The sequence below is a fragment of the Aulostomus chinensis genome, chromosome 22 (genome assembly GCF_037954235.1).
Source record: "Aulostomus chinensis isolate RoL2024-O1b breed Wild chromosome 22, RoL_Achi_v1.0, whole genome shotgun sequence".
Classification (NCBI taxonomy): Eukaryota; Metazoa; Chordata; class Actinopteri; order Syngnathiformes; family Aulostomidae; genus Aulostomus; species Aulostomus chinensis.
The window spans coordinates 14,188,642-14,260,730 of NC_141341.1; the positions used below are offsets into that span (position 1 = coordinate 14,188,642).

The 72,089-nt window shown below is 43.4% G+C and overlaps 2 protein-coding genes across 2 annotated transcripts in view; one reads left to right on the forward strand and one right to left on the reverse strand.

Annotated features, from left to right (window-relative positions):
- Positions 1-711: 711 nt before the first annotated feature.
- On the reverse strand, positions 712-59,313 carry kcnh8 (potassium voltage-gated channel, subfamily H (eag-related), member 8). The gene is made up of 16 exons (XM_086193149.1): positions 59,238-59,313; positions 40,051-40,284; positions 34,808-34,970; positions 31,502-31,613; positions 29,854-30,091; positions 29,611-29,768; positions 24,310-24,514; positions 19,753-19,962; positions 18,104-18,303; positions 16,800-17,049; positions 11,875-12,089; positions 10,859-10,897; positions 8,614-8,879; positions 7,877-7,992; positions 7,516-7,595; positions 712-2,818 (listed from the first exon to the last, which is right to left on the reverse strand). Exons 1-16 carry the CDS (start codon positions 59,311-59,313, stop codon positions 2,225-2,227), a joined length of 3,156 nt encoding a protein of 1,051 aa, XP_086049275.1. The 3' UTR covers positions 712-2,224.
- Positions 59,314-66,307: 6,994 nt separating this feature from the next.
- satb1a (SATB homeobox 1a) overlaps positions 66,308-72,089 on the forward strand; it is a 14,024-nt gene continuing 8,242 nt past the window's right edge. Inside the window, exons 1-6 of the mRNA XM_086194335.1 lie at positions 66,308-66,897; positions 67,099-67,328; positions 67,527-67,703; positions 68,928-69,054; positions 69,728-69,851; positions 71,776-71,884. Coding sequence (XP_086050461.1) covers positions 67,112-67,328; positions 67,527-67,703; positions 68,928-69,054; positions 69,728-69,851; positions 71,776-71,884 — 754 coding nt within the window. The 5' untranslated portion in view covers positions 66,308-66,897; positions 67,099-67,111. The remainder of the gene's footprint in view (positions 66,898-67,098; positions 67,329-67,526; positions 67,704-68,927; positions 69,055-69,727; positions 69,852-71,775; positions 71,885-72,089) is intronic.

Sequence of the window (72,089 nt, forward strand, 5' to 3'; positions counted from 1 at the left end):
GTGGACATTCTTCATCTTTTGGCACATCAGCGCCACATGATCACCAGTATCAGGACTTCTAGAACGGATTGTGTGACACAGCAGCCAAGGAGGCTGCCTGGACTTTCACCCGCTTTGTTGTCTTCGTTTGTAGGTGCCGTATAATTATCCTTTTCTTGTAAAATTACAATTTTATTCTCATAGAATTCCAACTTTTTTTTTTTTTTGAATTGCAAATTTATTCCTCAACGTGGCCCCCATACGCCGTCATACTAACTACATGGCCCTCACGCCAGATGTAATTGAACTTGTGCTTACTTGCATTGGGAATAATTACAGGTACATGTTTCTCTTTCTTTTCTCTTTCTTACGAGAGACGGATGCCATGTTAGGGCTGCCCGGCTTGCAGAAGGGGTTCTTGTATTTGCAGTTTGTTTGTTTTTGTCTCAGGATTCTCAGGACTTTTTTTTTTTCTCCTCCAAAACACTTTTAAAAATGACATCCAGTTAATTTAGCTTTATGAAAGTAGCTAACATTATTCATTATGTTTAGGCGTGTCAAAATCAAGACCTTTTTCAGCGTCACCGCCACATAGTTTTTCATCGAATGCTGATATCCGTCAGAACACAACATATTTATGGGTTATAAAATATACACTGTGAGTGGTCGTGACCTCTAGTAACTTGTTTTCAGCTTTAATGAATGTAAAACAAGAGGTCGGGACTTAACAGTCATATTTGTCATTTATTAGCATAACAAGTTTTGCATCTAATATCAAAATGTTAAGGGAAAAAAAGTTTCATTACAGTACATTCCATTTGCAGAGAAGCAGTGTCGAACCTACTGTACATCAATTCAAAAGAGAACAGTAGATGAGTTGAGTTACGACCAGGATCGCATAATCTCACATACAGTAGTATCGTTTACCGTTATCCCAAACTCTTGCATTCTTTGAGGTAAAAAAATACATATTTCATATTGATACATTCATAGAAATATAAAAGCGTCTTAATTTATTGTGCATTTATGTGGGAATATTGCCTTCACTCGGTAACCCTGGATAACCAATCGGGGAAATGGCCTACATCATGGATCATGAACCAATTCGGTATTTGCGTCTTTGCTCCAGGCCACTTCACAACAGGGACGTCTCTGACAACCTAGCGTCTAAAAATTACCCAGCTGTTTAAAATGAACCCACATCCAATAAAAACACATCTGCAAATGCCAGGTTCAGTTATTAAAAGAATGAACAGTGTTTCCTTTTATTAGATAGATAAATTGCAAGCTGGATTTCCACAGGGTGACATGCAGCATGTTAATGTGTGTCTACAGGCACTACTCAAAAGGCTCGGAAAAGCATGCAGAGAGTAAGAGAGAGAGGGAGGGAGTGAGGGAGAGTGGAAGGTGTATGGAGAGAAACACTAGAAACAAGAGAGAGAGAGAGACAGAGAGAGTCCCCGTTCTCAGTATGACAGACGACAGCAGGGGCTGTGTTGCCGGAGGCATCATTCCCCCCACAACACCAACTTCTACCAGCCCTCCACCTCCTCCCGTCTCCTGCTTCCCTGAGGGCCGCTGGCAAAGAGCACAATACATCCCATCTCTTTCTCCTCCCAGTCCAACCAGCTCCAATCAGCCACGCACTGGTCCAGGCCATTCAGAGCATCGGGCAAGGGTTGAGTGAGCAAGTAGAGAAGGGTTAAAAGGAGAGGAAATGGCAGAGGTGTGTGTGTGTGTGTGTGTGTGTGTGTGTGTGTGTGTGTGTGTGTGTGTGTGTGTGGGGTGTCTCCAAAGCCAACCTCCACCACTCATGATTCTTTTTTCATCCTCGGACCAGCCAACCTGAAACCATTGCTTGCCAGGAGCAAATAAAAAAAAGAGAATAGAAGGAAGTCTCTTGCACAATCCTGCTGTGGCTCTGTGAAGGGGCCTCACGGTGGAGGCGATGGGAGGACGAGCGTTGGGGAGGGGGCATATAGTGGGCTAGGAGAGAACGGTATCCAGAGGGCTGCCATTTTACAGCTCCACAACTGACCCAAACTTCTACATCCCATCTAACAATACCAAGATTCTATAAGGTAAAGCTAACACACCTAATCTTTCTTTATTTGTTTTCATGCAACTGGATTTTTAAATACATGCCTCTTAAACAAACCCTGCAAATGTCCTCAAATTATTACTCCACCCAAAAATGTCCAGGAAAAAGTCCTGCAGAGTCCAGGAGAGATCAGATGGAGGCCTGCTACAAACTCCTAGGTTGGGTCTGGAAGGTCTCTGAGAGTTCACACTGAGGAGGGCACCCCGAGCTCTGATGAGGGCTTTCAGCTCCTCCGTCCTGCGGAGGAGGACTGCATGCCCTTGACCTGATCGAGCTAGAAACCCCATCTGTGTAGCGATAAGTCTCCGGTGAGCTGAGGAGTGAGGAAGGCTGGTGATGCTCTACGGCAATGGAAGAGGGTTGAAGCCCAGATGAGCTGAGGGTTGAAGGTGGAGTTGAGCTGCGGACGGTAGGAGGAAAACCCAGCTGAAGGTCATGGGGTCTGTGCGTGAGAGAGTCCACGTGGCATACTGTGCTATGCTGCTGGGGGACTGTGAGGGGGGAGGAAGGCAGCGACATGGGGGTATCTGTCCAGATGGAGGCAGTCTGAGACGAGGACAGGGAGGGGTAAGACTGAGGAAGGTTAGGGTGTGGTAGGTAGGTGTGGTGTGCTGGGGAGCAGTGTGTGGGGCAGAGAACTGAAGGTTGGGGCACTGGTGACATGAGGGTCTCCATGAGTTGGGCCATTCTCCTCATCACCTGTCCGAGGTCGGCCACTTCCCTCCCGAGCATCGTCACCTGCACACACATGAAATACATGGTTGACTATTCTGGCTGGGAGGAAGATTTATGATCCCTATGAATTTCCCATTTTCAGGTCAGTTATTTTGGGTCGGAACTGTTTTACATGTAGAGACAAACTTGCGGCTATAATTGGCTATCATGTGCCGTGTCCACAGAGGGCCCCACCAGGGAGCCCTGCCAATGTACCATCTGCTTCTGCCAGTCAAGGCATTCACGATCATTCATCAGGCCAATCGTGCACACCACAGCCACTGGATGCACGTCAGCCCTCAGCAGGACCCACAACTGCAGGTGGGGGCGGGGGGGTTGAAGACATCGAGAGGCCATCAGGCATGTAATCAGGCTCAGAGGGCTCTCTCACACAGACATGCATTTGTATATCAGCAAACACCTCGGTGTACATTTGCCTCCCCTCTCACTTAGACATCGGTCCAAAGTCACACATCCAGTTACAAACATTTTCCTTTCTTCAGTTTCTCTCTCTGTGTCTCTGTGGAGTGGCTGATAAAAGCCTGCATCTAAAATCTGGCTTTGATAAAAATAGAAAAGCTGAGACCGACAGGACAGTCCAATCAGACACGCTGTCAACGCGATTCCACGTCTCCTACCTCAGAGACTTTGGGAGACAAACCACAGCCTTGGAGGACCACAAACTGCTGCAGCTTCAGGTACACGTCCGGCTCACAACTCAGTGTTGTCGTTAGCATCGTGCTAGGCTAACAGTAGGTTCACCATGTACGTTTTTAAAACACAAAGCACTGAAAAACTGTCCAGGGGAAGCAATAATAACACAAACGATATTCTAATGACAGCAAACAATGAGCCTGTCACCATCAACTGGTTCATCAGATCAAACTGGAATACTGATGACTCGCAGCACTAAAGGCCACAACAAACCCTTTGTTTTTTTTTCCATCGATGGCAGTCGGCATCAAAATGCGTGGGCAAACTTCATTACCCTTTACTTCCAAACAAGAGGCCCTCGGATTGGCAGCGAAGTCCTCTTCACTACACACCAGGTCAGCATGGTTCCTCTGGTTCTGATTCCAGACCCATCTCACTTTGTTGAGCTTCACTTTAACAATTTCAGTGTAATTTTTTTTTGTCATCATGCCTTAAAGCTGCACTTCTCATTATTTTTTAAATGGACAACAAAACCACTTTTTACAGTTAAAGTTAGAGCAGACATGAAAAATGCCACAAAAAACAACAACAACTAAATGAAAGAATAATAAAGGCAATTTCTTTGGATTTTATGCAGTAAAATTCAATAATTATTAGTCTTGTTTAAAAAAAAATGGAGCAGGCTTCAATAAACATGTAACAACCAATTTTCAGTCAATAATCTCATGACATCATCATAAGTCAGTATAGAGCACTCAGATACTCATGGCACCTCCGGACAAACTCAGGACGAGAGTGGAAGTAGAAAATGGCAGTAACCAAAAAACAAACACACACACACACACACACACACACACACACACACACACACACACACACACTTCTTAGAATATGTCAGTGTTGTGTTTACAGACAAATCAGTGACTGCAGCTTTGAAACACACGTACTGTTCTCATTGTTTCACTGCTCATTTGCTAAAGTGGGTCACCACTGACACGCCTGTAGACACACATTAACATGCTACGCTAGACCATGACACTTTCTCAAGGGTGTGTGTGGTATTTGGTGCTTCTCTAGCCTGCTCTTGTGATTAGAGCTACTCAGGCAGTATTGATCCTGCTCCAGGACTCCTTACACAGATCATCACATTAGGCTTCAGCCACATGAAAAACTACTCATGTCCCACTGGAGGAAGCATTTTGGGGTATGAATATAGCAAAGGGTTAAAAATGCATATAAAAAAATGCAATAAGAACTAAACATAAATTTAATTTTCTTTTCATAGAGCAACTGGTGTTTTGCTGTTCTCCTGCTGTTGCCAAGGAGATGAGAAAATGATTTAAAGGCATTATTTCCTCTCTTACCTTAGCTTGCACGTCACGAACACTCAGTAACTGTTGAGACTGAACCGTGAACATAAGTACCAATACCATCAGCAAATGTTAATAAAGTCAGCTTTAGTTAAGCAAAACACATGTTCATGTGTTTTTATATTCTCTGGGGATGAGTGTGAACGGGCCGCGCTGAGAGACTTCCTGTCAAACAGCCGTGAAGCACAGAGGAAAGACAACAGGCAGAATGTAGAACTGTTGGCAAGTTAAAGTGCTGCGCTGTTGTTCCCACTTCTCCCTTTCATCCCCTCAAAGGTGCTTAAAAAGCCATTTCATCCTTTTGCTCTCCCTTTCTCACATTCTTCAGTTTTCTCTGCCTCTATCGTTTCGTCCCAGGACCCTCGCTGAGCCTCAGCAGGAAGAAGCAAACACTCGTCACCTGACAAAAGTCTAATGTCAATTAAGCAACCCGCCAATCAAAGCCGTAGGATACCTCACAAGAGGCAGTGTGTGTGTGTGTGTGTGTGTGTGTGTGTGTGTGTGTCGGGAGATTACATTGGGTGTGACGGTGAAGTCTATAAAACATCAGAATGTGACACCGTCATTAAACAGTAAAGCTCTGAGGTCCTGGTGTTGAGAAACCGGCTTATGAAACTATACTTTAGAGGGTTAAAATATGTTTTATATCCTCCATCCACTTTTGACATGAAATCACAAACATTTTATTTTCATTTTTCAATTGTCAGCTCACCTCAACCCCTGAAATAAGTCTTGATGAAGCAGTATACACGAAAAAGGCAGAGAGCACTTTACAAGAGAAAATATCCCATTGAAACCCATTAAGAGGCCAATTTTTATTCCCGCTCCCATTACAACATAAACTCTTGCACTCTGTTATATTAGGGTTTTATTCTGGACTACTGGCTGTAAAGGGATTGTTCTATACTTCTGTTTGTGTGTCTGCATCGCTTTGGAAGTTATATTACCCCAAGTCACACTTCAGCACCTCCCTGTCACTTTCTCTCTCTTGCAGGATTTGCTCTACAGCAGGATCAGGAGGTGGAGTTACAATTTCAATAGGACATTTTTTTCCCCTGAATGTTCTCTAAGGAATTCATACACATACATATATACATATATATATATATATACAGTATCTCACAAAAGTGAGTACACCCCTCACATTTCTGCAAATATTTAATTATATCTTTTCATGGGACAACACTGAAGAAATGACACTTTGATACAATGTAAAGTAGTCAGTGTACAGTTTGTATAACAGTGTAAATGTACTGTCCCCTCAAAATAACTCAACACACAACCATTAATGTCTAAACCCCTGGCAACAAAAGTGAGTACACCCCTAAGTGAAAATGTCCAAATTGGGCCCCAAGTGTCAATATTTTGTGTGGCCACCATTATTTTCCAACGCTGCCTTCACCCTCTTGGGCATGGAGTTCACCAGAACTTCACAGGTTGCCACTGGAATCCTCTTCCACTCCTCCATGACGACATCACGGAGCTGGTGGATGTTAGAGACCTTGCGCTCCTCCACCTTCCGTTTGAGGATGCCCCGCAGATGCTCAATAGGGTTTAGGTCTGGAGACATGCTTGGCCAGTCCATCACCTTTACCCTCAGCTTCTTTAGCAAGGCTGTGGTCGTCTTGGAGGTGTGTTTGGGGTCGTTATCATGTTGGAATACTGCCCTGCGGCTCCGTTTCCGAAGGGAGGGGACAGTACATTTACACTGTTATACAAACTGTACACTGACTACTTTACATTGTATCAAAGTGTCATTTCTTCAGTGTTGTCCCATGAAAAGATATAATTAAATATTTGCAGAAATGTGAGGGGTGTACTCACTTTTGTGAGATACTGTATATATGCGCGCGCTCACGCACGCACGCACGCACACACACACACACACAGCAAACAAACTTCTCCTTTAAGAGGTTTAAAATCTCAAAGTGAATGAACAGTTGGCAGCTAATTCAAAGACCATTCATGGCACTTCTAAGAAGCACCAATGTGGTGAACGTGGTATCGTTTGTTTTGTAGCTCAAATGAAACTTGATTACTGAGCCCTGGGTTGAATAGAGAGGATATGGATTATACAGGATGATGCTCTGGAGGGTCTGTAAACTGACTGTTGAGTAGAGTATTGCTGTTGTTAGCCTCCGTAGTCTCCATTAGCAATGACACATAAGTGAGGCGGGGGTGGAGGAAAGGTCTTTGTGAGCGTCGTTACGGTTGGGGTTATTGTTTTAATCTGATCTGCCCCAAAATGTAGTGGGCTTTACCAAGGCTCATGCTGCACCCCTCCATCAGGTGAAAATCAGCTTAATAACACAGATCACATAACCTTCTTTGGAGAATGAAAACTAAATACTTTAAAGTAGTTTAAGAGGGGAGAGCTTTTGGGGTTTTACAGCGGAACAAAGGGATTGATCATATTGATGACGCATTGCAACTCCAACATCTATAATGCATTATCTTAACCCCCCCCCGCCCAAACACACAAATTCTTTTGCTCATTACTTGGTGAGAGCCTGTGCTTGGGCCTGAGACTGAGCCTAAGCCTAACGATGACCTAATTCTAAACCAGATTCTAAAACCAAGTTTTTACCTTCAGACAGCCCTTTGAAGTTGTGAGGACCTGCTACAATGTCCTCACCCTGCAGTTCAAAACATCCAGTCGTCACGATGTAGCAAGTACAAGAACACACACACTCTTACCTGCTGGTTGAGGTGTCGCAGTTGTCCTCTACTCTCCTCTGCTTTCGCTGCTAATTCTGCGGTGCTAATCTGAAGCATATCTGAGACACAAATTGTCGAGTTACAAATCACCTCCAGCGTTGAAAATGTACACACAGCAGTTTGAGTTTGTAAAGGCAGCTGATGAATACCGACGGCATGGAGAGTAAGTGCACTTTATTAATCACATCTCATTATACAGCCACACACTATTCATTGTGACAGTATGATTCCTACTGTTTTTCACCAGCCAGGTTTCAAAGGTAAAGTGTGTGTGTGTGTGTGTGTGTGTGTGTGTGTGTGTGTGTGTGTGTGTGTGTGTGTGTGTGTGTGATGGGAGGACCTGTGGCAGATGCTGAGGCACTGGTGGGTTCACTGATGGGGCAACGTCGGTTGGAAGAGAAGGAGAAGGCCACGGAGCTCTCTGTCCCCTCACTGTCTTCAGTACCGTCCACTATCCTGCAAACAGACAGAAGTTAGTGTTGGGGACGGGGACTAAAAGATCGTAAGTGATAATGTCATAATTGATGGGTTATTTGCAAATACCATTATTATACATAATGATATTAATTCATATTCATACCAGTATTTTAGCTATACTAGTTCTTGTCTCCAAATTTTTTCAACATTGTAAAATGAGACTACCAAATATTAAGACTGTTGCCACTACAGCCAGGAAACACCCAGTTTAGCGTAAAGGTCGCTGGTCTAGCCTTTTACAAAGTTTGAAATAAGGCTTAAAAATATGTTATACTCCAAAGGATTTGTTGTTGTTGAACTTTTAGAATAACCAGGGGAGCTGTTCGCCCCTTTTTTCAGTCTCTATGCTAAGCTAGGCTAATCAGTTTGTGCCTGTAGCGTCATTTTTGTTGGACAAGTACTCAATTTATTTTCATGGCAAGAAAGTGAATGTGCTCCCATGTAAAGAATACAGAAAGTAAGTGTTATTTGCTGAAACTAAGTTTCTTACCCAAGTAAATTAAACATTACACAGAAGACCGCTATCAACCATGTTCTCGCTCCACTTTAATGTGACTTTTAACAGAGGCAGGAAGACAAGTCAGAGGTGGTCCGACTCACCGGGGGCTCAGGTTGGACGGGTCTAAAGTGGTGAGTGTAATTTCCTGGCTCTTCCTCCGGGACCTCCGGGAGCTCTGTCCCGTGGTTCTCTGGCTGGGTCGGCTCGCTGGACACATCTCACCAACGTCCCTAATGTTCACCGCCTGGTTCCGCTCTGATGATGGAGACACTGACATGGCTTCATCTTCTTCCTTCTCATCTTCCTCCTTTGCCTCAGTAACGGGAGGATAGCCCTGGACCACCTGCCCGTTCCTTCTCACACACGACTGCAAGTGGAGAAACATATATCCTCATGAAAGGAGTCGTTTAGAGCAGCTAGGATTAGTGTACATTTTAAAATACAAACTTGGAATATGAATACTCAGAAAACTTTTCTTGAATGCTTTTTGTTCACAAAGACAGACTTTCCTCCTCATATGCTGCTTAAATCCCCCCTTTTTAAATAACAACACAAACATCCGTAGATTACTAGTCTATTTTTTTTACATACAACTGCTGTTTTTGAAAATCTCCCTTTATTTCTCCGCACTATTCACCATTTTATTGATGGGGAAATAAAAATACACTGAGCTCTGTCTAAAAAGACAGAAAGTGCCAAACGTGTAAGAGTACGATCCCATTTCGGCAGCCTTTTATGTGATTGTGGGGAGGAAGTGTTCTTCGAGATGCAGGATTACATCAACACGGAATGGTGAGATAGCCTATTGATCATTTTCAAAAATATATCAGCATTGATCTGATGTGTCATATTTCTATCAGCTCAGGTTTGCTCAAGTCTCTTATTTGCTCATCATCAATTATGAAAAATAAATAAATGTTTTGTGGGGCTTTTTCTAAATGATTTGGAAGTTATAAAAATCTTGCTTTTTTCCCTCAAACATACGATGTTTACATGCTTTTCGGTATGGACGGAGACGTGTGAAATATCCGGGGGAAAATCGAACAAAGAAAACTCCCATGGACTAAAACAAAAGGCATAATTCATAAACAGAAGATACAAGGAGATTTCAGTCTCTTCGAGCGTAATCCAATGGAATGTAGGCAATTTTCAACTTCAGAGTTTTTGTTGCTGTGCTGTTTGGAGTGAATCTGAGTAAACACGGTTTTAGAAAGGCCGATTCATTCCAACTGGCACTGCAGGAATAGACTGTAAGCCAAAGATTACAATTCATATATCACACTTGATAGCTGCAGACCGATTGTTCAATCATGCTTTGTTGAAAAGTTCAGAGGAAGTTGTTTTGTGCCTTGAAGAAGAAGAAAGCGAGGAATTAATTGTTAAAGTTGAATGAGTTGTTTAAAGAAGAGGCTGTTGTATCAGCAGCTGCTCACGCCGTGATCGGAGAACCTCGACCCACGAACCTGACGTCACACAGGTCATGTCAGAGCTTAATGGTGTCCCTTGAACACTAGAGCGGGCTGAGGTTGTGCTGATCCTGTAACATAACGACACTGTAAAATTTGACAACTTTATGAGGAGGAACACAAAGGTATGCAAGATCTGGCGTCTCAGAGGGTTTTTGATGTCACGACCCGCTGCGAGATTTGGCAGGTTTTCAATACACACTAATGACACCTGAGTGCAGGGAGCAAAACGCTAAGATGCGAATCCCCCACATCAACACTCACACTCAGGCTGCAATAAAGGCAACACCGCTGACCTCTGACCTGCGTCCTCTGTTCATCTGCGTTTCTGAAGATGGCGGTTGTCTATATGATGAGGAGACAAAATTTTAAATGCCTATCGATCTGAGGCCTCTGACCCAACTCTCCCAGGAAAACACCAACAGTTAATGCCTCCAACTAAGAGGTAGATTTTTCTGTAACACATCTGACTGCAGATCATTATATTTGTGTCACTCAGGAACTTGAAAGACGCAGAGCATTTTATCGCCATCCGTCCGGGCGAATGACTGCTAAGGCATTCTCCTGCAGAGCTGATCTCGCTTCTCCCTCGACGTAGCCATCAGAATCATTTGAGAGCGATTGCGTCCATCATCAGAGATGGAGGTCTACGTCGGGGTCGCCCTGCAGACCACTCATAGAGATGATATATTGATCCGGGATTGAATGTTAATTTGAGTTTCATTTTCTATCACGCAAACTGATTTACACGCTGTGGACTGGGAACAAATGTGGCATTGGACGGTTCGTTTGAGTCATGGTTCTTAAAGCCGGGCATATCGCTTTTAGATTGTATATCATCAATCAATGTCTGCGTGCGGGAGTGTTAATGGTGGCGTACCTGAGTATCCAGAGCTGCTGAGGAGAGTCTGGCCTTAACCTGGAAGAGAACCACAGAGAGCAAAGACCGTAGATGAGCTGCAGCCTGGAACACAAAGCGCGGCTCGGCTTTAGTTAATGTATGAGCTGTTTTACAAGGTTCCGCAGTAAATCATTTTACACGGTGCGATGGTGATGCACTCCTATATTCAAGTGTATGGAAGTAGTGGTGTGTTCTTGGAATTTGATGAAGTCAATTCTGAGTCCAGACACCGAAGGTAGCTGCCTGGTTCCCGCAGCAGACGAGCTCATTTGTCTTGTTATTAATGTGTTTCTAGTGTCACCTATGACTCAAACAGTGATTTATACATATGATACCTACATAACTAATTACCATACATATGAGAGAAATTCTGCTATAGTGTGTGCATATATGCTTATGGTTAAGTTCACCCTAATCATTCAGAGGGAAGATGTTATGAGGGCTTGCTGTCATTCTGCTGCAAGTGCAGAAAAAGACAGTTCTTCTTCTTCTCAGTCAGTTACTTTATCATCAATCACTGACATCATGATTGTTGGTTCGGAAGACATAAACAAATCACCAAGTTCCTGCTAGTCATCTGTCAGGAATGAAATTGAATCAAAACAAGATAGAAACTATGAAACACTGACCAGGGATCAGATTCACAAAAATACATCAAGAACAAATTACCTTTTAAATGTGTGATTATATCACCAGTTGAAATTTAAGAAGACAATTCAGAGAGGGTTGCCTTAATATCTCTCCTATTTTTTTTTTTTTTTTTACTTAATAACCAATTTAAGAATGACTAAGGGTCTAAAAAATAGGATGTCAAGTTTTATTTTATTTTATATTTCATAAAATACAAAAATACTTATTTACTTTGCTTACAGATTAAAAAAAAAGACAGAAAAACTTGTTTTGGACCCCCTTGAGTACTTTTGCAATTTGTTATTTTCGATGAGTTACATTGTAGTTACACTATCACGAGGCTCATAACCTCTGGTGCGACTCACGTGTGTCTCGTGTCCCTCTCTCAGGTTGTACGTCAAGTCCTGCTGGATGTCCTGGACAAAGTGGTGCGAGTACTCTGGGTAGAGGTCCAGCACCTCATACAGCCCCCTCAGGTTAATACACTGCAGGTCACAGTAGGTCAGAGCTTTCACGTCGGCGTTGGTTTTTATCACTCGATCATCCAGTGACAGGTTGGCTCCGATCAGGTCACCTTTTCCTGCTCAGAGGGAAATGGGAAGGAGTGTCAGAATGAAGCATTCTGTCTATACTCTGGTTGAGGAGGTAGAGTCTCTAATGGGGATTGTAGGACCTGTTCTATTCTCCATTTAGTAAAGTGAGTCAGGGGCTTCAGACTTCAGCACTAGGAAAGAGATTTGGTTCAAAATTGGTGTCAGTTAGCGAGCCCGCTACTGGAAAATGAATCTTTTAGTGATGTTCTGCAGCCAGTCCTCTCTGAGCTCAGGCTGGAGTCAGGACGAAATAAAAATATAACACCACAATGTCATACTGATGTTGAAACTGATATAAAGTGTAGGACTTCCAAGCAAAATATCAGCAGTGAACCAAAATAAGCCCGTTGATATTTTGGTGATGAGAATGGACTCTTTGATATTCCACATCACATCTGGACAGTGTTTCTCTCTACAGGCACAACAGCAGGCAGTAACACTGGCATTAGCCTCTCTGCATCGTTACTCATCTCTCGTCTGTCGGCAAATACAAGACAAACTTGTACGTGCCAGCAGCTAGAAGCTAAAATGTAACAAACTGAGAGACTAGCGAGGAGAAAGTCTTGTGTCAGTAATACAAGTAATAAAACAGCTAAAAAAAGGGGGTGGGGATCTATAAATACATCCAAAATATGTTTCAAGGCTAAAATTATTAATTACCAACCCATCATCAGTCTTTCTGTTTTTGGTGATGATTAAAAACTAGAGCCCTTAAGCAGCGGTTAAAAATTCATAACGGTCATAATGGGAACTGATGAAGTGGTAGTCGTGACTACAGGCTAGACAAATATTGGAAATCTAATCCAAATTTTAATATGAACAACTGGAATTTTCCAATCGCAGGAGGGTGAAATACTTATGAAAGGGTAGTGTTTTGAATCCAACACAGCTGCAGTAGTGTCCAGTCTTTAAACGGTATTCTTCATTTGAGATAAATCCCAACAAAAACGGTGTTTTCAGTGAAAATGAGAAGAACAGAGTCAAAAAAATGACGTGCCCTCTATTAACACAAATGGTATTTTTTCAGAATGGCGTAGCCCTGCAGTCGTGACTGTTGTCCTCCTCCTGCTGAGTCAACCCTCTCTGTCAGTCCCCCGATAATTCTAACACCTCTACTCTTCTACTTCGAAACCTTTCCCTCTGCCTCCTCTTTTCTGCCCTCCTGCCTTCTTTCTTTCTCTTTTTTTAATCTTTTCCATCACTCCATCCCCCCGCCCCTGGTTTCGGTTCCTTCTCCCCTCTTTCCCCCTTATTCTTCTCTTTTTTTTCACGTCTTCCTCCACAAAATACATTTCCATCCGCTCCTATTATTCACATTTTAGGAGTCGCGTTCATTCTCCCGTCTACCAGTGCAGAGGAAAATGGCGCCGTGAGATAATGAACTCAAAACAGCGGCAGTAAAACCTCAAACAAACAAGAAAATCCAGCTAGAATTTGTTTTGTTGTGAAGAATGTTCCGAGGAAATTTCATACAATGTAATGGGAGTGTTTTTGAGTTGGACGTTTTTAACTTGTTCCCGGAATGTTCCTCCTTAAGAAGGAATAACATTCTTTAAAAACATTCTAAAAGCATCGGAACAGGCAACAGATTGCAGATCAACATCCCAAAATCATTAAAAAGTTTTCTCTTTCTCTTAAAAATGTTTGTATTAGTGAACATATCGTATTATAGGAGCTTTTTGAGATTCATTTAATTGACCCAGTTTATTAAAATATTTCCTTTGCTATTTCCTTTTCTGTCACTAGAAGTTTTAACCAGTGTTTCGCCTGCAAGTCTGAAACAGGATGGATGTGAAACTTATTGATGGACAATGGAAACAAAGAGTTTCGAACAATGATATTTCAGACGTGCTTTTGGAAGAACACTGCTAACTACAATGTGATTAAATAGACTTTTATGGATCAACACACCAACTTTTTCACCTCCCAACTTGTTCGGTATTTCCTCTCAGGGTTTTTTTTTTTTTTTTTTTTACACACACAAAATGAAAATGCACATAAAAAGAGCAGGATGGAAGGACACTTGATGACACTTTCTCTTCATCCTCGCGCTCTTTCATCTTCACAGCTCCCACAGTGGCCTCTCTAGATCTCCCTCACTCTCTATTACAGCTCTGCCTGCAGACTTGTTGTGTGTCAAGGAGGAGAATGAAAAAGAAGCTTTCTCCTCTTTTAGAAATACAATCCATGTCAGCCTGACCTTCTGCACAGTCAGCAGGCAAGAGCAGACACACACACACACACACACACACACACACACACACACACACAGATTTACTCCAGCCCCCCCATACACAGAGCATTCTATAATTCAGTAAACAATTCCACCTACTCTAAAAACTTGCATACAAGAGCAGAGAAACACACTCAGAGAGCACACACACACGCGCACATGAACACACACTCACAAATTATGATGACAGAGACTGAGATAAACAGTGTACAAACCACACACACATTGTCTGACGCAAGTGAGCATGATGGATGGAGATACAGATTAATATCTTCAACTCCATTTCTCTTACTGAGTCAAACAGACACTCACACACACACAAACTCTTGACACGGATCACACGCTTTTTTGTTGCAGATTGGTCTATATGTCTGTGTCGTGAGGGTCACAAACTAGAGGTTGTGCTCCACAGCAGATGTGCGTGGTTAGGAAAACACACCACAGCAGCACCGAGGGCTGTTTGCAACTTGTTGTGTAAACAGAGATATTTATGACACTCAAGCGCTTCTTCTCTGTCGTTCTGAACTTTGACCAAATTTGATCTGTTCTGAGTCAGTTTTGACTTGAAAACTCTGCATTCCAGAACCGAATAGGCACATCTGCAGATAAGTCCTACTATTCCTTTGATGACAGCTATTGTTTGGCTCTAAACTGAACCGGTTTTCAAACGAAACACGTAGATAATACATTTGATAGAGCGCAATGTGAAACAGTCGTAGGAAATCGCATGAAAAAGTGTGCGCAAACGGTGAAAAATGGACAACGTTAAACTGTTCTTGTGGCGATGCTGTGGTTACGGACTGGTTTCCCTAGAAAGATGAAACATGAAAAAATAAAATGGCCGCAAAGGTCCTTGTGTCTCACTCCTGGGTCACGCTTACGTCGCTTACATATAAACTGTAATGCACTGATTCGTATCTGTGAACGCCACAGGTGACGGGCTCTGCCACTTGAAGGTGAAAACGTTTTTCTTATATTCATCATTCGAGGTTCCTTAATATAAGACTTGCACTTTTGTGTAATCCTGCTTTTTTTCTTTTTTCTGTACTTTATATGAATATTTTATTTCACGTATCGCATTTTGCAAAAATGATTTACAAGAAAAGGCATCTTTTTTTTTTTATAGCTTCCATGTTAGGAAACACCTCTTTTCATTGCATTTTAATCACTTCTTATGTTTTATACATAAATTGGTGAAACTCAAACTTGTTTTCTGCATCATCCTTCAAATCCAGGGAGGAGCGGACAGAGAGATGGTGGTAAAAAAAACACAACATCCTTGGCGAAGGTAAAAAGAAAATAAAAACATCACCTTGATGTTTACCGAGGAAATACTTGCAAACTTTTGATGTAAGACAATTAAATGCCCATTTGATTGGACCTCTAGGTAGAGTAAACTCCATTTCCGACCTGCTTGGTCCAGGATTCCTCATCTGGGTCAGTTTAAAATGGCTTTTTTAAGCAGCAGCCTATTATGCATATTTTTAGGTTTTAGAACTCGCCATAATGACTCCTACTGTTGTTATGGCAGAGCTCTTTCTACAAAAAAAACAACAAAAAAAAGATTATTATTATTATTATCCTCATTTTTTAAATAAAGACACTGAACAACCTTTTCTTAATTTGAGGAGAATTGCAGCTTTAGCAAATATGTTTGGACTCTCTCCCCTTCATTAATGAGTAGCCCAATTCAATTTTAGCATTACTGCATTTTCTTTTTTTCTAATTGCTGATTTCAGGGTTATTGCGCAGCTGAAATGAAACTTTTTTTTCAATGCTCTGTTTCTATTGTTGAATTGCTGAAATCATCAAGGCAAAGCCAGTAGCTGATATGCTAATTAGCTGCTGCCTTAGCAAATCAAACATTAATGGAACACCACAGGGGAAAAAAGCGCACAAAACCACTATATACCTCCATGCTGTAGGCTGGAGATGGATGGACTAAACTGGACTAGACTAGTGCATCTGAGATTACCTGACTCCAGTGAATTGGACTGATGAGATGGGCTGGACTGAAGTGGACAACACAGATGAGACTGGATAGGCTTGAATTACAATCCTTTCAAATAGACCAGTAGAACTGCTGTAGCTTAACCTGGAGGGAATTGGATGATCATGGGCTGATGTAAAGAATAAGTCAAGCTGCAGTGGCTGAATGTTTGAGTCAGTTTCAACAGTTCCAGATTCATCTTTCATTCAGAAAAGGTTTGAATGCTAAGAATCCAGCTCCATTGTTGTGTATAGAGAAGTCTTGAACTGGCATTTAGAACTGGAATAAATGGCTCATGAGTGGATTTAATTTGATGTGAGCTAATAGTTATATATTCTAAAAATGAGCCTTTAGGATTCTGCACTGCTTCTATTTCTAAACAACCATTTGCAGCTTTATCACAACTTAGGGCTCCAGTATCAGGGAAGGCTCCCCCCCCCCCCCCCCCCCCGTCCCTCCATCCCTTTACCGTACCAAGAATGGCCAGCACCATGCCATCCTTCAGCACCTCCATGGAGCCCGAGCAGACAAAGAAGATGGCCTGGAGTGCGTCACCCTGCCGGAGGAAGTACTCTCCAGGAGCACAAAAGGAAGTCTTGATGTGCAGCGACAGGGAACGCAGGCAGCCGCGGCTAGCCGAGGCGAAGAGAGACAGTTCCAGGATCTCCTTGTTAAGGTGCATGGTGATGTCAGATCGCAGCTCATCTGGGAAGTCCTTCAGCAGCTGTGAAGGTGACGAGAAAACGAAGAAAGTGATTGTGGCTGTGAAAATACCACGAAACCTGGTTATCAGGACATACATCCTCATTCCACAGGAGAACATTTCAGTCACTATCCTTTGCAGCTTGGTTCTGAGGGGCAAGTTGTCAGAGTAAAGGCCACTCTAAAACGAGGGGGTGAGGGGCAAATACTAGGAGAGGGATTGGGTCTTAGTCTGAGCTCCTCACACTTCATGAGGCTGTAAAGGAAACTCTTAATGGTGGTTTGTTTTCTTGATCGCTTTCTGTCAGTCACGAAAGCTTGTGAGAGTTGGAAGGTAAAAACAGGGAGTTTCAAGTTTACACTAGGAACGTGAGCGTTTCCTTAATAGGGGTCCCATCTGGACATTCTGCTAATATGTTGCCCCCTATTGGTTCAGATTGTGGAAAATAAGACAATTGCTGTTTCTCAAAGTTACAAATGGCACCTTTAAGACTCACTTATATACGATATGCACCAGTTATACACAATTAATGCACCTGCCAACCCTTAAATAGAACACCTGTCATATGCAGTTAAAAAAAAGTCAAAACATTACATATCATCTGTCTGTCTCCTTGTCAGGACATAGATCTGGGGCTCTGCGTCACATACAATCGATCAGAGCCAGGCTGACTTTAATCAGCAGGCCCATCTTTAATTCATCTGTCTGGGATTCGTCATCAGGACTCCATCTAAGCGCTGGTCTGGGCTCTGACAGCTGTCTCACTGGCATTCACAGTCTGCAGGGAAGAGCTGCTGTTCGACTGTTTGCCTGGATTTGTAAAGAAAGGTGTGGTTCACTCTCTGTTTATCTTTTCTCAAAGCTGTCTAAAGCAAACGTCAGGCTGTCTCCATTTTATGTTCATCTGTATTTTTTTTACATTTTTCACTTTGTAGGAGCATTTCAGTGGCTGATACATGAGGAATATGAAACCTTTAAAATTAATTATTGATCCCTGGTGCTAACGGAAACACAGAATAAGGGTTTAACCGGTCAAATCACTGCAAACAGAATCAGACTGGACCTCTGTTTGTACCTCATTACAGTCGATGCCGTTGTTGACTGACCAGGTTGTCTGAAAATACTCCAACATTCGCTGCTTCAGGCTCTGCGGCAGATGATGGACACGGATAAAGTCCTTGAGGTCTTTGGTTCTGGTGTGGTACTGGGACCAGCGTGAGTACATCCTCTGGATAATGGCTGTTACGTTACCAAAGACCAGCGCATGCATGAGGGCTGGAGGAAAAATGGCAGAGGAGAGAAGGGACGAGGAAGGGAAGAGTTGGACAGGAAAAAAGAAAAGCTTAAGTATGAATGAAATAGATGACAACATATCCTCAAGACAGGAAGCAGAAGAGCTAAGCTCCAATGGAAGAATATTTTTTGGTGTGAAAAATTCCTTGTGAAGATTTAGGCCGGCCAAGCGAGAATGGAAGGACATTGTAATTCAGCTGAACCATCGCTCATAAAAAGCATCATGTTCTGGATGTTCATGTCTTTGTGGTCATAAAGACCTCGGGGGAACCACTGAGTCCTGCTTTTAGATCAGTCCTTCTCCCAGTGGCTGTATTTAAACAGCTGACATTAAAACTGAAAAAAAAAAACCACCTTTTTTTTCTTGATCCCTTAATAAGGAGTTTGAACTTCACGGCGCAGAACAAAATATGTAACACTAGAAAGCTGCACATGCATGTGATTGAAGTGTCAGCCTGATGTACGTGGAGGCGCGCAGCTCAAATGTTTCAGCAAACCTGTCTCAAGCTCAAGATGAAGGAATACACAAATGTTGGGGAGGCGGTCTGATTTTAGAGGGCTCTTCATATCAGCAAGGGCATCAGTGACGGGACTGAGAGAAGCACACACACACACACACACACACAAGATTATATTTCTAATTAGCTGGATGATGTAATTATTCAATTTCCTTCGGCTTATTCCTGTTAAGGGTCACGGGGGGGGGGGGGGGGGGTGCAGCCTATCCCAGCAGCCTTCAGGTGAGAGGCAGGGTTCACCCTGGACAGGTCACCAGTCCATCGCAGGACCAACACATAGAGACAGACAACCATTCACACTCACAGCCACACCTACAGTCAATTTAGAGTATCAATCAGCCTCGTCCCCTCTTGATGTCTTTGGACTGTGGGAGGAAGCTGGAGTACCAGAGAGAACCCACACAGGAACAGGGAGAACATGCAGACTCACACAGAAAGATCCTGTGCTGGAGCCGGGACTAGAACCCAGAACCTTTTTGCTGTGAGGTGACAGTGCTGACCACTGCACCACCGTGCAGCCTGGCCTCATAATTTGTATTTTCAAACTCCAAGATTATTCTAGATGTTAATGAATGAGCCCTGCTTCTTAGGTTGTGTCTGGTTGGTCTGATCCGGTGCGTAGGCTGAAAGATTATGAAGAATAAAAATATGATTCACCACCATTGAATCTTCAAACCCTGATATGATGAAAATAAATTTCTACTTTATAATGATTCATTAATTTGAATTGACTTGAAAATATCATCAAATACCATAAAACACAAAGTTGGAGCAGACAAGTCAGACAGTACAGCTCTCTAAATCCTGCTCTACTACTCATGTGCTCACTGATGCGTGTATGCGTGTGTGTGAGAGAGAGAGAGAGAGAGAGAGAGAGAGAGACAGACAGACAGAGAGAGTGTCTTCTGTGTACCTCCTATGAGCATGACGCAAATAGAAAAGATCTTCTCCACATCAGTGTTGGCCGACACATTGCCGAAGCCCACGCTGGTGAGACTGCTGAGGGTGAAGTAGAGAGAGGCGATGTAGACGCTGCGGATGGATGGACCGCTGCTGGTTCCATTCATGCTCCCTATGGCATAGAACGGCGACTCCAGACGCTTCCCCAGTTCATGGAGCCAACCTGTCCAGGGAGAGAACACACAGACGATGCATGAAAGGAATCAAACATGTTCACACGATTCTTTCCGTCTTCTTATTGTATTCCAGAAAGTCGAGGACATATCAAACGCACTGTTGTTACAGTAACGAAACAAATCTTTTTCGACACAAAGAACTGAAGCACTCAAGGCTCAGAGGGGCGTGCAGGAGCAGATAAAACCAACCTGCCTAGGTTCTGATCAGCAATGTTCTCCTCCCTGCTCTATCTAGAACAATAGATTCAAAAGAAGCACATGAGGTGCTCAAAAGCCAGAATGAATCCTTGGTCAACACGGCGTGGAGACATGCAGCTGCTCCCTGGAGAGTCTCCAGCAGACACTGATGAATGGTAATTGGATGGAAGCCCCTCACAGCTGCCTGACTTCCACACATGTTCAGCATCAGAAATGCATAATTAGGACACAACACATTAATCCTGCCTCACGTACTGACCTGTTACTGTATGACACTGAAATGCAGTAATTGGTCAAGAGAAATCTGCATTGTTTTCATGACACAGTCAATGCTGACCCGGAACCGGTTATGAAGACAACAGAGGGGAGGTAATTGCAAGCAGCGCTGTTCATCGATACTGACCACAGATCAGCCCAGGGGGCCTCATTATAGGAGGGACCTAGAGACTGAGGGGGAAGCCACATGCTTCATCATTAATTACGAGAGGAATCACAGCATTCTCTCAGTCAATTTTACCCTAACCTAACCTGCGCGCACACGCACGCACACACACACACACACACACACACACACACACACATTTAGTACAGAGTGAGGAATAGCAATATAATTGATGGAGAAATCCCCAGCTTAATTTAGCTGCTAAAACATCATTCACGAGAACATTAAGAAACAAACACGAGCTTACAACCACCACTGCACGACAACACCAGTTCGTAGCATATTCATCAACATGAACTCCTCTGTTCCTCTCTTCTTTATTTCTCACATTTTGGAACAATTTCCATGCTGGAACACATCTGTGACAAGTCCCCCCCCCCCTTTTTGTAGAGGAGCAATCCTGATTGTAGATGAACCTCAACCACCACAGGACGGAGCTGAATGAAGAAAAATAATGAAATGATGAAAAATGTAAAGCTCTACTTATAAAACTCGATGATGTCAATGCAGAACTACCAATATTGGGGGGAAACAAACAAACAAAACACATTTTAAAAAAAACTAGGTCAGCCAGTATGTTCTCAAAGAAATATCTCTTATCTTTTAACAATGTGATCATTTTCCTGCCAGGTGCACATTGTTTCCTTTTAACTGATTTCATGCAGAGCTTGACAAAGCTTGATAATGGCTCCAGCCGAGCCCTTCATTTGACCTCGCTGGTCAATACAACAAACAAAACACACAAAGAGTTACAGCTGCACCAGAAGCAGGAGGATTATCCAATTACACTCTATTTTAAAACTTACAGAAATTGTACTGCTGCTGATGAAATACCTCCCTGCATCCTCTTGCTTACAAAATGTCTCCTTTTTACTGGCTTGAAGCCTCATTGGAGGTCAGAGCCATTTAGTTGCATGAGATTACGCTACATGGTCTAGATTTAGCATCTTGCACATTGTTTAGTCACAGTATCCTTGCACTGACATTTATATAGGATGCTTTTGCACTCCCTGATTTACATCCAACCTTCGGTGGAAATGAAGGAAGTAGTGAGCCCTAAATGTAGCGAGGCGGAGTGTTTTCTTACACACTCTCAGTGCTGTTAGGAATTTATCCATCCATGCATTTTCTTCCACTTACTCCTGTTAATGGTTGTGGGGGCTGGAGCCTATCCCAGCGAATACAGGCAAGAGGCGGGGTTCACCCTGGACAGGTCACCAGTCCAACTCAGGGACAACGCATAGAGACAGACAACCATTCACACTCACAGTCACACCTACGGTCAATTTAGAGCAGAGGTCCCCAAACTTTTTTCTGTGAGGGCCACATAACTTTTCCCTTCTCTGATGGGGGGCCGGGGTCAGTTTGTAACAGAAAAAGTGTGACGATCGCAGGGGTGCCTAAGCGTAAAAATGTATTGTTTTCAAGAAAGCCACACGACCAAACAACCCACTCTGGGTCCTTCACAGAAAAAAAGTCAGGAAACATATAATGACACTACCAAACAACCCCCTCTGGGTTCAGGTCTTGGATTTTTTTCTGGGGGTTGCCAGATAGGGGCACAGACTGCAGAGGGGTGGAATAGAATGTCACGCTCTATGCTGTATGAAATAGTTACTGACTGACTGTTCACACCAAACGGCAACGCGAATTTTCGCGTCGCTTTATTCGTGAATGTGAACACATTGATCCAGCGATCAAATTCGCACGAATAAAGTGACGTGAAAATTCGCGTTGGGTTTGGTGTGAACATTAGTGCTGCAACCAAGGACTATTTTAATAGTCGACTAGTCGCCGACTATTAAAACGATGAGTCGACTAATCGGATAATTATTAATATTTTCTTAAATTTAACATGAAGTTGATTTAATTATGTGGCAAATGATAATAAACAAGAAAGATGGGTACATCTTTTATTGAACATTCATTGATTTAAAATACGTTTGTCAGGCACAGTCTGGCATAACGCTAGAGCTCTCTTTTATAGCGAAAATACGCTTATAAAATGAACAATGTATGTCATAAAAACCGTACTGGATGGAATGTTACTTGAATCTCACCGAGGCCAGTCAGACTCCGTTTCGTTCAACTGCCCGACGGGCTTCTTTAAATGTTCCTGCATACCCGCCATGACACGCAAGGTCTGCTTGGCAAACCTTGCTAGTAGTCTTTTTATTCGCCGTATCCAAGCTAAAATGCTCCCAAACTTGAGAAGTTTTGGTGCTCGTACCTGATGTTGACGCCGCCATTTCTGTATGTTACCGCTCAGAGACAGAGACGCTACTGCGCATGAGCAACTCTCGGCAGAGATTATAATAAAGTAAGATGCCTCACTCTGTTGGAAAAACGCGTCTGGCGACAAGAGTCGACGATGGAATTTATTGTCGACTATTTCTATTATCGATTTTTGTCGACAACGTCGACTACTCGTTGCAGCCCTGGTGAACACACCTTAATAGATAATAATGAAAATAGTTCATAGCTAGTTATCAATTTTATTATCAAATACAAATACACATATGGAAAAAAATCAAAAGGCGTGTCTGGTATTCTTCAGGGGGCCGGGCCAAATGTGGAGGCGGGCCGTAGTTTGGGGACCACCGTTTAGAGTATCAATCAGCCTCGTCCCCTCTTGATGTCTTTGGACTGTGGGAGGAAGCTGGAGTACCAGAGAGAACCTACACAGGAACAGGGAGAACATGGAGACTCCACACAGGAAGATCCTGTGCTGGAGCCAGGACTCAAACTGTTAGCAATTTAACTTTTCCTAACTTTGAAAGCTGTTGTGCAGCATTTTTGCTCCCATCTTCTGGCAGTATCATAAACAAGTATCCATGTGTTGCAGCTGTAACACGGTGAACAACATATATGCTTAAATCATTTTATTTTAATGTCTAGCTGCCACAACACAGCCCATCCATTATGGGATTATTCAGACACATTTTCAAAGAGACACTTTCCAGTGCCAACACACTGAAACAAATAGTTAGTAGTCAGCAGTGTACACACACACACACACACACACACACACACACACACACACACACACACACACACACACACACACACACACAAATATATATATATGATGCACCATAGCTTTGACATACTGTAGCTTCCAACTGCAGATGTTGCTGGAAATGAGAATCGTTGCATACATTTTTGCGGAAACATCCACCTCCATCGTTCATATTTGTGTATGTGAATTGAAGACAGCCAAATGCAGTCACTGGGTCTTCATAATGTTTCACTGATTTATTATTGTTATACCTGAGGCTTCTAGGACACCTGGTAAAAATCTATATACAGTTTGCAGAATTAATTTGCTGTACGCAGGAGGAATGTTCAGTCTCAGCTCCTAAATTATGACGCGGACAAAAAAATAATTAGGGATCCTGAACCTCTACAACTTCATCACTGCAGGACAAACTCCATCTGTGTGTTATGACTGATACCTCCAGAACTTGTAACTCCTGTTCAGACTGTATTCATTTCACAAAGGCATGGAATTACATTCTTAAAATCATAAATCAAGTATGACATTTGGAGGATTGTAGGATTATACATTTTCATTTCATAACACATTATGTCTCCTATTCTCCTCCAGATTGATTACAGCGCCTTTAAGAAATGATGCTGTGGGTCTCAATACTGTCCTCCGTGTGGAGAAACAAAGCAACATTCCTCTACTCACCAATGTCCCAGTTGTAGGCGTTGGCTTCCATCTCCATCTTGCCGATGATGTACCAGATGCAGGCCATCCAGTGGGCCAGCAGGGCAAACATGGACATCAGCAAGGTCAGGACCACCGTGCTGTGCTGCGAGTAGCGGTCCATCTTCTGAAGCAGCCTCAGCAGACGGAGCAGGCGCACTGTTTTTAACAAGTGGACTACAGACACCTGCAGATAACAACCGGTGACACAAGATCAGTTGGTTTTCAGTATACAGATGGTTACTGACAAAGTATTTATCACAGAAACTATTTCCTGGAGACAGCAGATGTCACAGGAAAAATTGAGGGCAACATGTGTGCTTCAATCTCTGCCAAGAACTGATCAAAAAACTCCATCACCTCTTTTTGCAGGAGACTTCTGAGGGCAAAGCCTGACTAATCCAAACAACTATAAAAGTGAGTGCACAGTCACCTCCCTTTACAGACAAACCTACTGGGAAGAGTGAGCTTAAGACACACACGCGCCCTCTCAAACACTCGCGCACACAATTGCGCACGCAGCACTGCTTGAAGTAACAAAAGGCTCTCTTCCACGCTCCGTGTCCTCCTCATGCATTAGCAGCAGCTCGAGTGCTCTCAGATTCTATAATAAGAACTTGACAAATGCTTTTTAGCACATCAACAACATGATCTTTAAGATGTCCTGATGAAGTACCGTTAAATATGAAATTAAAGCAATCAGGTACTTGCAAACAGATAGGAAGGTGGGCTTTGTCACCTTTTTGACCTCCCACGCTCACTGTCACGTGTACCCCGGTCAGTCTGTTCGACTGTCCGCTCACCTCTGACTTACTTCAATGTTAAGTTCCCCTCACACGTCTTCCACATCCATGTGCTGTGGATGTGATGTGAATGACTTCCACTGTGCACCTGCTCCTACGGCAATCCCCCAGTGACACACGCACGCACGCACGCACGCACGCACGCACGCACGCACGCACTGGAGACATATCCTTACTATAACTCGTAATTGCTTCATTAATGTCGAGAGCTGAAGTGAAAAACACCTTTTATTTTTTACCTTTTCCCTTCACATTCTCCTCACAATGGTCAACTTTTCAACAATGTACGCCAGGAACAGAGGGGAAAAAAATCCATGTCTATGAACTAAGGTGCATCAGCTAGCTGGGAAAAATGGTACATAAACTTGACTTTGGTCATTGTTTTGTCTTTGTTTGCCACCTCAGACACTCGTTTTGTTTGTAATACCATCATTACAGGCCCGATGGCTGGAACATGTTCACGGTGAGGACAGCTGAATGTGTGACAGCTCCAGATTATGAGTGAGATGTTTGAGAGAGGACTGCTTCAGCTACTTGATGGAGCACAAGATGGGTTCCGTTTCTCCCTCTCTCCCTGACTGACGCTGCTCTGAACATATGCTGCGGAGGCCACACCTCACGTTATGTTACGACACTTTTCGGATATGGAAAAATCAGATAATAGACGCACATCCCTTGAAAGGTGCAGAGTCGAAGAAATGTCTTCATCCGGCAACACTAATAGCTCCCATTATTTGTTATTACTTTATTTTACATGGTTAGAGTCACACTTTGAATTTGGCCATATTTCATGAGTGCCAGTCAAATTCCTCCCAGTGTGATGTCACGCCTTTCTACCCTCCTTTTCTTAGGAATAAGTTAACAGCAGTTGGACATTCTGGAAACACTGTTTCAGCTGGACTTTAAGTCTGATTTGTGTCCCAGAAAGTGGCTTAACTCACGCACGCATGCCAGATGCACACACGCACGCACGCACGCACACACACATGCACGCCTTTCATCAAGAGGGGGGTAGATGATATCTGTGTCCTTTCACTGAAGGTGCAGCTTGGGAGTGTGTTTGTGTGCATGGCGGGGTGTGTGAGTTTGTGGGGGGTTAATGGGGGAAGGGTGGCGAGTGAGAAATTGGGACAGAAATGCCATAGATAAGGTATATATGATTGGGGACAAGGGCAACACAGGGAGGATGACGAAAGAGAACAATGGTGTGTGTGGTGTGTGTGTGTGTGTGTGTGTGTGCTTGTGTGACTGACAGCGAGACAGAAATACACAATCCAAGCGAGTGTTTGAACAGAGCCAAACATGTGTGCACCGTTCCTATCAGAGCTGCAGCTCCTGCATCTTTATCCTGCTTGTTTTATGGTTTTTCCTCTCTTTTGCAGTGAGAAATAGAGAAGTACTGCTGCACGAGGGGTAATGAAGCCTCCTGAGCCCTAGGGTGCAGCTCCATCTCCCCTCCACCATCTATCACTACCCTGCATCCCACCTATGGAGACATGCCACATCTACAACATCCCATCCTCCTGCACCAGCATGAGCAGTAGGCAATACAAGCATGTGCGCGCGCGCGCGCACACACACACACACACACACACACACACACACACACACACACACACACACACACACACACACATCTCTTGCTCTCTCCTTCAACTTTTTCCTCATCCACGTCCATCTCTACCATGACACACATTTTCATTTTCCCTGCCCATCAGGTGTGAAATTTAAATCCAGCTACCAGATTGCTTACCTTTCCTCTGTGGTATTTTTCAGTCTGTAACTTCCATGGAAATATCCATTTGAATGGACGGACCAGGAATGAAAGACACACTTTTGTTTTTTGTACATTCACAACACAATTGTTTGTTCATGAAGCAGTAATAATGGACGACAGTGATCAAACGAGCAGCAAAAGTAGAAGGCATTGTATAAATGGAAGAAAAGGCACTAAGAGAGTGTATGATTCTACCAGGGTGAGGCTTTACTCCCCTGGACCTCACGTGATCGTGTCCTATAGTTAAAAATGTGGTAGTGTGACTGTTCCATCAAGCGAGAGGGAGGAGAAAACTGATAATATTTGCTTTTGAATGATGAAACTAACAAATGCTGCACTGTGGTGAATATATCACCTTCTACGTACACTAGGTGACGCTAGAGAACACGCATGTTACATTTTGTTGCTCTACATCACATGAAGACAACACTTAAACTTTGATCTTTATCACAAGATGTTGGTTACATCAGGCTTACTTGCTGTAACCACTAGGTGTCGCTATGACTGTGACTTCATTTCAGTTCACAGGAGTCTTCAGGATGGACACCAATCATGTGGAGTCCAGTCACAACAGTTTCTTTACTACGGCAAAATATCTTAAATTGGCCACAGTAACATCATTCGACGAAAACTAGATAACAGTCTCTAAATAAAAAACCAAAAAACAATGACATGTCCTGTGCCACCAGGGGGCACTATGACTTCTCCGATGCTTTATCTAATGGATTCTTCCTTGGTTCATACTACACCATTGTGCCAAGTTTGGAGAAAATCTGCCACATATTTTTGGAAAATCCTGCCGACAGACGAACGGAGTGACACCACGACCTCCATGGTGGAGGTAATCCCAGAATTATTACACTAAGAGAAGAAGAAAAGATAAAAATCAGGGTAAAAGGGGAACACGACAGACTGTAAAACATGGCAGAGAAGCTGAACAGACAGAGATAAATGACATAAACAAAAGAAAGGCAGCACCAGAGAGGGATACTATTGAAGCCCCCAGGCTCATTTTGGTGAAAGATGGCCTCCATCCTCAAAGGGAACATCAGCCCGAATGCTTCGTGCTTAAAGGGGACCTCACGCAGAACGCTCAGCAATTACTGGCCATTTCTGGTCTCCCTGGCGGCAGCGGTGGTGGGGGGACTCAGGGCCCACTAGCTCGACACCCAAATCCCAACCTTCTGGGAGCATTTGGTATTTCCATTAATAGAGTTGGGACCCAATCTGACACCTTCGCCTGGAGCTACCTGTCAGTGAGCCCACCCCTACAACCCCCCACCCTCCACAATTACCAGACATCTATTCTGCTCTTTTGCACAAACTTTGTTTCACTCTAACTCGTTCTCTTTAATTCCAGTTGTACCATCAACACTTTTTAAAAAAAATTTAATGTCTTTTTACATTTGTTCCTCTTTCCTATGCTTAACTAAGCTCCTTTCTGTTGTATTTCCTTTTACTGTATACATTTTGTGTCAATGACACAATGGGAACAGAAAACAATCCTGTTCATGGTTATAGCAACAACCACATGGTTAAGGTTTGGGGACCATTGTGTTTTTTAAAACATAGTTCTGTTCTATATGAAATTACAGTTTAGTCAGAGGGACAAAAAACATAAATCAGTCCTGAATGTTCAAAACTGACTCCATAGCTCATTTACATAAAGGTTTGACAGGTAGCACCATTGCCCAACATTCTACTTTTGACAAGTTGGGATGTAAAGCCGGCTTTATATGCTGTCATATGTCGAGCAATGCATAAAAAGGCTCTATCTGTGTCACGTTGATCCTGATTCGTGCTGTCACCGTATATATTTTTCATTTGGATGCAAGGAAAAAAAAACAAAAGCCGCCATACAGAAGGATCCACATAAACCAACATTTACATCTGGGGCCAGTTTAAGACGCAAATACTGAGTATAAAACCTTTTTATTAAAGTAAAAGGGTGTGGGTATGCGTGTGGTTGAGAGAGAGAGCGTAAACAACAGCATAAAGCAGAGTTTAAAAAAAAATCTTCCTCTAAATTAGAGGCAACACAGCAAAAAATGTCCACATGCAACCAATCAAAAAGCTCTGAAGTGAACTGACATCATTCATCCAGGGACCAGACACGGAGGGCTACCTAATTGCTCCAGACCTGGCTTCCTTCTTCTTCTCAACTATTCTTAAGGGGCTGTGTGAAAAAGAAAACTGTCTTAATGATACAATACGATGCAATTGCATGCCTTCGTACAGTATGAGGAATCAATACAGAGAATCAAAGAGGCACTGGAGCAGTGCTGAAACTAACCACGTGAAGCCTTCTCAGAAACAGCAAATGTGCCGCAGGTGTCGCGCGTTACAATTCACCGCTACGTTGAAAGGATATAGAGCAGGTCTCTGCATCCGTGCAATCCATCAATCATCACCTTCACTATATGCTATGACTTGTGTGTGTGTGTGTGTGTGAGTGTGTGTGTGTGTGTGTTCACCTGAAGTTGCATTTCTCTCTCTCTTCTTTGAATAACTCTGTATTCTTTCAGAATTCAGTATAGTCAGAAAATAAAATTGACCATAAGACAAAAATGCGCGAGCATCGTAATTCATCAAAGGTGTATTTGATGTTTTAATTTGCTGGAAGTCAGTCAGAAACAATCGGCACAGTGGTGTATTGATCGGGTTCTGTATCACTGCGAAGGCTGGGGGCCAGTGGCTACTCACCACGCTGACTTTGAAAGCATAGAGCAGGTCAAAGGGCAAAGCCGCCACCAGGTCAATGATGAACCACGTGGTCAGGTAGTGAATGCAGATCTGACGAGCGTCAAAGATCACTTGACCTGACTTGCTGACGTAGGAGGTGCGAAAATTGAAAACAATGTCTGGGGGGAAAAAAAGAAAGACTTTGATTAAACAAGAAATGTCGAGAGGAATGAGAAAATAAACTTCCTCAATGGCTCAACCAACCTATGATGAACAGAATCTCCACGGCGATGTCGCTGACAGTAGTGCTGCGGGTCATGTCATCATCGTCACCAATGAAACACACATTGTAGGGCACCGTCACAGCGACGTAGAACGTAGCGAGTAGAATCAACCAATCCCAACCTGCTTTGAATGTGCTGTAATGAAGCAGGATGAACTTGGACTTCTTGGCATCCGCTACCTTGTACTCTGGTAGGGCGGGCGGATCCCCAAACACGTTCTGGACCGGATAGAAAACGCAGTTGGATGCAATGTGTATGAAAAGGATTTCCTCATTTTAGGAAGGTTAAAATAATCATAACCATAATTTCGCTCAATACGGAACAAGTAGTTTTCAATAACCAAAAAAACAAACAAAACAAAACAAAATTTGAAAACACACAGAGTAACACAGGGAGGCAGAAGGCAGAGGGAGCAGTAACAGAAGTAACAGCAAAGATCCCCGATGGAGTACAGAGTCGGCAACAGTGACAGCAGAAGTGACACTGATTAAGTCAGATACTGAGATGGGCTGCAGGAGGACACGCAGAGGAATCGCCGGCAGCTCAAAATGATGCTTCACCCCCAAATTTTTTTACTTTCACACTGCGACACCAGAATGCAGAAGAAGCCAGCCAAACATATACTTAAGCTTGAAGTTAGTGACAGCTGACAGCCAACGCCATCTGAACAGCCCAAAGATTTTACAAACTCTCCAGCACGTCATCTGTTGTAATCCGACTCTTCTTCATCCAGCCGCATGCTCAGTAATACTCAAACTACAACTGCGACTCACTGAACAAGTATGGACAAGGGAGTTGGTTATGGTTGATTTTGTGGATTACTCACCATACAGCTGGATTAAGAAGATGTGGATTAGATTTGCTGCAGCTGTTGCTGGCCATAAATTGCCATTAGCTTCAAGTGAAATATACGTGGCTGGCTCTTACTGCATTCTGGAGTCACATCGTAGTGCAGGTCATGCAGAAGGGGAAAAAAATCTCTTTTTGAGCAAAACCAACATATTTGTGAGTACTTGAAAGGCAAAATACACTTTTGGGGGGAAGTTTTGCCATAAATAAGGTGTTTTGACTGACATTTGCCAGTTGAATGTGTGGAAGTAGATAACAGGGTCATCTGACCTCACTTGGATAGTTGCAAGTGGAGCCTGATGTCGCGGGGTGCCTGAAGTAACGTTCGGCTCCATCTCAAGCTGGTCACATGTCAGAGCAATAAGGGACTAATTATGATGAACGTGGGATGCTCATGGTAACAAATGCACAGACGCTTAAGACCAGACCGCGGCTGGAGCTCGAAGGAGCGATTTCTATACATGGTTTTGGTTAAACAGCTAAATAATACAATCAGTTTTTACTTTGTTTACTTCGATGACGTGCATTAAGGATCAGCCACAATTGCTGCTGTTCTTGTTCATATTAAGTTTCTGTGAGATAATAACGCCTTGTTAATTAGAGGTTTTGGTTTATTTCTGAGCCCCTAGATACAACATTTCACATCCCAGCCTTGATTTTGTATGCTAAGCTCCATAAGAGCATTAATCTTCTCACTTGCAATGTTGCAGCCTGTCCTCACTTGAATGATCCTTCATCATGTTTCCTCCCACCCCATTGTTTGAAGAGTCTCGTGATACCTTGTTGAGCTTAATCTTGCTCTTCTCTCGGCTGTGGAGGTGCCCGGAGATGTGGTAAAGTACCGTGCTGCTCCGCAGACGTGCTGAGCTGAATGGAGAGCCCGTTTTCACCCTGCCGCGCCGCCGTTCTGTAAACACATACACTTATTCATGCAAACCTCAGTACACAATTTCTCTCCTATACTTTACCCCCCAGGGTTAGCGCCTGATGACTGATTATGCTTGATGAAACACATAATATTCTCTTCTGAAATAGCAAAACATGAATATGCAAAAGCAAGGATGTGTCATTCAGGAGCAAATGGCACAATTCGGTGGAAAAAAGCAAAAAACTCCAGCAATCTCCCTATGGTAAATGTGTACATGAACACACACCGATTTACATTATTCAGCCATAAATATCGGTTGATTAAGTCCTATCTTGTTAACATCATCTCCAAAAGAGCAGAGCAATTTACCTTTGATAAATCACGACTAGGTCAGAGAGGAGGTTAAATATGGTGGATTGTCACTGAGGTGGTGTGTGTGTACATGTGTGTGTGTGTGTGACAGTGCTCCTGGGAGAATGCTTGTTTTCTCCAAGTGCATCGTGGTTGTAGATAAAAGAGATCGGGCAAGAGTGATGTGTTCAGACTGGAACTTGGATAATAGGAGAAGGCATGTTATTGCGACTGGGCACTGAGCCCCTGTCTCGCGGCCCTGAACCCACAGGAAAGCACAGAGGCTAGAAAACGGCAATAACAAAGCTGCGGAATAGAAGTAATAACTGCTTTGGAGTATCCTTTAAAAAGCGTGTGTGTTTTCTGGTGTACGTGTGTCTACGGACCCCAGACGAGGCACCATAGACAAGGCCCATCCATAACACGGTGCAGCCTTGGGGGACACGACACAGCAGGAGCACGGAGACAGAGAAAGGTTTATTTTTAGATCTAATGAATTTCCCTCTGCTTTACTATAGGTGGGGAGGGAAGTTAGGGATGGGTGTTGTTTGTGAAGCGGACGGGTGAAGCCATGTAGGGCAGATAGAATTAACGCAGAGTGCGATTTTACCCCAATTTATGACTGAAAAGATGAGAGCAGGCGATGGAGAGAAGTCCGGGTTTCCCTCCTCCCCTCCTCCACACATGCGGTCTGGGCAGGCGGTCAGTGGGGAGGAAAAAGAGCTAAATAGGTCACATCGAAGGTGTCTGTCCTACAAAGTCCCCATCATATTGTTTTATATACTTTGAATAATTTGGGTTTTCATCCGGCAGGTGCAGATGTTATAGATCTGGAGCATAGATTTGAGGTGGTAGTCCTGTTCTACCCCCTAAAATAACAGTTAAGTCATATTTATAGAGGAAACTAGGTGAAGGCGTATACTGAAAAAAAAGGTCCACATAGAGATGAGGTCTATAAGTCAACAAAAGCTTTTTCCATTAATTCTCATTTAATAACCATGATTGTTATTATTATAAGCATAACACCAAAGTAACCATTCAAGGAAATTAAAGCTTACCAAAACTTAACTTTAACATTAACAAGTGACACAAAAACACACATTTTCAAGTGTGAATTTATTTTGTTTACGAAGGTGAAGTTGTCTGTGGTTCGCATCTCTGTGAGTTCCCTCATTTAGATTATTGTGGACAATAAGCTCTACTGGAAACAAACTTTTATGATGTTTTGTTTCATGGTTTTCACAAATGAACTCCATTTTTTTTTAATGGCTTTTGAAGCACAAATGAAAAGGCTACAAGTACAAAACTAGCATTATGCTACGCTAACAAACTACGCAATGAATACCTGACTTCAAAGTCCCAAAGACAACCTTTGTGCTTTTTATTTCTTCCACATGTTGATGAAAAAAAACATTCAAATTCACAACCTTGGTGTTTAGTCATGTATTTTACGCCAAAGATCAAACGCTTGTGTTAACCACAGACCTTTTTTGAGGCGTTTAACCGAAAACCCACCAACATGAGGGAACCAGATGTTTATTGATACGTTGGCCTTCCGGCCCACTGGTAGGTGCATGTGCCATCTCATACATTAGATATGCAATTAGATGTTTTTGCAAGTATATTTTTTTTTTGTCAGTGATCGACGCAAATGTTGTATTTATTTTGGTTCTAAATACTTTATAACACTCTTGTAATAAATTTCCATTTTTTTCTGCAGTGGCTAAAAAGAAGCACATACCTGCAGTGAGAAGGGCATCAACATGCAAATGTTCTATGAGACTTACTGGGCATATTTTCATTTCAATGAGCTTGTCAGAGCCGAACCCATTATAGCGAGGTGTTTGTCTCTGTCTGGAGGTGTGCTGCATCAGCCACTTCCCTTAAGTATGAAAAGCATTTCATTAGGTGTGCAAAAATAACTTTTCTTTCAGTGTCTGGTTCCTGTTCTCCTTCATTTACAATAATGAGAGTAATTAGGTGAATCCAGGGGAAGGGAGGTTGGCCAGAGACTTTAAGTCGCAAAAGTTTTCTTTTTCTTTTTTTCCCCCTCTGTACTTTCAGTGGTTAAAAAAAATAATTCAAATGCTGTTAAGCATCGGTGCTGTATCCTCAGGGGAGGAGACAGAGGAGGCCCAGCGTCCGATTGGTCATCTGCCAAAATATTTATCACTGACATGATTTTAAAAAAGGTTTGAGGATCTCATTGAAAGAGCTTTTCTGAAATCACTAGCCTCAACGTTACCTGACTGGGTGGAAAAATTCCCAATTTGGTAACTGTTGGAAGTGGGAAATTCTGGGTTTTGATCCCATAAAAAAAAAAAAATCATGGGGCAGGTACAAAATTGACATACTTTTGGAAGTTTTTTGTCACATTTTGGCCTTCCTGTTGCTTACTGCTTCTGAGCAAACCTGACAAACCCTGTTTGTTGTAGTCTTGGCCACCGCCGGTGTCCAGTCTAGTTCTGCGACTGCGCATTCTTTCTCTGAACTGAAACTGCAACGACGAAAACCTAACCAAATGACATTTCATAAGATTTTGACGCAGAAAGGAGTGTGTCGGTCGGTCGAATTTTCATTTGAAAGGAACAGATTTGGTGTGAGGTGATGGAAATGACGGAAAGATAATCTATAGTTATCTCACCGTTTTTTGTTAGACAAAATTCAAGTTAGATTACCACAGATGACGTTTATACAGATTTCTTGATCAATGTGTAAGTTGAATTCGTCAATAAATCAACACGATGACGATTTTCCTCCTTTTGGACATACATTCTTCATACCTTGTGGCGATGATTTTTGTGGACTTCACTATCAGATTCGAATAAATGAGATGTATTCTGTCGTCTGTGCAGCGTTCAACAACCTCCGTACATCCAGCACATTCACATACTGACCTTCCTTCTTGTCCTCTTGGATGGCTTTGGCTTTAGTGTCGGTGATATCCTTAAATGAAGCCAGAAAGAGCACCACATCTCCCTTCTCATTCTTAATTGGTACAATGTCCAGCAGGCACCAGAACAGCACCACTAAAGGGGAGAAACACTCCTATTAACATCGTTCTACACCAGCTCCCATTGTATTCAGAATGCATTTGCAGTGTGTGTGTGTGTGTGTGTGCGCGCGCGCGTGTGTGTTTGAGTACAGTGTAACAATCCCTGACTTATTAGCGAGCCCATCTACAGTTGGAAGTCCCTGGGGAGCAGCAGAGCCTTTAAATAGACCGAGCCACTATCCCCCAGGCACAGCAAGAGATGAACCCATCTCCCAGGTCCCATCTCCTGCTAAATAGATTGCTTTTCAGAGGAACTCCAGGTCAGCGTCTCTGTGTTTGTGTGTTTCTGCACCAGTGTAAGTATACTTGTGCACTTTAAAGAGTTTGATTAATCCCAAAAGATGTTGTTTTTTTTCTTAGCATTCCATCTTTCTGTACATTGTGTGCTAATCTGGCCATTTCTGTCCAAAATGGTGTTTCCATGAGCTGAACTTAATAAAAGTGTTATTTTTTCAAAGCATATCTCATAAAACCACTTTAACGTAGGTTTAAGAAGTACATCAGGCAAAAGTTCAGTCATTCATATACAGACCAGTAAACATGTAAGAGGATGCATTGTTACTACAATACTGTTATAGAAATCCATCCATCTATCCATCCATTTTCTATTGCTTATTCCTGTTAAGGGTTGCGGGGGGGCTGGAGCCTATCCCAGCAGCCTTCGGGCGAAAGTAAATATTGTTCTTTTCAAAATACAAGATGATTGGGGGAAAAAAAATGGGGGAAAAATGAAATTCCCAATATTATTAGTGTTTTTGGAGTTTCTTGACTGATGTGAGTCAAATATTCGCACTCTATCAAATCCTGAGGGAAACACCTGGCACTTCAGCCACTAAATGCTCCCCTGCTGGTTCTGACTGGGTCATCGTCTCTGGGTTCGTCCAGGTGAGCGTCACCTCTGACATCTGATACACTATGACTGCTTTAAAGGGGTTTAACGCGAATCGAACCCGGAACCTTCTTGCTGTGAGGCGACAGTGCTAACCACTGCACCACCGTGCCACCTAATATGGCATTTCGTCTTTATTAATTACATATCGGTAAGTTAAAAAGTGAACGGCTTTTTTCGCTGAAGGTTTTGCTCACACCAGAAACATCCATCCATCCATCCATCCATTGTCTTCCGCTTATTCCTACACAGTAAGGTTCATGGGGGGCTGGAGCCTATCCCAGGGTCAACGGGATAGGCTCGGCGAGAGGCGGGGTTCACCCTGGACAGGTCACCAGTCCATCACAGGACCAACACATAGAGACAGACAACCATTCACACTCACAGTCACACCTACAGTCAATTTAGAGTATCAATCAGCCTCGTCCTCTCTTGATGTCTTTGGACTGTGGGAGGAAGCTGGAGTACCAGAGAGAACCCACGCAGGAACAGGGAGAACATGGAGACTCCACACAGAAAGAGCCCGTGCCCGAGCTGGGACTCAAACCCGGAACCTTCTTGCTGTGAGGTGACAGTGCTGACCACTGCACCACCGTGCAGCCTCACTAGAAACATACAAGAGAGTATTTTTGACTTCTTTTGCTCCGCAGCCATTTAGTGAAACTGACAAACTTTAAAAGAAGAGCTTGTTACTTCCTGTTCACCGATGGGCTGCTGATTAGGAGGGATTTCCCACGGAGTTCCCTCCCATTACTCCCAGCTCGCCTGCTGATGATTCAGTCACAGTGTGTGTGTGTGTGTGTGTGTGTGTGAGAGAGAGAGAGAGAGAGAGAGAGCGAGAGGGTATTTGCATGTCATGCTGCAAGGCAGCTCCATCAAGCGCGCAGTCAGAGGAAAAGTGTCCTTGATTGCGAACATACAGTTTTCTCTTGAGGAGGACGAGCGTTCAATCAACAGAACACCCGACCAACACTGATCTAAGTGTTTTACAGTGAGACTACATGATTATGATTATTATTTGATTAATGATTACAATCAAACAAGACGTAAATAAGGGGATATAAATAAAATCATGAAAAATACAGAATTGCGCCTGTGCTCGTTCATGTCTTCATGCTGACAATAACCGGTTAACACCTGATTTCCACTTGCAGACGCCTGGAGTCTGTAATTTTTTTAATAGTCTGTAATTAAATATAGGTGTACACCCCCCTGTATGCACATTTCCATCTTGAACACTTCATAGCTGCACAGGTAAAGTTCCATGTTTTCAACATATGCTTAAGGTACATACCAGACTGAAAATAAATGAGAAGAGGAGCTTTGCAAACACATGAGCTCATGGAGGTTTACATAGGGAATGAAAGCACTTCCAGTGTATAACACAGACCCTAGATCTGCACTTGTGGTAATGAGATGCAAAGTAAAGAGACAGATCTTCAGAAAAGTCTCCCAAATATCAACGGAGTGGAAGATCTAACCGTTAAAACAGCAAAATATTCCAGAATTTAGGTCCAAAAACTGAAGACGTTTTAGCATTTTTGTTTTTTCATGGGTGTTTGAGCAGCAGGAGATAAACAGTTAAGAGATTTAAACTGCTTACAGCCTCTCCAGAGATCAAAAGCAAATGAAAGAATCTTAAAATCCCACACGGGGGATTTAGTAAAGTTGAGGTGAGAGGAATTAAAAGTGCATACAATAGCCTCCAGATCTATGGAACAAAATTATTTTAATTTTTCTCAGCTGGAAGAACCCAGTGATGACTTATTATTGTTGTTGTTGTTGTTTTAAATTTTAAAATCAGAATCACGGGGATACTTGCGTGGGAGTTAGCCGTTCAATGAGCGAGGCCTGAGGGCAGTCGTTGCTGGGACTGAGTTTTTCTGCCCGGTCAAAGATTACAGTAGGAGTTCAGTTTTATTCTGGTTTAAAGGGAGAGATTTTTGTCATGCAGGATTTAACATCCTCAGTGCTGTTTAAATGTTTAGAGTGTGTGGATCAGAGGGTTTCAGGGGGAGGAGCAGCTGCGTCGGTGTCGTCAGCATAACAATGGGATACTTTCAGGACTAGACAGGAAGACAGGGAGGAGGCAGCAGAACAAGCGTTTGGAAAAGGTAAAAAGAATCAGTGAAAATGATGTATCACAACAAAAGAGAGAGAGAGAGAGAGAGAGAGAGAGAGAGAGAGAGAAATGCGAGAGTGGTGAGAGCTGAACTGAAAAGGAGTCAGAGAAGACAACAAGAGATGGAGCAGAGCGGGACGACGTCAACATCTGTGACAGAAAAGCTTGTGTGTACACAAACTGCACTGAACCAACTGGTTATTCCGCATCCAAACTCAATCACAGGGATAACACAGGGAGGTGGCACAACACATGACACATGCGCATACCATGAACAAGAATCTAAGACAATCCTCCCGACAGCCCATCACCCAGAAACACGACCACGACTTCCTAAGGCTCCGTTACATTCTGGCGTTGCCATGAAATTACCTGCCAACACCACAAAAAGAATCCCAATAGCAAATAAACTGGAATATTTTCACGGTGGAGACACAAAACCCCTGGATAATAGTGTTTGTATTCAAATTTTTTTAATAATTATATCATTATTCACCAGCAGCTTCTTGAGAGGACATTGACTATTGTGGACTATTGATGCATTTACACACACATTTATTAATAAAGCCCATTTAAAACAGCATAAACTGTAATATTTACATACCTGCGCAATATGGAACTCATTTATTTACTTATTTCCACATTTCTGTGTATATATTTTTGTGATTTTTTTTAAACCACCCCTTTCTTTAACTGTATATTGCTTGCTGACCATTCACTTTCGCTGCTGTAATACTGTTAATTTTCCAGTCTTGGGGTGAATAAAGGATTTTCTTTTTTTTTCCCTTTTCTTTTCTTATCTTATCTTAATGGTGAAAAAGAAAAACACATTAAGCAAAACAAACGGAGATGAATAAATAAATGACATCAGCAGGACATATGTGTGACCGCCATGAATAAGGATCATAGCATGGATCATGTTGTACCGCCACCACGCAATGCAACGCTGAGGTTGTTGTCGTGTCTTGATGACTGTCACTTGAGTACAAGTTGAGTTACTGGAAATCCACCACTGGCCTCTGAGAGTTCTGTGCACTGCAAACCTAAATTAACAGGTCACTTCTCTGTTCCAAGAGTTGCCCAGATTTATATGTGCATGGCTCCATATTGCACAATATCCACCTAAATAACCTCCTGACAGTTCAATGGCTAGTTTGTCCAACTGTAAACTCTTTTTTTTTCATCTTTTTGTCCCCGTCGGCTTAAAAGCTGTGAGTGAAAGTTCAAAAACATCAAAAAATAAAAAGTTCAAGACTGAACTTTTGTTGGATCGATCAATAGTTCTGGAACAGCTACTAAATGGACGCGGAGGAGAGGTTGCTTTGCAGTTCTGACATCTTAAAACCAACTTCAAGTCTCACCCCTCGCGCGGGTGCGTATTCAAAGTACAAGTAAGTGCTTAGGAAGAGTCACGGATATCGCTGAGATAATCAACGAGGGTTTATTTATCTCATAAAATCACCACAAAAAAAAAAGAAAAAAGACTCTACGACAACATCAGGAAAGCAAGCTGAGCTGTGCGTGGCGGGGTACGATCCGCTGATGCCTAGACGTGCTCATTATTTTAAATTCTGCTTTATTCACTGGCCAGCTGGCTAATCAGCGAGGCACAAAACATAGCAGCACAGATAGCAGTTGCCCCCGGAGTAATTAAAGGAGTCGAGGTTAAGGAGTCACTAAACTGACAGCTATGAAAGTTTAATGGGTCTCAGTCAGTGTTAAATAATAACTGGGGGACTTTAGTGAGGGATGTTTAATCACTCTTTAATGAGAAGGGGCCAATAAAAAATGTTTTACATCCGTTCCTCCACCATTACTTGATCAGTCCATGGTTCCATCTATGCCAATTTAAATGGAGCCTCTTCAGAAATAGCCACCGAGAAGTGCCATCCATTTGTGGAGATACATGGAAAAAGTCAAGTGGTAATCACCCTCGGATGACTTTGCGAACCTCTCCACTTCCAACGCTTCATCAGTACTTGAGGTGTGGAATCCAGGCAACGCCAGAACTTCATAAAAAAAATGAACAGAAATGATATTTACCTGTCTTTTTGTAGAATATGATCTCATCTTTAAACTCCTTGCGCCCTTCCAAGGCGTCGTCGATCCTGAGGATGATGCTCTCGCTCGTCTCCGGCCCGTAAAGGAACTTACATGCGCAGCTCTTCTGCATGACCTCAGTCCTGGAGAAGCCCGTGAGCTCACAGAAGCCATCGGAGCAGTAGACGATGGGAAAGCCCTTTGACACCTGAGCGTTGGCCAGAATAAAGTTGCTGTCTGCAGCAGAGAAAGAGAGAGAGAGAGAAAGACAGACAGAGAGAGAGACAGAGACACAGAGACAGAGACAGAGAGAGGAACTGGTTTTGAAAAGGTGTTTTTTCCTCATAATATTCAGATTCACACACATAAATGAAGGATTATTAGATGAGTTTAGCCTAGTTTAGCTCATCATCATCCGTTATCTTGTTTGTCCTGTCTTCAACCTAAAAATATCACATCCCCATTTGGGTTCACTGCTACATTCCAGCACAGACGAAAAATGACTCGTGATGTCTTACAAGGTTACCGTGACCTCTTCTTTAATTTGCTCCATCAAAATCCCTAGTGTTCCCGACACCGTGCCACCCGCTCTCCATCAACACCATCAAATGAATTTTTATTAACACCGTCAAAAGTAAGAAACATGACAAATCATATGACTTATAAATCACCTAATTAGGTTGATATGTCACAAGTGTATTTGTGTATTTATGTGTCTAATGTAGTACCCAGGTAACGTTAACTTCCTCCCTATGAGATATCCTACTTAAGAAAAAGCATTCAAGGATAAAAGTTCTGGCTTGTTCTCCCTTACTGATGATACATGACATCATTAGACCATGAATATTCATGAATCCATGAATCCAGAATATTTGACCTTACCAGAATAGTTCCAACTCGTATTCATACAGTTTTACATTCAGAAAAAGAAGGCCAATCTTAAGGGTCTTGAAATGATAAATGGAGAGAAAAGTTTAAAGTTTTGCAAAAGTTTTTTTTTTTTTTAAATGAAGCCACAAAGTGTAAAAACAAACAAACCACTGTTTATGAGTTCTGTTAACCCCTCACATCTAAAATGTCCTTTCAACTTTAACAGCGTGTTGTATTTTAAAAGTGTGATATTTCATGGAGTAGCACTTTTTCCTGAAATGTACGGTGTTGTGGTTAAGCAAGATGTACTGCGGCACAAAATGAAAATATCGAAGCACGAGTACCTCAAATCTGTACATAAGAACAGGAATTTTATTATCAGGGATTCTAATTATCTCTCCCTACTGGCGACCTCCTTCAAGCATGGCTAGTATTTTTATTAGTAGTAGTAGTAGTATTTTTGCCATAATTTTTGCATCACAACTCTGGTTGTGTGCCTGCTGCAGTAACCTAAAATCTGACCCTCACTTTTGCGTCTTCAGATAATAAAACTGGAAACAAAATCATTTGGTCATGTTCCAGTGAATCCCTCTCACAAGCCACCCGAGCTAAAATGTGACTTTCATCTGTGTGGGCTTGCGTGGGTTTGCAACATGAAGGTCATTTACCTCAATAAAAAGTAGCCGATCTATCCGCAAACTAAAGTACCATATTATCCTTCTCACGGAGTCAAGAAATTGACCCGGGCCTGAATTCATCATCGCTTCAGCCAGAGCTGCACTGAGGAGAGGTTATGTGTTAAGGAGAAATGTTTGTACGAGAGGAGAGTAAAAAGTGAGACCAAGTGGAGGACCGTGGGGGATGAGCTGGAGTGATAACCGTAAAAACATTCTCTCATTAGAGTTGAAGTCCATCGTAATTAATCAGACTATTTGTGTCTTCTTCTAAATATCAGGTTGAAGTGGACCAGCTGTTTATAGCTCACTCCATTTATAACAAACAAACACCCACAGCACCGCCGTACGGGGACAATAAAGCTGAGCTCTGCTGATAGAGAGCTAATGTTTACACTACAGAGCACGCTATAGCAGACTGTTTTACAGATTGCATATGGGAGTGTGTGTGTGTGTGTGTGTGTGTGTGTGTGTGTGTGTGTGTGTACAGTTTTGTTATTTGATAGGCAGTCAAATCTGCTCATACTGGTCCTTTACTTGTATAATACCACACACCAACCCCAACACACACACACACACACACACACACACACACACACACACACACACACACACACACACACTCATTGAGAAGTATATGCAAAATTACAAAATCAAACACACGTAAAGTTTGTGACAATAACACAATAGCCACACGCAGACAAACACACAAAGTAATGCGCACGTCTTAATCACCATTGCTTGAGATGTCTTGCAAAGTGACTTGTTTAAATTACACTTTATTACAAAAATCAATTTTCTGCATCAATAATTCCCTTTTCCACCAAGCCCCGTGTTTAATTGTTTTATGTTGTATGTCAGGTTTTGTTGAAAGAAACTACCTTAGATTTCGACTGGGAATACAGCACCGGAGAACAAAACCGTGTCTGCGTCCCTCAAGAGGAACAAGCAACGTGTTCCTATTTTATAATCCCATTCAACAATCAAGGCTTGCGTCTGCGTGCTTGCTGGAGCTCACTGAATATCAACATTTATGTCACATTCGGGAGCGGCGTGGGACTTTCCTTGAACAGGAGAAAGTGGAAAGCATCCAGATATTATGTAATAGTTTTTGAAGGATACAACTGGCAGTATTCTACAGTTTTATTTCTGTCAACAAATCAATGAAAATCTAGTCTGTCTCGAATATTTTATGACTCCCCAAGTCAGTCTGAGACACTCAGTTGTATTAACACATAAATATCTTGACAGGTGTCAAAGCTAAATATTTCCAAAATGGCTATGTACCTTTTGGGGTGTCATCTCTCTGACCAGACCCTCCTTGAGCCAGCAAGGTTAGGGACAAATTTTATTCTCTCAAGCAAGACCAGGACTTGTCCAATGCTGAGTTTGCCAAACTTATTTAAAGTCCTGTACCCCTGAAACATTCAACTCTCTGCCCTCTGCGCCCTCTTCCACCACAGATGGCGCTAGCACCACCAACGCTTATTCTGTGAGACATGATAGAGTTGTGTTTTTATTAAGGATGCGATGACTTCAACAGTCTGGACTCGAACATCAGATGATGTACGGCCCCCTCACTGGTTACCGTACCAATTTATCAATTTTTTGAGTAACTTAGGCAATACATTTTCAGCTAAAGGGCCGTGAGGAAATGGTAAGAAACCTACTGGGTATGTATCCCCCAGAGACCCGCCCACAGACATATTCTGTCTCTGATTGGCTAATACTTGGGTCCTCTGGGCATGTGGATCGGTTCAGATCAACTCAGAAGATGAAAATCAGTGGGTCTTTGCAGAATTCCAGACCTCCCGCACAACCCCAGACGTAAGTGTAGGTACCCCTGGGGTGGGGGTGTGCGATATGATGATGATGTACATGCACATAAACTAAAAACACAGCAAACATGGCACTTTCACAACGGATTCTTGGAAAACAAAACACAAGCATCATGGATGAGTTGAAGCATGAGCTTGATCAGTCCATGGTTGGCATTTTCTGTCATAAACTACAGTCGGCATAAACATTTTTGCTGCATTATATCAGTAGTTGAGGTCGTGATAATGTTGACTGTCTGATTCAATGACCAGACATCACAACATTGTTGCCTTCAGGTCGTCAGAGATGAGATCATTGAGTATTAATGAATATATTGGCTGTCGCCACAAACACGAATTCAACTGAAGAGAAAAAAAAAATCTATTCTAATGTGTTTTCTATTGCAGAGCCTGCAGCAGTTAATGAACAAAACGCATTTGCTCTACATGCTAGAGTTTTGATAATAGGAGATTGTGGTACTGCCATGAAAAATTTGGAATATGATAATTTTGCCACGTCACCCGACCCTGCCCTGGGGGTACATGAACCCCAGTCTGGGAATCATGGGTCTAGCTTTTCATTACTGTAGGGAAAAATAAAATGAACACTCATACAGCTGCGGAAGAGGTTCTAGCTTTTACAACAGTTCCTGTCGATATATCGCACATTAAGGCCCAGATGCAAAGCAAGTGTCTGAAATATGTGTTTTAAGGTAGAATAATTGGTTTAAATAGCCGAGTTTTCAGCTAAAGCTTCTTCAGGTGCATTGGGAGCCCCTCTTCAGTGGCCATTTCAAATCTGATGCTTGCAGTGGGGCATTGTGTTGCCATACAATGCACGTCAGTTATCATCTGCTGTGTGTTTGGGGCTTTACAATTTAATGTACCATTTTCAAGACAAGAGATTGTCTTCCCTTTTCCCCTGGTATCACCTCCTCCCGGGCGTGGCTTCCCAAGTCATCTCCTCATTTGAAGCCATTTTAGTCCTCAACTCCTGCAGTGTTTATACCCTTTGACAGATTGTCAGTGCAGACATGCGGTAGAACATTTTCAAATTTGCTCTGCTCAGACGTTTATATTTTGTGTTAATGGTTTCTAATCAAGACTTTCCTTGTGTTCAGGGCCTTGCCATCACCTGCCATTTTGCCAGCTCACTATTTGCCTTCAGCCGACAAAGATCCGTACCTCCACTGCTGCCCTCATCTCCATTTCCTCCTGCTTGCCTTGTGGAACTCATCCCTGCCAAAACTCGCATCTGTCTGCCATAAAACCCCTAAACTGTTCTCCAGCCTCCTGTGTCTGAATCCGGATCCAAACATATCCCAACCAGCAGGACCACAATTGCTAATGGGTTTGGTGCTCTGGTGTGTATTTATTGTGTCCTATCTAACTTAAAATCAATAACAGCACCCATGTTGATTGTAATGAAGTAAATTGTGTACTGACATGGCTCAAATATGTATTTTAGTAGTTTCTACATAACAATAGCGCTATGGTATAGGCCCATGAGAAAGATTATATGGTTTGGTCTACCCACTGTCGATGGAAATAAAGCTAAATTTGAACCTCTTACTGCAAAAGAAAATTGTGTGCAACGCCAATCGATGTTTCCAACAGACACTTTGGGAATTAATCCTACAGTTCATCCAAATATTATCTTCACCATAAGTTTGAATGATCTACAATGGCTTACAGAATAGCGGTGCATCAAATATGAAGTTTTCTGCATTCCATAAACACCTTAAAATATTCTGCAGCAGCACACAAAAAGTTTACACCACATTCCCCGTACCTGAATACAACCCTGACACAATAACAGAGGAGAAGAAACACACCAAGAATGTTTTGTCAGCAGTAATATTTTGACCGTGCTGCCCAGACAGATGGTCAGAGCAGGTCTCAGATTTGGGACCGGCTGTCAGACGTGAGGCCCCTCAGGCCTGTGGTAAGCAAAGACAGACCGACAGGATTGTTGCCTCCCAGGGACCCCATGCAAAGGCCTGTAGTCTGTCTGATAGCAGCCCCCAGCGTGCCAGAGAAAGGCGTTGACAGGAAACTAATGTGTGCAGTTAAATAGCTGGTATAGTGTGTTTGACAGGGGATTACAACGCTTGCAGAGAAGTGACAGATATGCTGAGGTGTACAGCAGAGTGGATGCAGATTGAACAACACACCAGAGAGTTGGACCTACAAGTCAAAGACATTGGGCCTCATTTATGAAATGTTCACAAATTTAGCGCTTGTTTGGGCCTTAATTTAGTGTTAATATCGGGATTTAAAAGTGCTCAGCATCATCTCCTCCAGATCTATAGACAGATTTAGGCTGTATGGTGTCTAAAGGCAGTTTCATCATATTTAATTTTATCTTCTTGCCCCCACATAAGGTTCTATATAAACATCGTCCTCTATGGTTGGTTGGTTTTCATGATATTAAATGAGAGTTTGGCATTTGTGTTTTGTTTTGTTTTTCTCGGTGCTAATCTCACCGGTTTGGATGTGGATCATTGTGTCATTTAAATCCAGGCACCATTCGAGCCATGGCAACATTTTGGATTAAAGTTTATCGATAAATTTAGTTAAAGTTTGGGTCCTGTAACAGTTCTGTCTGTCCTTTTTACCCTCATCCTTCCTTTCCTCTACGTTTCATTCTCCCCCTCCCTTCCACTGCCCTACTTTCTCTGGCTCCGCTAATGCTCCACTGTTACACCCGGAACCCCCCCCCCCACACACACACACACACACACACAGACACTAATTTCCCTACCTTACCTCACTCCCACTTCTGCTCCCCCTATCAACCTTCGCTCACCTCCCTTCTTTCTTCCCAGCTGTTCTTTATATCCCTCCTACCGTTTTGGATCTCTCCTCCTAATTACTCTTCATCTCCCTTCTACCCTTGGAATTCCGCCCGACTATCCATCTCTTCCAATGATCGTTTATTTCCGTCACTCATTGCACCATCACCGTCTTCCCCAACATCTATTCCTGAGCATCTGCCATATCTGCACCATGAAACTCCGCTAAAGAAAAAGTCTGAGTCGTCTCTTTTCTTTTCTCCTCTCCATTTTTCTCCTTTGCCCTGTCTCAACCTCTTCATCACCTGCCAATGCTCTCTCTCTTTCTCTCTCGCTCTCTCTAACACACGCACACACACACACACACACACACACACACACACACACACACACACACATCTGAGTGTCTTTTGGCTAATTGCTCCCTTGTAGAAGCCGATAGATCGTCTCCTCTCATGCTCACAATACTGTATGACAGCTGCTGAAGAAGCCCCCATAGGGACTGGGAGAAGAGAGGGAGGAGCGAAGGCAGACAAGGAAGAAAGGAAGAGAGGGCAGCAGAGGTAAGAGGGCAACCACAGAGGAACGATAACAAGAAAGAAGAAGAAGGAGAAGAAGCCTGAAGAATACTGTTTATTCAGCGCGTGTGAGGTATGATGATTCTATCAAGTCAATTCATCAAACTTCTGCACAAATCAACAATCTAACCTTGAATACTTCTACATTTTGACACAAGAGTTTGATTTATTTCCAGGAATGAGATGAGAGGACTGGAATTACTGGCCCAGAGTCACAGCTCTAGCCATCTGTCAAGACACACTAAATTGTAGTTGAAAATGAAAAATCACGTTAAAAATCCCACATCTGTTGTCTCCCTCTTGAATGAAAACAATGCCACAACAACTCCTCCCTTCCGTTTTTGTGTTACTCTGTGGGTTACGTTTATATCATTTGTGTAATCAAATTAATGATGTATGGCCATCAATTAGTGAAGAGTGTACTGACTACACATCTAAAGGAATACCTCTTAAGTTACCTCTTATCTATTCATTTATTTATATTTCTCCCTTTAACTATTTTTAAATGCTTTTCACAGACAAAAATATATATATATATATGTGATTAGTTCTGATCAATTTTTACAAAATGTGTCATTAAATGATTGAAAAACCGTCATTTATTTATGTATCGCTTCGTTTTTCATCTCATTTCCTTTCTCTGACGTGCGTCTCAAATGTGATTAAATTGTGTTAAAGTGCGTGTGTGGGAGTTTGTGTTTCCACGGGGGCCAGCTCCGACCTAGCTGACTCAAGTCTAGACGTATTTATTCCATATTTTTTTACTCACTGTTACAACCTATTTCCTCATATATCAAACTAATGCTTTAGTATACAGGTAAACCTGAGAGATAGTAGGTTTAAATCTCCCCAAATTTGAAATATCCTTCAATCCTGAAACTCACAAGTGTTCTGTAGAAGCTCTGATGTCTGCGGTCCATCCCGGTGACTGTAGTTTGGGTTCCCTCCAGATGTCTCAGCTCCTCTTTAACACTTGACCCACCAACGGCTTCCCACCCCAGCCTACTTTATTTCCAGACCATCTCCCATTCCTCAAACCTTATTATTAATATCCACCCATCCTTAGCTTTTGTACAGTTGTCAAACACTCGCATGAAACCAAATCCACTCACTCCGTCTGTCACTGATTGAAAGGGTGTGTTTGCAGCTGCTGTGTGTGCAGTGCAGCCAGTAGGGCCAGTTGAACGCTGAATGATTACAAATCAACTCTAATCCAGTGTAATGGTGACTGTAAACCCCTCACACTAGATTAGACACCAGCCTCAAGTCAAGCAAGACCCCCACCCACCCACCCGCCCATCCCTCCCCCAATGTCAAGTGAGGTGAATTAGACCCCAAGTGTGTCTTGTTCCCTCCAGCGCGGGGCCAGCATTATTTAGATTAATTAGCTGTTAAGTCCAGGCCAGGGTGGTGATCCACCTACAACACCTGAACACACCTGTTCATTACAGCACAGCAGCCACACATGAACACTCACCGCTTCACACATATCCACAGTGCGAGGACACAACGGCAACACAAACACACACTCAAGAGCTTCAACACATTTATCAGTATTATGAGCCTTTCATGATGTTCAGCTGTATAAATGGTTATTATTCATTCAGGTCCATGGGGCAGAGATCCGCCTTCTCCCTCGCTGAGGAAGGAGAATCGAATATACTTGAACTCTGTCTTGCTATGGCTGATGAAAACAGCTAATCGCATAATAAACTGAGTGTGTTAATATGTTTGCTATGTTAGCCTTTCTTTCCTTGGAGGTGGTAATGAGTTTATTTGTTTGGAATGTGAAATATGGGGTGCAAAGTGGTTGTAAAACTCTTAAATTCCAAAAATGCAAAAATGATATATTACTTTTTAACCCTGTAAATGTATCTTGATGAATAATGAATCTGTTCATCTGTTTTCCCAGCGCAAGCAGCACCACCAGGTTACTACAATCTGCTTAATACTGGAAGTGGTGACATGATATTTTGTCCACAGCACTCACACATTCACAGCCTCCCACACCACCGCCTACAGCAGAGGTTCCAAAAGTGTGGATCCAGATCCCCTGGAGGGTCATAACACATAACTGTGTGGGGGGGCAGTGGTGGTCTGGTTGTTTTTGTGATGATGGTGGAAGTGGTGAGGGTTCACGGTAGAAAACAGACAAGGTCCTCCTTGTGGCTCGAAGGAGAACTGCTGATAAAACCCCACAGAGATTCTACATGTTTTGTGACCCCACTGCTCTCTCCCGTGGGTGGGAAGAGGGAGGCATCAACACAACAACCAGTCCTGTCATGGGTGAGGAGATGTACATAATGGGGGAGAAAGAGAGAGGTAGAGGAAAGAGGTAGAGAATGACGGGGGGGGGGCAAGAGATGAATGGTGAGACAGTGGAGAAAGTGAGAGATGAAGAGGATGTGAACAGGTAATGGGAAGAGAAAGAGAGACAGAGAAACATACAGTGGCAGACAGATGAGGGTGAGAAAGGCACCGAGGGTGACGTGAGGAAGGAGCAAAAATAAGTGAGTGAGATGGAGGTGCGAGAGGAGGAATGATGAAAGATGGAGACAGAGTGTGGTAAAGATTGTTGGGGAGGTGGAGTGATGGATGAAAAGATCTTCTCACCTATTTACCAGAATTCCTGCCAGCCTCTAAGAAACTCATACAGAGCAGTCACATAACCACAGAAATGTCACTCCAGAGTTGCCATGGTTACCACCGACACACACCATGGCAACCAAGGTTACAACTGTACAGTCTGATTTAGCATGGACTCAAAATCATTGATGAAACCAAATGATTTGTACCCAGAGGATTAACATCCAATATGTGTTCCTGCACTGTGTCGATAGAATGTGGGACGTCCATCACCTATATCTGCTTTGTTTTTATGTGTATTTGTTAAAATTCCAGCCAGCCACACACACACACACACACACACACACTTGTTCAAATGATAAGCCAGGAGAGAAAATCATTAGAGAAATCCACAGCCTTAATCACTTGTGTGGCTCTTTATCATACACTCCCCGAGGCTCTCACCCACTGAAACATTACACCAGTCATTACACTACTGTAATTTGCGAGCCGCACTTCCCTATCTCTCTTGGCCAATGCACCCCCCCCCTCCCCACCCCCCTCCCCCCATTGTCTATGTCCCTCTCTATTTCTTTGTGCCATCCGTCATTTATTGGCCCTCTCGTTTTCTCTCCACCCTATCAGCTTATCTGGAAAATTAATTGAGTCTATAAATGGCCAAAGTGGCCCGGTGGCTTCTGCTGGTGAAACCCTGTCTGTCGATCGCCCTGGACAGTCCATTAGAGATGGTGATTAGGAGAGGAATCTTGCTAATTAGGTAGTTTAACAAGGCAGGAGAATGTCAGTGGTGAGCGGACTTTTTCATGGAGAAGTTTGCCGACAGACGTGGAAGCTCGCCTCCTTTATGAGTGAAACAATGCTGAATTCCGGGGACCGAACACAGCGATTGGTGATGATGAAGATGATGATGATGATGAAGATGATGATGATAGCTGTGTGTTCTGGATGTTATGGGCCGTGTTTTTTTTTTTTCAACAAGGTTATGCTGCTATATCGCTATTTATTCAAAACACTAATTTACATTTTCCCCACTCAGCAGTTGCTTTTGGTTATGTGTAGGAAGAAGAGGATATGCAAGTTGATGGTGTTATAGAAACCAGCCCACTTCTGACTGATACAAGGGAAAGCATGTTGTCTTGAGGCATGCAGCTGGAGTCGCTGCTGTTTTCAGCAAAAAAACAACTCTTGCAGATGCTCAGAAACAACTGCCATAGGAAGTCAGTGACCAAACAGTGTAAACACACAGAATCCAGCAGCTAAATGGAGGTTTTTAGCTCGACAGAATCAAGCATGGACCCACGTCTGTTGGGTCCCCCAGCGTCAAAAAAGAGCAGCATCTTGACCACATCAATTTAGAATGCAGTTTTCCAGAGAGGCATTAAAAAGTCTTAACCACGATTCAGCTACAGTAGTGTTTTACAGCCTGTCATGTGACAAAAACTTCATGTTTGACATGAGGAATATGATTCTATAACATCTTGTTAAACACGGTGGTCACAACAAGAAGGTTCCAGGTTCTAGCCCCGGCTCCAGCACAGGATCTTTCTGTGTGGAGTCTCCATGTTCTCCCTGTTCCTGTGTGGGTTCTCTCTGGTACTCCAGCTTCCTCCCACAGTCCAAAGACATCAAGAGGGGACGAGGCTGATTGATACTCTAAATTGACCGTAGGTGTGACTGTGAGTGTGAATGTTTGTCTGTCTGTATGTGTTGGCCCTGCGATGGACTAGAGACCTGTCCAGGGTGAACCCCGCCTCTCACCTGAAGGCTGCTGGGATAGGCTCCACCCCCCCCCCCCCCCCCCCATGACCTTTAACAGGATAAGAGGTAGAAAATGGATGGACAGATCTTGTTAAATTTGAATAAACTGACTTTGCACATAATTGTAGGACTTGTCTATTCTTTCTTTTCTTTCATACTCATTTTGCCATTATGGCTGTTCATACTGTTGGTCCTCCATCATATTGAAAAAGGACTTAAGTCTTAAATTTAACCCATTGAAACATACAGGAATTTTGTAACCTGTATTATGACTAAAAGCTTCCAAAATGGCCGACGAGAACATCTTCAACTGCAAGTGTGACTGAACCTGCACTACAGAGTCAAACCCCTCGTGCTTGCTGTCAGTTGTTGAAATTGTAGTTGTGTGACAGAGCTGGCTAACACGCTAACATGTAGTTAGCTAACGTTCTTCAATAACAACATCGTGACATCAACAAAGCACATACTTTCTTCTTGCTGAGGGATTCCAAAGCTGGAATACACACATTTATATCAAGGGATATACACACAAGTACAAAAAAGAATCAACTCCGTACTAGTATTTCCTCAAAATCCCCCATGTTTTCACCCAGTGTGTTGCCTAACTTCTAGTACAATCTCTGGAGGAGCCAATGTGAGACTAAAACCATGATATGTGAACAGAAATATTTGAACACGGACATGCTTCTGCAGACACAAGTCTAAAGATAAGAACTCTGTTTTTTTGTATACTATAACTGCTGCACAATATATAATTTTTTATATATATATTTAGTGTTACCAGTATTATTAAGTTCATGTTGATTGCTACTAGGGGGCACTATTGTTTGAGCAGGGAGGTATTGGATAGAAGAGAACTGAAGAAGACAGAGAGAACTCACCAAATTTATGAGAGGGAGTAGAACATGTTGCCATTGTCCTTTCTCTCTCTCTCTCTCTCTCTCTCTCTCTCTCTCTCTCACATTCACTCACTCAAACACACACACACACACACACACACACACGCATTGCTTATACTAGCATTAATGTCAGCAGTGCTAGCCTAGCCACTGGTGATGCTAGCGCACACAGCAATAGGTAACTACTCTTGCAAACTCTGCTCAGCATCTGGGTAGATGTCAAAACATGTTGCTAATGTTAATGATAAACTGGCAGTTTCAGTAAAATAATAAGTAGGTGAGGGGTTTAAATTATAGCCATGGGTTTGTTTGTTTGTATAGCAAAGTAGATTACATAACGCATGCGGATGCTAGTACATAAAAGAGGTTAATTACATCACAGCACCCAAAAATACTTCATTAGAATAATGCAAGTAGGTGTGATTCATTCCTCTTGAATACTTCTCACCAATATTATAAACACCACCTTTGTTTTCCATTGTCCACTGTGACACAGCACCATTGAATCTCTCTGTTTGTTTGTACCTTAAAATAAAACAGTCTCAAAATTAAGTGGGCTTTGGAGAAAATGGGAACAACAATCCATTCGGCAGTGACTGAGCGGCCCTCAGCACCCTGCAGCACTACAGTCAATGATGATTGATTACTGCCTCACAGTCTCATAACTACACTCATTACCTCTTCCACAGTCGTTCTCTGCCCAAAGACAACTCCAGACCGTCCTTGCACAAGTTGGAGTAATCACATTGCCAAACTGGAAGGGCACTCATGGGGCGCAGACCTCCAGTGAGGTCATGTGATTTTAAAAAAAAAGGAAGAAAAAGGGGAAAAAAGGCTGATTCTCACTTTCTTAGCCAATTCCCCACCTTCACCTCCACAACAGTAATTTTCACCTCCTTAATACAGGTTAAACTTAACATCTAATAAGCGGATTATGGCTGAAGCTTTGGGCACTGTATGACACATGTAATCTGGATAATCCCGGAAAATAATCCGGGTTATCTCCGTTTAATCAACCTCCTTGAAACATATCTATCCCAGTTAGTGATTGCTTGGAACACACTGGTGTGGTAACACAACTCCTCAGGGAGGCACGTGAAGGGAAGGGGGACCTCACTGTGCTATGGCTCGATCTTGCCAATGCACATGGCTCTATCCCACACAAGCTTGTTGAGCTTGCCCTCCATCGACATCATGTTCCCAGCAAAGTCTCAGACCTTATCCTGGATTACTACAATAACTTCAGGCTAAGAGTCACCGCTGGATCAATTACATCAGATTGGCATCGGCTTGAGAAAGGCATTATAACCGGCTGCACCATCTCAGTCATCCTTTTCGCCCTCACCATGAACATGATTGTCAAGTCAGCTGAGGTAGAGTGCAGGGGCCCCTTGACAACATCAGGAGTACGCCAGCCCCCAATAAGAGCCTTCATGGATGACCTTACTGTCACCACTACATCCGTACCAAGCAGCAGGTGGATTCTCCAAGGCCAAGAGAAGCTCATCACCTGGGCAAGGATGAGCTTTAAGCCAGCAAAATCAAGGTCTCTAGTGCTCAAGAGTGGACATATTCCGCTTCTCACTGGCTGGAGCCACCATCCCTTCCATCACAGAGAAGCCAGTTAAGAGCCTCGGGAAGTTCTTTGATTGCAGCCTCAAAGACTCTGCCTCCATCCAGAGAACCAGCAAAGATCTAGAGGACTTGCTTAGCCAGGTTGATAAAACTGGTCTGCCAGGGAGGTTCAAGGCCTGGATTTACCAGCATTCCATCCTGCCCCGGCTCCTGTGGCCTCTGCTCGTGTACACTGTACCTTTAACAACAGTCGAGGGCATGGAGAGAAAGATCAGCAGCTACCTGCGGAGATGGCTTGGTCTACCATGCAGCCTAAGCAGCTCTGCTCTGTATGGAACCAGCAACATCCTGCAGCTCCCAATCAGCGGCCTCACTGAAGAGTTCATGGTGTCCAGAACATGGGAAGCATTGCAATACAGAAAATCCAGAGATCAAAAGGTGGCATCAGCTGGTATCCAGGTGCAAACAGGCAGGAAATGGAGTGCAGGCAAAGCCCTGGACGTGGCGGAGTCTCGGCTGAGACAGAAATCACTGGTGGGGTCCATAGCAGCAGGGCGTGCAGGCATTGGGTATTTTCCATCAACCAGAGTTGACCAGGCCCAGGGCAAGGAGCGCCAACATCTGATCCAGGAGGAAGTGCGGGCAGGCGTGGAGGAAGGACGAGCTAGCAGGATGGTGGGAATGGGGCAGCAAGGATCAGGGACTAAATGGGAAAATGTTCTGCAGTGGAAAATCACCGGGTCAAACATCTGGAAAGCAGACTTCCAACACATCAGGTTCTTAGTCCAGGCTGTTTATGATGTCCTTCCAAGCCCAGCAAACCTCCACGTCTGGGGTAAAACAGAGACACCATCCTGTCCCCACTGCCCAGGACAAGGCTCCCTGGAATACCTACTCAGCAGCTGCCCAAAAGCCCTTGAAAACGGGTGCTATCGCTGGCGCCACGACAAGGTGCTTAGGGCAGTGGCTGACAGCATCGCCACCGCCATCAATACCAGCAAAATCCACCACAGTCCAAAGACCATTATCTTCCACAGAGCTGGAGAGAAGCCCAACATACCACCACGGGCAAAGGCCGGCCTCCTCACCTCCGCCAATGACTGGCAACTGGAAGTGGACCTGGGCAGACAGCTGAAGTTTCCTCCCAGGATTACATCGACCAGGCTTCGCCCAGACATGATCATTGTCTCGAATCCCACCAAGCAGCTGATCATTCTGGAGCTCACTGTGCCATGGGAGGAACGCATGGACGAGGCCAATGAGAGAAAATGTGCCAAGTACCAGGAGCTGGTGGAAGAGTGCAGGAGGCAGGGCTGGAAGACGATCTGTGAGCCTCTGGAGGTGGGCTGCCGGGGATTCGCAGGCCGTTCACTCTGCAGAGCATTTACGCGGCTAGGACTCGTCGGGGAGGCAAAACGGAAGGCCATCAGATCCACAACTGAGCCACAGAGAATGCCACAAGATGGCTTTGGATTAAGAGGGCAGAACCGTGGGTAAACGCTGCTAGGACACAGGCCGGGGATTGATCACCCTGGTCGGGTCGCCTGGGCTGAGGGGGTCTGATGTTGAAAGACCCGAAAGCCCCGATGATCCCAGGATACAACATCACTGATGATGTGTCCCAGCGCATCCGCAAGATGTATCTTTGAACGAACTATCCCAGTTAGTGATCTACGCTCTTCCACACTCAGTAATGAGCTCCCTGGGCTTTCCAGCAGGTCCTCAAATTGCCTGAAACATATGTACGTTTGTGTGTGTGTGTGTGTGTGTGTGTGTGTGTGTGTGTGTGTATTTATATGTGTATATATATATATATATATATATATATATATATATATATATATATATATGAAACAGAGTGACTGATCGCAACAGACTCCTTTATAGTGTGTGATGAATTTTTAACATTCACCTGGCAGCGAGTGGTAATCACGCAGCGGAATCCTGCCTCCACTTTTTAACAGCTTAATTAGATGCACTGCTTTTAAAGAAAGTTAATCAGCAGAAAGGAAACTTCTACTTTAGTGCCCTCATGTTCAAAGACAACTGAGCACACATATAGAAAAAAAAGTTGCTAAAAATGCAGCTCACTTTTCTTTCTCATGCTCTTCTGTCCCCCTCTTCTGTTTTCTTCTCTTCGCGCACACACACACACACGTACACACACACACGCGCACACACACACACACACACACACACACACACACACACACACACACACAAACACACCTCTCTCTCTCTCTTTCATTCACATACACACATAAACATTAACACCACAGCCCTCAACCAGCTCAACACACAGCTGTTCCCAGTCTTAGCTTCAGTAATTGTGACAGTAATTACCTGCCTAGTGGAGGTGGAACTACTGTGTGTGAATGTGTGAGTGTGTGTGTGTGTGTATGTGTGTGTGTGTGTGCGCATGTTTGTGTGTGTTCACTGAGAGTAAGGAAATAGCAGCTGAGAAGAAATGGTGCAGAAGGGAGAGCACTGGGAGACTTTACACAGTCGTCCGCTACAACTGTACCACCAAACCGTCTGCTTTAATTTGGCAGGAGGACAGTACAATATGGTGGCCGTCTCCCTGCTGAACGCCGTTACAGCTTACTGGAAAGTCAAGCACCGGTGAGGAGACTAGACTAATGAATTCAGGATGTATACATGCATTTCAAGAGCACTTCAGTGACTGATATTTAAATATGAGTCAGTTCTAAAATAATGAGTTGCATGTATGTGTCATTAATAATAATAATATCATGCCATTATGTGCCATCTGAATAGTTATAGAAGGTAATGTCAAGTTTATATATATGGTGCAGTTCATAGCCCGAACTCAATAAGCTTGAAAAGTAAGCCACACATGATCAAATCCTAAGTAAGAAGATATTAAAAAAATATGAAATAAAAATGTATAAGATGGGAGGGCATGGCTCAGAGGTAGCATGGCCTCTAGCAACTGAAGGGTCGCTGGTTCGATCCTCACATCCCCCCATGACCATGTCCAAGTGTCCTTGAGCAAGATACTGAACCCCTAATTGCTCCTGACGGCTCTGCGATGGACTGGCGACCTGTCCAGGGTGAACTCTCGCCCAATGTCAGCTGGGATAGGCTCCACCCCCAGACTCTTAACTGATAAGCGGGATAGAAAATGGACGGATGGATGGATGGATGCACAAGATGAGAAGGTAATACAATAAAATAGTACTATTATTGTGAAAAGGAAACAATAACAAGCCATCGTTTGAAACCTAGCTAAAAAAAAAAACTCATTTTCAAAATGGTAGGAGATTTTTTTTTTATATATATAGTAGAATGCATCCATTTTCTTCTGCTTATCCTGTTAAGGGTCGTGGGGGGGGGGGGGGGGGGGAGCCCAGTGGCCTTTGGGTGAGAGGCGGGGTTCACCCTGGACAGGTCACCAGTCCATCACAGGACCAACACATAGAGACAGACAACCATTCACACTCACAGTCACACCTACAGTCAATTTAGAGTATCAATCAGCCTCGTCCTCTCTTGATGTCTTTGGACTGTGGGAAGAAGCTGGAGTACCAGAGAGAACCAGGGAGAACATGCAGACTCCTGAGCTGGGACTCGAAGCCGGAACCTTCTTGCTGGGAGGTGACAGTGCTGACCACTGCACCACCGAGCTGCCTGAATAAGTCTTAGCTTCTTTCTTAAATTGTGAATGCGATCCAAAAGACGACACTCTTGTGCTTTTTTTTTTTTACTTGCAAAAACCTTGAGCTCGAAGCCAATTATTAGAGGAATCATTTGCGTAAAAGTTTTTTTTTTCTTTTCTAGCTGCTGGCTCTAATCATTGTGGGACAAATGTATACCAGGTCTTGACCCCCCCGCACAGGTTGGGAGGCACTCAGCTCCGGTAATGGACAGGTGGGTGTTGAAGTGATGAGAGAAAGTGTCACAGCGCTCTTACACAGTCATCACAGCGCAGAAATGCAGGTTCTTTTCACTGCAGTTGAGGCAAACTGGGACATGTTGTCGTAGTACAGTGGTCGAGGTGTTTAACTCTGACAACCGACAAATCAAAGCGTGGAGAAGCTGGTCTTCAGGGATGACATAAGCTGAGTTGTGGTGTTGAAATCTGAGAACTTCTCTGTAAACACCTCATAATAATCTGTTCTGAATATTGGAGACGACGTCTCTGTTGGTCAAAAAAAAAAAAAAGGTCCATCCATCCATTTTCTACCACTCCATTTCTCCATTTCATCCATTTATCATATTTAGCATTTGCTGACTGCCTGTTTTGGGCTTTTGATGATGTCGAAGGGTGGAGGGGTGGGGAGGGGGAGTGAGGGGAATCACACAGCAGCGAGCCCAGCACTTCCCTTATATTTGCTCCTGGCCAGGCCATCAGACCCAATTTGTCCCGTCAAGCTCTACTGCCTCCAGTCCACCCCATCTTCCAGTTCAAATCCAACGTTAATTTCCTCCCTCGCAGCTCAAGGGCATCAGTTCATTCTCTGGAGCTTGACAAACCACTTGTGCCAGGTACAGAACCACTTCAATTCCCTTGTGTGAGAACAGAGCTACTGGCCTGGCAGCTGGGTGTTTGTTACGTCTCCACATTCAGGCTGCTCTAACTCTGCTGCTCCACCTGCAGAAAGCCGGCAGTTATTCCTCTCCGAGTGATACGAACACACACCGGAGGGAATGTGGACGGAGTGGGGTAAGGGTGGGGGGCTTGCTGATAATATCAAGATGTGTTGTTACATTCACTTTAGATTTCCGTGACAAGAGCCTAAAAATCAGATTGAACGAGTGGGAGTGTCGTGGCATTGAAATGAAAATCCAAACACACACTCACGCACGCACACACACGCACGGGCACACACACGGAGAACTGTGTGTTGTGATTCTACCCGTGCAAATGTGTGACTCCCTTTAATTATATGAAACAAGCACACAGCACAGCGTCCACCAAGCAAATGTTCTTGTAGGATATTATTTTTAAAAGCCTGAAAGATGACAGAGACTACAGAGAGACTCATCTTATCAGAGTTAAATTGTAAAAACAAAGAGAGGCTGTTCATTAAGGAACAAGAGGAGTACAGTAGAGGCACTAAAGTTGTCATTTATAAATGCCTGTATGTGTGTGTGCCCGCAGTCAGGGGAGAGGCTGGCTCCACTGCCGGCCCCGACCAATTAATTTTGATAAATGCGACTGCTGGTCTAAGGGAGGAAGATCGCGCCTGCAGCCGGGAAATAAAGAGAAGAGGTAATAAACTTTACAAAGATTCGTGTGAGTGTTTAAGACTCAGAGCAATTATTTTCATAAATATAAATATGTCAAATACTAGGATGCGACTTGTGAACAAGTTTGGAGCCTGAGGGAGTGTGTCGCTATCCGTGGTGCTGAAACCTCCGCCAGCCGGCTGCTGCGGGGCGGCTCCGGTGGTCTGCTCCTCACATCTGGAACTGTTTTTGAAGTCTGGACTTACAAGATGGGAGGTGCCGGGGTTTTTACTTTCAATTAAAAAAAAAAAAGCTGTTTGCGCGAGGGATAAACCTGTAAATGCAGGTGTACAAAACGAGAACTGGAAGTCCTCGTGCAGGCAAACTCACGAATACACGCCAAAGCTGCCAAAATTAATTAATTAATAAATAAAAGCAAACTTACGAGTGCCATCAAACCGTGTCGCTATAGTATCCAGAAAGGTGTTCTGTGGCGCTAATAATCCTTTCATCACAGGCATCTTCTCTGTTTAATGTCGAAGTCCCCATCAAAGTTACCGGAGAGAAGTCGTCCAAACGTGTGAAGAGTCCCCCTTTGAAGGCGTGTAGGAACAAGGAGCCGTCCGGTCAACTCAGCACAATACCATCCGTGTAGCCGCTGGGCAGTGCCCGTCATGCGCGCACCCGCGTGTCTGGAGCTGATGTTGTTGCGTGTGTGTGAATGAAAAGAGAAGCCCACAGGTGCAGACCGGGTTGTAGGGAGGGAACGGCCGTGAGAGAGTGAGACTCCCTGTCAGCGATGCCATTATGATGCGGCTGCATTCAATGATCGTCTCTCCACAGCGCGCAATGGCAGGAGACATCCATCACCCCCGGCAACAGCCCGTCAGCGCCCACCAGCTCACTCTCTCAGCGGCATGAAACTTTTATTTACACGGTGAATATATATTGATACGAATATGTTTAAATATACACGAGTGCGTTCATCAACGGAGGAAATCTATCACGCAGCGCACGAAATAGACGCAGATTCCTAAACCTCTTCTCTTAGCGCAGGCAAATTATTGGGCACACATTGATCAAATTGATAAATCCACCATTCCTGAGGGTTATAATGTTGAATGAAATTGTTTGAGAAAGAGGTTCGCACTGATAAGCAATAAACAACCAAAGTGAAACTAAAGAGTAATCTCCCCCTCCCGGGGGACTTCTGCTGCCGTGATCGTCCGGCTGTCAAACTGTCCACGCCACTTCCTGCTCAACCTGTCACACCGGCTGTCAGCAGCTGGCCACAGGAGCGGAGGTGAGACAAGAGTTGAGCTCCACCCGGTGGTGCAATCCAGGTATGACAGGTAGCCGAATTCAACGAGCGCCAAAGAAACTCAGATCAGATGCTCCAGTTGTATAACAGCGCCCTCGCGTGGAGATACTTGATCATGGTGTGTTTGGTAAAACCTGCTATGTGCTTTAAACTTTCCGGTTAATGCGGCATACACCACCAATAGGAAATGAATCTGTTATTTTAAACTCAATTTTTGAAACATATCACACGAGTGATTGTTTGCAAATCCTTTTTGTGAATCCGGAAATGGGATTGAAGCAATAATTCACCCCCAAAAGTACATTTTGCCTTTCAAGTACACACAAATGAGTGTCTCCAGATGGCAGAAGGACCCAGCCACGAGGATTTAGTTTGACACTAATGGTGCCCCACCACCACCAACGAACCCCCCCCCCCCCCCACACACACACACACACACAGCCAGCAGAGTCAAGGACAGAAGCAAACTCCTCTCTGAGTCAGTCCCGTTAGTAACAAAGCTGAGCTGTGGTACGAAGCCTGAAGGTCAAGCACCTCCTACCCGGCTGTTGTGACTGTTATGTCATGTATTGTATGGAGCTCTGAGGCTCTGACTCACGGATCACCTGAGAGTGGCTCTAAACAAGCTGGCAAACTGACTGTAAACACATTCACACACGCAAACACACCCACGATCCATGTAAAGCAATATATGCTGGGGGCAGAGAGACAGACGTCCATTTGCACGTTAGCTGATTAAATTAAAACTGACAGACAAGACACGGAGAGGCTTCACCTGAGTAATAGAGGCCTTAATTCATCTTGCACGTGTGTGTGCGCGCGCGTGTTTGTGTGTGTGTGTGTGTGTGTGTGTGTGTGTGTGTGTGTGTGTGTGTGTGTGTGTGTGTGTGAGCGTGTGTTCCTCTGAAGCTTTTATAAAACTCGGCAGAATTTGGTAGTAAGATTTTATACCATATATTCATAAAAGTCACAACTGCACATCGTTAGAATGTGACTGCCATTATCATCATCACCACATCTGTAACTAGAAGGGCATTGAGAGAGAGAGGGGAGACAGACAGACAGACAGACAGACAGACAGACAGACAGAGACAGGGAGTGCAGACTGTTGCAAAGGTCAGCAGAAACTCCTCTATTACATGCAAATCTGGAGCTGAACAGTCACATGTGGATACATTTCCAATTTGGGATAATGTCGTTTCAAAAAAGCTTCAACTTACTGAATCCTTGTTATCTTGGAAACGTATCGGTGGCGTTTGCAGCGAGTCCTTTCTAATTGAGCGAAATAAAAAGCAAGAAGTCTGCTGGTGTAGACACAAGAAGGAAACTACCTCTTAAAGGTGACAAACCTTCAACTCTCTCAGCAAAACATTTCAGTGAGGTATTTGCACTCAAACTCAACAAGAAGCAAAAGAGATGTGATGTTTAATTTTGCCTTAAATGCTTTTTTTTTTTTTACGGGGTTAAAAGTTTGTCTTATACTGCCGCCCAAATAAGAACCAATAATATTAAAAGCGTTTGGTGTGGAGCAGCGAGGATTTTCACATGGAGCTTCAATTTCAAATTAGAGAGGAAACGTTTGCACAACTCCACTTGTTCAAAAGTTGCCGAGGAGGATTAAAACATGAGTGCTATTCAAAGACAAATTATCCAGATGTGGCAAATCAGCTGTATTTTGAGCAAAGGATACATGCAAGAGAAGGGAATAATTAAGCTTTGACTTTTGAAGAGATCTTGTGACAATCAACATTCAAAGACCCTGTTTGTAGAATCTTTATGTTTCGAAATCCTCTGAAGGCACTACCTTTTTGGGTTTTGTTTTGTTTTTCTTTTTGCTCGGAGAAGAACAAGACAAACAGCGTTTGGGTTGCAGCCGTTCGTTCTCAGAGCCACGTTTTGTTCTCCTCATACCATTAAAAGTCACCCAAATGTTCCGGTCGGCCCTCGGGGGCGTTAAAGTGTGTGTTTTAATGAGAAAAAAAAAGTATGACACACCAGAGTACATTTACATGAAGGATAATCAGTGTACATTCATTGTGTGTTTTCACCTGCGAGCTACAAGCGCTGTTTCTAGGATGAGCCGTGTGCTGCTTAACCCTCGTTTCAACACAACTCCTCTGTTTCTGGTTGGTTTTAGATTTCCTTTCAACGTTTGTTGTTGAGCTCTAATCAGATCTTGCTTTCTCTCTCTATCACATGCAGTCATGCATTGCTGCGCTGCAAAGACAACACTGAGCCAGAATTTTAACTCAATGGTTTTTATGATGCCTTTGGGTGTAGTCGTTACATACTTCAAGCATGCTAATGGCCCTGCAGTTTTAGCTGTATGCACAATCTCTTTCTCTCTCTCTCTCTCTCTCTCACACACACACACACACACACACACACACACACACACACACACACACACACGGTCATGCCAACACTACTCATGCCTTTTTGTGGCACACGGTGATTGAAATGTCACATAACATGTGGGTTTCTGACCAATTCACCCTCTTGTTCTTCGTCCTCTCTCAAACAAAAGCTAAAGAGCAGGATTTTCCTCTCCCTGCACAACAAAACCCATCAGCTTTCAATCTACGAGGGCTCACATCTGATTCGGAGATCGTAATCTCATCTGAAACCTTCAGTCTTTGAATTCAAACTTGATCCTCTTTTGTCAAACACATTCTGACTTGTACATGTATGTATTTTGTCTTCTTCCTGCTGGCATCTGATACCTTTTCTGTTGACAGGCCAAGAAGCTGTGCACACCCAAGATCAGGAGGAACCTGAGAGCAGGCCTCTGCCTTCCAGCCTGCCTCTGGCTCAGTGTCAGCGATGAGCTGTGGTTAGACGGATATCTAATACGTTTTTAGAGAGAAATAAGAAATACTGAGGGAAACAAGCAATGCAACTCATATGGAACAAGTATTATCAACAAAATATACCCAAGTTATCAAAAGTAAAGGTGCTAATTCAACAGAAAAAACATTACTTTCATCGATCTATGAGTCCTATATATATATCCCATATTATTAGAATAATGAAATATCTATGTGTTTGAGCACATTACAGCTGTTCTTGGGTACTCTGAATGGCACCCATAAATAAAATGTACAGTATCATATAATGTATATTTCCCTTCTCAGCAGCTGAACTTAAAATCATTCTTCTAATGTCAGACAACTGGTTCATCAGCTTTTGGGGAAACACATTTATTTGCAATCCTCCCCAGAGTAGAATAAGAAGATACACACCCCTCTCTCCTCTGCTCATGCCTTAGACACCCACAGGAACTAGCTGACTGCTGGTTAGCGTAGCACAAATGAATGTTAGCATATCCCCATAAACCTCATAAAACACACTTTTCTCCAAATCGGTCTTTGCGTGCTTTTAGAGAAGTTGGGTTGTGCATAAAATGTGCCAACAAGACATTACAATTTTAAAATCAGACGACAGGAAATACTTTCCCGAAGCAGCACCTCAAAACATGGGCCAACAAAGCAATGTTGACGACAACAAGAAGCACAACTGCCACTCTGTGATTTTTGTCACTCAAGATGAAAATATACTAACACTTCCCAGCTACTACTGTTCATTGTGCTAAGCTAACGAGCAGGCAGCAGGTCTCTGTGTGTCTCCGTGCACTTCCGCTTTGGCACTTTTCAGTTAATAATTAATTCTATCTTGTAACACAGCAGACAACAGACAAATACAATCATCATAAAGACGTATAAAATGGAAAAAAAACAACAACAGAGCTTTAACATTTCTTTCTGGTAAATGTATCCGCTCACGCGCCATCACTGAAAAGGGATACTGAGGTACATTTTGCAGTAACACTTAATGGTAAGGTGATTAGATTGTGAGCATCTGAAAACATACATCACACTTCCACATATGCATGAGAAACAAAAACACATGCAACACTAGGTGTAAGCAATTGGTTCCACCTTTAGGTCGACTGAATGATGCTTCCACCCATCTAACAGCAGCAGGCTCACTAACCCCATCATGAGTTTATAATAACCACATCACATCCATGGTGAATGAGGCGGAATGAAAATCTAACCTAATTTGGAGAGATACACGATTGTGTGAGTAGTTGGGAGTCCCCCGAGACGAGGCTGCGATTGACAGAGCCATGTGCTGCACTGCTAGCATGCTCCGTGAGCGTGTAATGGTCTTAATTATCATTTAGCATGCCAGCTTCATTGACAACATAGTAAGATGGTGATAAAATAGCAGAGGTGTGTGAGCGAGAGAGAGAAATGAGCAACGTTTAAAGTACATAAGCAGGTTTCTTTAAAACGCCGTGATCTTAGCGCACACACACAGTACCATGGAGTGATACACACATATTTCCACCCAGATGAGTGACATCTCTCTCTCTCTGAGTCACGACGAATGAGCTGTGATCAGGCATGACTCGTTCTGTCTGGGGAGGTGGCTAATTCACTTTGTTTAATTAATCAAAAGAAGAAGAGTGCACGCACACACGCACAAACTCTCTCTCTCTCCCTCTCTCTCTCTGTCTCTCTCTCTCTCTCTATCTTAATACCCAAACACAATCTCACACCCAACTATCTACAGTACCAACAGTAGAAAAAAACAGACCTTCACAGGGCAAGAATATTTGCAAGAATGACAGGCCACAAGGACACACACACTCACACACTCACACACACACACGCACTCACACACCTGCGCCTCTCTGCTTTGCATTACTTTCTAAGAACATTCAGGCACCACTCAGGGCTGCAGAGGCGAAGCATGTCCCGTCTGCAGTAGAGTGAGTGAACTTTACAGCATTTTGTGTGTGTGTGTGTGTGTGTGTGAGAGAGAGAGAGAGAGAGAGAGAGAGAGAGAGAGGACAGAAGAGAAGCTGTTATCAAGACAAGGTAGAGTGTTTGTTTAAAAAAAAAGTCTATCCATGTCCTCGTGGTTTTGTTGCTTCTATTCTATGCTATTGCTGTTAATAACCTGGTCTTGCTGTTTCATGAACCTCATCAGTTGTGATATCCTGTGGTATCACAGTAGAATCCCACGGTACTGCATTACTGTTTTGTAGTAGAAGGCAGTAGAACAGACTATACTAGGGAGAATACAACAGAATTCTGTGCTATATTTAATATCTAATAGGCCCATAGTGTTAAAGCTCACTACAGCACAGTGTAGTATACAGGAGTACAATGTGTACTGTAAACATTATGGCATGAAGTACAATACGATATAGGCCTATAGTGGTGTAGTGGAGTTGCCTAGACCAATTACTACATTGGGTTATGTTATATCATAGTACAGTTGAGTAGAAGCAATAATTAAGGGCCATTGTGTAAAATTCAAAAATACTGAAATTCTGTATAATATACAGTATTCTTTACTGTAAACGCCAACACATAGTCTACTACGTGGTGTATGCAGTACACAGTATTGTACTGCTGCAGAGTACAGTCGACCACATGGGGGAAACTATAAGCTCAGAGGTGTAAAATAGTACGATAGTGCAGGAGTAGGTAGAATAAATCTATTCATCAATTTATCGGAAAAAAAATTCCCGTTCAATATTTTCAAAATTCGAGCGTAAATTTGACATTCATATTGTTTTTTTTAATGTTTAATTAAGAATGCTGACATGGAGAAATTACTTTTTAAGGCAATAATTGATATAATGGTGTATCACAAATAGCAGAAGAGACAGGAGCAGAGGCAGACTCACGGTGGGCGGCCATCTGCCTCGACCCACTGGGAAGGATGAGAGTGGAGGAGGACAAAGAGAGGGAGATAAGACGCAGGAGGTGATAGTGAGACTCCTTCAGTAGTTGCTCCATCTATTAAACATCAGCACTGGAAAGTTCATATCAGTCAGTCACTTCCATCCTGTCCTGCTTCACTTTGTTACCATGGAGAGCTCCAGTACCCTAAAGACAATAATAAGTGCGTGCACAGCATGCTGCAGAATATAATAAATAGATTTATGCGCAATTGTCACATTTAATACATTTACGGAGCGCGCTAGTGAATTCATTATTGCACCATATGCTAATGCAGCTGGGTCCGTGTATTTATGAGTCGGTGTGTGTGTGTGTATGTGGGGGGGGGGGGGTCTCGCTCTCTCTCTCTCTCTCTTGCTCTCTCTCACCGCGTGCGCACAGGGCTTTGAAGTGTAACCAACAACTGCTGTCTGTCCTGGAGTCAGTGTTGTAGCCTCATGTGCGATGGGGAGTCGTCGGTTGTTCTCTCTCCAGCAGCAGCAGCAGCAGCAGCGGCGGCGTGTCCCGCTGCTCAAGACGGGAGGTCGCTCTGAACTTGCGCTGAGGACAATTTATCGTCACGCCAGAGCATGAAGCGTGGTGGGAGAGCCGGGTAGCACCGGAGGGACAGCGGTACTACAACTACTTGGACTGGTAAACACACGGTTACTGTGAATACACCGGAGGAGGAATCAGAGCTGGTCACATACCGCGAGCCAAAAGGAGAAACGGGGGTGTTTGTGCTCACCGATGGAGCCGAGCGTGTCAGGACACGGGAGATGTGTTTGTGGGTGATGGAAGGGTCGACTGAAACAGGTTGGTTTCGCCTGGATCAAACTTGAATCAGCCGTGGGACGATCAGCGCTTATCCAGGTGCTGAGGATGAACTGAATCTCTGGCTGGTAGAGGCGCGCCGGCAGCCGGGTTGTTATGGGAAGCAGCGAGGTAGAAGCCTGCACTCTGGACTTTATTGGACTAATTGCTGCATCTGTGTGAAGGTCATCTCTCACTTCTGATCCGGATATCCATCAGATCAGATCACACGCGTGTGTATATCACTCCACTGACACTCTCCAGGGAAATAACTACTGCAAAATACTCGTGAAAATTTAAAAAAAATTATAAATAAAAAAACATATAAATGAAACTGCAATACAAGATGTTGTATTCTTATTAGAAATAATGGATCAAAAACAAGATAAAGTGAAATTATCTCTCATACTTTTCTGTCTGTTTGTGTGTGTCAGTGTGAAACCACAGATGGACCCCCTGTGTAATGGAGCCAAGAAACCTGAAGGCAGTGATCCCATCGCAGACCCCCGCCCCCCTCCTGCCAAGCTGGCTCGTCTGGAACTAAACGGAGCAGGATCCTCAGCCCAGGATTGGAGCAGACAAGGGAGTCCAGGGGCTAAAAACCCATACCTGGCCCAGAAACCTACTGCAGTGAGGCCGCAGAGCAAGAGCTGGCACACTAGAGGTATATGGGATGAAAAAGTAGAGCCCCACATCTTGACAACAAAAGATTTTTTTTAGGTACAAACTCTTCAAAGGTGACGTCAGCGGTTGTTTAGTGTAATATCTTCTCGCGGATGTCAAGTGAAACATGCATTTTCAGCCTCCACGCTACTTTCTAGAATGAAATGCCGGATGGTGTCATTTGTGTGCATCACCTCAGGAAGCTTGCTGCCAGTATTTTGTGTGGTGGAGCACACAGAGAGTCCAGCAGAGGGAGAGAGGAGAGAAGAACATGCTGAGTTTGTGTTGGTCAAGAGAGATCTGCTGTTCAACCAGCTGATAGAGATGGCCCTGCTGACCCTGGGCTACTCACACAGCTCCGCTGCTCAGGCCAAAGGTACACAACACACATCAAGACAGAGGCTGTGACAACAGTGGTGAGGAGGAAAAAAAATCCTTTTTTCTTAGCAGGAAGGAACTTTGAACAGAACCAGAGTCTGAGTGGGTGGCCATCTGCCATGACCCATTGAGTTGTGAAAGAAAGGGCAGGGGGGGGAGGGGGTAATAATAGTAATAATCATAAAACGTGTAATAATAATAATTGTAGTAGTGGGTGTTGAGCTGGATCATCGGGGCAGCAGGAGGCCTGTAATCAGTGTTCCAGATTATTGACGCTCCAGAGGCAGAAATAACGCAGCAGAAGGAGAGAGAAGAGTGATGGACTCATGGGGCGTGAGGAAGAAGAGGAGTAGAGAGACTCACAGTGCATGATGGGAAGCTCCCCAGCAGTCTAGCAGCATAACTAGGAGACAGCTAAAGATAATAGTTCTGCAGGAGAGGAGCCTAAAAGCCTGAAAGTTGCCCCCCATTCTACTTTTGGAGATTTTAGGACCACAAGTTAGCCTGTACTCTGCGAGTACTGAGTTCGAGTGGCGTAATAAGGTCTGATGAGGCAAACCATTACAAGCCTCGCAGGTGAGGAGAAGGATATTACCTTCTATTCTGTCATTGCAGGGAAGCTAATATGGGAGAAATATGAGCCTCTCTCTTTAGTTCTTGTCAGGACACGCGCAGCAGCATTCTGCATCAAGAGACTTGATAAATGCGTGGAGTGGTTTTCTGCATTTTAGGAACATTGTGTTGTTCTTGCGGTATTACATCAATGGATAAAGCCAACTCCTAAAATGTTCTCTGTACACGAGATAAAAGATGTGACCTAAACAAAGATAATTCAGAGATGGCTTCCGATATATTCTGCTGATTATCCAGGACTTTGGGTCTTTAAAGCAACCACTTTGTTTCTCAAGAGTTAATAGCAGTGTTACTCTGAGCTCCTTCCAGATGTCTGAGCTCCTAAACCCCAGTTATCCCTAAGGGATGGAACAACTACTCGTATCCGTGACCTCATTTTAATGGTCGATACATGAAATGCCAACTCTTTGTAGGGAACAAGACTCAGATATACTTGAACCCAGTCACTACTTAGCTAATACAAGGTAGCTGATACAGCACGACTGACTGTGTAAATATGTTTGCCGCAACAGCATTTCCTTATGTTTCCTTTGTCAAGCATTGTATCATTCAAGTGTATGCGTGTGTGCGTGTGTGTGCGTGATATCAGGTCTGATCCAGGTGGGCAGGTGGAACCCGATGCCTCTGTCTTGTGTAACAGATGCTCCAGATGCCACAGTGGCCGACATGTTGCAGGATGTTCACCATGTTATCACCCTGAAAATACAGCTGCACAGGTAGGGAGCAAAACATCTGCTCACATGTCTGTTTGCACGTACAGCGATGTTCTAGTTCCTGTCTTGTCCATGTGGAAACTTCTCCATGTTGACAAAGTTAAATTACCAGAAGGTGTGAATGTGACCCTGACAGAACTCAATCTAATGTCTATATTTTATTATAATAATGCATATTAAGGTTTTGTTTTTCTAAATTATTAATAAAAACAAGTCCTCTATTGTTGACGGTGGGATGGGGGAGTGTATTATTTCAAGATTTATAATTCGGACATGTTACGATGAAATTATTGGCCTTTTTCCGTGGCGGACATGTTTATGTGTCACCGAAGAGTCACAGGTGTTTCTAAGAACATTAACTTTCTATTCAAGTGTCCCAGTGAGCCAGTATGCATGAACCCAGTAGCCTGAAACTGATGGAGCTAAATGGAATTAAGCCATCATTAATTTTATTGAAATAGTTAAAGTTTCCTGTTCATTAAGATCCTTGAAAAAAAATGTGTGTGTGTGTGTCTGTATGTGTGTGTGTGTGTGTGTGTGTGTGTGTGTGTTTGGGAGCAAATTAACGTGATGCTTGTTAATTCCTCACACTAAAATACAAATGAAGATTGTACACACGCGTTCTCATGATCTGTAGAGAAGCTTCAGTGTTTTTATCACGGCCATCTTTGACCAGCTGCCCCAAACTGGAAGACTTGCCAGCTGAGCAGTGGAGTCACTCGACGGTGAGGAACGCCCTGAAGGAGCTCCTCAAGGACATGAACCAGAGCTCCTTGGCCAAGGAGTGCCCTCTGTCCCAGGTACAACACACACACACACACACACACACACACACACACACACACACACACACACACACACACACACACACACAAACAAACACACACACACACACACACAAACACACACACACTCAAACGGAAATGAGGTGTGCGTGTATGCCTTTGCTATACCCTGCAAAACTGTGTGTGTCTTTGCCGTGTGAAACAGAGGAAGTGTGTGGTCCAATAGTTCGGTCCAGATGCAGAGGTAGATAAGGTGAGGGGCCAGAAATGATGCAGAGAAAGAAATAGATGGTGATCTTTATCTCCCCCCCGACTGCTGCCTATCTTGATTCTTCTGAATAAATGCCAGCCTGTCACTCTATCTGTCCATCAGCCTCACCCTCTGTCTCACTCTCACTCCATCTGCCTTTCACACATTCAGCCCTCTATTCTGCACTCGTGTCTGATTCAGCAGTAAATCACATCAAATCTGGTTTGAAGATCTCTGGCATTACTGGCAAGTCATCCAAGCTAAACCACCACTCGAATGGAATAGAAATACCAATTACACGTATTTACAATTTATAGCTGAGGCTCAGCTAAATGATTTACAAGGCAAGAAGATAGTTTTAGAGTGTTTTTGATATGTATTGATGAGTTGCGAGTTGCATCCAGTCTCACTGTGAACCATTTATCTGAACTGGGCCTGACTCACTCTCCCATTTACACTTCTGTCTTCCAGCGACAACTGGATCATGCATTTGTAAGCAGATACTCTCTCTCTCTCTCTCTCTCTCTCTCTCTCTCTCTCTCGCTCTCTCATGCAAACACATGGAAAACAAACAGGAAGTAAAGCAAGACACAAGAGGGTTTTTCAAAATAAGACAGAAACCAAAGAAGATCAAATACAAGAGGGGACAGTAAAAGAGTTCATATTAAAAGTACCAACTGAAAATCAACAGATAAAGCGAGACTGGGACTGTGATCATCCTGACCTGCCCCCCCCCCCCAAAAAATAAAATTGGCCTTTAAGTATAGTGCTTGAATAAATGTAGTTAGTTCCATTCCACCAGGGGTATACTAGCACATCCAGACAATTGATTTCACATGAAACAGCATTTCAAGATTTTCTCTGGATGAATATTCATACTTTAGATAGATAGATAGATAGATAGATAGATAGATAGACAGATAGATAGATAGATAGATAGATAGATAGATAGATAGATAGATAGATAGATAGATAGATGAACTTTATTGATCCACAACAGGGAAATTTGTGTATATATTGTTTATATATATCAACTTAGTCTATCTGTTATTTTGCCTACAAGTCTATAGAACAGGCTGATCAAGAGAAACTGCTCACTCTGTCCTGCAAATTCTTTCCTGCTTTGCATCATTAAGGACTGACACAAGAAGATCCATCCATCCCTCATATCTTCTCTCTCTCTCTCTCTCTCTCTCTCTCTCTCTCTCTCTCTCTATTACTCCATGTACTCCCTCTCTTGTTTTTAAGAAGTAGATTAAAATAAATACGAGAAGATGAAAGGTATAATCAGATGTTAAGATTGCACAGGATGGTCTTTGGGGGAAACTGTGTGTGTGTGTGTGTGTGTGTGTGTGTGTGTGTGTGTGTGTGTGTGTGTGTGTGTGTGTGTGTGCCTTGGGAAATGAGTGAGTGAGAGACAGTCTCTGATGACCTCTAGTGTTTTGTTTGATTACTCTCTCTCTCTTACACACTCACTCACACACACACACACACACACACACACACACACACACACACACACAGCTCACACACTGACACACTCATCTGTCTTTATTATCCTATTTACCTGGGGGTCTTTTTAATAACACAGATCTGAGTTCATTAATATCAGATGTGTGAACAGCTGAGACTCATAGCAGGAGCTCTGGAAATATAATAAATTTATATTGTCTCCCTCCTGTGTTTCAGAGTATGATATCATCTATTGTAAACTGCACATACTATGCAAACGTCTCAGCAGCCAAGTGCCAGGAGTTCGGTCGATGGTATAAGCTGTTCAAGAAATCTAAATGCACAGGTGAGGATTCAGTAAAACCTCAAAACAAGAAGCCCTGCAGCTTCCGTACCGTACTTACACACTGCTAATAATACTGTTATAAGATTCTGCACAGAAAAAAGAAAAGTGCTGTTGAACGATTAGGCGAAACACTCCAACAAGGCAATTATGGTGTTAAATTTTGTGATATCATAAATAAAATACATCTTGTGTCACTTTGCTTGGT

Coding starts and splice junctions, on each gene's coding strand:
- kcnh8 (XM_086193149.1), bottom strand. CDS start 59,313: ATGCCTGTGATGAAAGGATTATTAGCGCCACAGAACACCTTTCTGGAT. Junction 31,614..34,807: donor AATGTGCTGGATGTACGGAG/GTTGTTGAACGC, acceptor GCGGCGCGGCAG/GGTGAAAACGGGCTCTCCAT. Junction 30,092..31,501: donor GCAAGATTAAGCTCAACAAG/GTATCACGAGAC, acceptor TATCCGGTCCAG/AACGTGTTTGGGGATCCGCC.